We start from the raw sequence: 72,089 nt of genomic DNA, 5'->3' as shown, positions 1-72,089 counted from the left end.
TGGCGTCTGGTTATTGTGATGACCAGCCAGTAACCATGAGGAAAGAAAGGAAATATATTTCCTTCAGTAAATGGCAATCCAGCTAACAATGAGCAGATGCTTTTTTTCTTCCTAAAATGCAATTCCTACAAAAGAAACATACTAGGATAAAGCAAACACAAAGAACAGACCCTTTGTGAACATGGAAAAAGGAACATTTATCTGCAATAAAAATGTGATTTAAATACTCATAAACCCAGAAGCTGTTGAAAATTATATATTTTAAGAGATAATTTACACAGCTATCTGTAGGATTTGTGCAATCCTTTACTTTCATCCAAATAGTCTGCTGTCAGTAAGGAGGGAAGGTTTTGCATGGACCATCACCTTCCCCATCCGTCTTTGTTCTTAAACTGTTTCATTCAGCAGACCACCAGGAAAAGTTCCCTGCATCACTGGGGCTCCGCAAACCACACTTTGATAATAACCAAACACATCCACTTTTCCCTTGAGCACTGAAATATACAACTTTGAGATCAGGATTTCTCTGTTGTGTGTCTGGAAAATTTTATTGCCCTGTCTAAAACCAACAATGGGTAGACACCCTCCCACACTTGAAAACGGACTGATCTCTAAGAATAGGATCATTCAGAGGTAGTAACCTTCTATTCCAAATACCATTTTTTCCAGTGCTTAATTTGTGCCAGAGCTTGCCAGGCCTGAGCCCTGGCACCTCTAGGCTTGGCAGTTCATAGTCCCGGCACCTTTGGGCTAGCCATATCAGTTAAGAAAATAAAAAGACTGCTTGAGCCCCAGCACCTCTTTCATTACAAATTAAACACTGCATATTTTACCAAAGTCCTCTACCACTGATTTCTATCAAGGAACCTCCATCCAACACTATGTGATAGACCCAGGCCAGTTGGGAACAGCAGAGTAGTAGAAGGGAGATATACTGGCCACAGGGTAAGCAGTTTTCTGTTCCCTGAGTGACCAGAGCAGGGGCTGCTGCAGGCTAATGAGAACACCTGACTCCAATTAACCTGCTAAGAGTCAGGTGAGGCTGTTAAGCACCTGACTCTAATTAAGGCCCCTCTAATGCTATAAAAGGGCTCACTCCAGTCAGGCCAAAGGGGAACCAGGGGAGAGGAAGTGTGTGTGTGAGGAACTGGGAGCAAGTAGGCATACTGCTGGAGGACTGAGAAGTACAAGTCTTATCAGACATCAGGAGGAAGGTCCGGTGGTGAGGACAAAGAAGGTGTTGGGAGGAGGCCATGGGGAAGTAGCCCAGGGAGTTGTAGCTATCGCACAACTGTACCAGGAGACACTCTAGACAGCTGCAATCCACAGGGCCCTGGGCTAGAACCCGGAGTAGAGGGTGGGCCCAGGTTCCCCCCAAACCTCCCAGCTCCTGATCAAACACAGGAGGAATTGACCTGGACTGTGGCTTCTACCAGAGGGGAAGGTCTTTGGGCTGTTTCCTGACCCACAGGGTGAATCTGTGAGGCGAGCAAATCCACCAATAAATGCAGGACCCACCAAGGTAGAGGAGGAACTTTGTCACAACAAGTACAACTTGCAAACATTTATTTGGTCATAAACTCTCTCCCAGCTCTGCTCATAATACATCTCAACTGCATTATGCAACATCAGGTTCAAATACCTGTCCCCATCTACAGAAATACACTCCATATAGGTTATATCAATCTTGGACAATCTGCTGTTATGCTCCCATGCCTAATTACAGTAATGCTTCTGAACTTTAAGAGCTAAGTTGGGGCTACGACACAAACCCTGAGCAAGGCTCAATTTGTAGCTGCTTTGACCCATGAGCAGACCACAAAGCAACTGATTCAGTGTCACAAATTTGTTCCTGGGTAGGAGGAAAGTAATCTGTGCAAACCCTACTCCTGGTTAAGGTAATTTTCCTGAACACACCTGCTTAGCTGAGCAGGCCACCTTGGTGGGGAATTCATAGCCAAGTCTCTCTCCACTCCTCACACACACCCTTGTTCATCTGTGCAGGAAGAGGATTAGTATCCCAAGAAGGCTGCTCCTCCCTTGCACCCAAACTATCATGTATCATGGGGATTAAAGAGTCAGACCTCACGTCCTTTTGCTTCCCAGTACTAGTGCACAAGGTTCACATTCTGGCCCTAAGAAATTAATCCACCTGTTTTAGCATCTTTTCTTTTAACAATACATGTGAAGCCTGGCCCAAACCAGATTAAAGGCAATGGAAATAATCTCATGGAAAAACTGGTGAGGAATTTTCCATTTTTTGTTTAAAACATTTCAAATAATGAAAGTAGCACAATAATGCCAATTCCAGTGAAGTTGCATGGGTATAATTAAGAGCAAACATGGGTGCAAGTTCTGTGTCCGAGCTGTTAGGTTGGGTTCACTTTCATATGTTTTGTGACTACAGGAATCCATGTTGGTTCCAAAATGGAGTTTTATGCCCACATGAGCTATAGATTACTTTTCCCACTCTTTTATTTCTCCTGGAGTTGTAAACAACTTCCAGTCAGAATGGTTTTTCCTAAGGGGTTTCCCAGAAGGGGCTTCCTGCCTTTTCTAAGGGGTTTCCCAGCAAGTGTCTAAAAGACTGCTCCGTACAAAGCCTCAGGGCTGTCCATCTGAGTGGCAGCCAGGGACAGTCATGGGTTTTACCTGCAGACATCTATCCATCCTAGTGATAGAAGGGTTATGAATTTTTCTCCAACAGCTTCCTCACCCGTAAAAAGAAGAGAGAAGGAGAAGAAACAATATCTTCTGAGTGTCCCATCTGTTCTGCTTTCCCGTGACCCCGAAGGAACATCAAGAGACTCCTTGGAACTCCTCTCCAAAGGCTTGCCATTAGCCAGAGGATTGAGATCCCAAGCACCTGCCATTGCTTTGATCTGTGAAGAAGGTTTTTTTATATATTTGTTTTATAGGGTTGAGTTTGAGGGGATAATCACTGTATCACACCATTTTGCTGTTTATTCCCCTTTTATTTGCCCCACTCTTTGTTATAAACTCTTCAATACACTTTATTTGATTTTACCTTTATTAATTGGGAGGGGTCCTCTTTGCAGGAGAAGGGATCCTACCAGATGACACACGCTGGACAGGGAGGCCAAACCTAGGGAGACAGAAAGCACACACACTCCTCCTTTTGCCTTTCCATCCTTTTTCCCTTCTAACAGAGCCATCCCTGTAACTTTATTGAAGTCAATGGGGTAACTCAGTGGCAGATTTGCAAGCAGAACTTGGTCAATAGGATTCAAGAGCTTCATTTTCAGTAACTTCTTCCCACATAATCTTATGTCTAAAGGTGTTGGGTACTGAAAATCAGTGACATGCTTGACAAGTGTTTCCAGGCCATCTCTCTGACAACCAAACTATTATCATTATAATATTGTTATTATCTTTGAGCACCCAAAAGTGTGGTAGGTGCTTCAGCCTATTTTAAGAAATGACTCAAAAGAGTTAAACACAAAAAAGGGAAAGAGAGGCATGACAGGAAAGACAATATGAGGAAAATAAGATTAAGTTATTTATTACTTATTTCTTGTCCCTTTTTTTGGTCTGTCTCTCTTTTGTGCTTTTTAGGGCAGGGATTGTTTTCCATTCTATGTTTGTACAATGCTCGGCATAACAGGCCCTGTAGGCACTTGCCAAATACAAGCAAATAACATTAGTGAATTAGGTATCTTTTCATTCTGTTACATTAGTGTGTTTTTTGTTTTCTTTTTAAACATAGGCTTCCATATCTTTAAGATCATCTAGTACCATTCTCACTGCTCATTAATAGAACAGTTGCCTCTAAATCCAGCTTTCTTTTCTGATTCATCCAACAGAAGCTAATTTGGAAAAGCACACAAGCAACCATTACGTATATACAGACGGCCCCCGACTTACGCAATCATTTCCATTCTGGAAAGCCTTGCGTAACTCAAATTTTGCATAAGTCGGAAACATATACCCATACATTATGCAAAAATTTTCACAACTTGAAAATCCTATTTCTGGCTTATGGAACTTTTTCCATAAGTGCGAATTTGCCTAAATCGGGTCTTGCATAACCCAGGGAGCGTCTGTAGCATAGTATTTTGTGTATGTGAGTGTGTGAAGTTTGACTTTAACTCCTTAACTTAAACCCTGAGCTTCCTTGATACATTAGTGAGTGTGTGAAGTTTGACTTTAACTCCTTAACTTAATCCTGAGCCTCCTTGATACATTAGTGACATTGTGCCAATGCAGCTATTTATTGACCACTTCTTCCAAATAGCCAATCTATTAAGTGTTCCAGGAACACTAGCCATACTGCCATAAAAGCTGTCATTTAATTTCTTCTCATAAAAAAATGCCTCTATTTTATACCTGCGTTGCTATTGTGAGACAACACAAAAATATTCTGGATATCTTACATCAACGATCCTGTAAGCAAACAGCAAGTATCTTATTGTTTGTACAATTTGACTGACAAAGTCTCTAGTTTTCATTAATCCTATGAGTGACAAGCATTCCAGTTTAGTTCTTGTGTTAACACCATGCCACTACCACTGCCACCTCTGCCAATTGTTTATATGAGATTTTCTATTTTTCCACAACCAAAATTCTGGTTGGGCTATCTAAATTTATTCATCAAGTCCAAAGATTTATCTCACTGCCATAGAAGACAATTAAAAAAAAAGTTGATTGATATTTCTCCTTTGATTAGAACTAGTGTAATACCACGGCCAATCTGGCTAAGGAAAATTCTTGCAATGATCTCTCTAAATCAGATTACGAACACCTGGTTTCAGGTTGCTCTACAACCCCCAAGCATGTGCCAAGTCTGTAGAAACGTATGACTCTGATAGGAATTTCAAGCAAATTTGGGCTAAATTATATGCACACACACACAAAGAAAAAAACAATATATGGTGGTATGGTGTGACAGCCATAAGTGAGTTACACAGATCTCAGCAAATGATTATTCACCCTGCTGATGCTCAGCATTTTGATCATTTCCACTCCGTGTAGCACTTTATACTGCCCATGTAGGATCTCCACACTCCCAGATGCTGCTCTCATTTTGTTAGACAAGTAATTCATTAAACCCAGCAGTTTCCAGAAGATGTTGCCCAGCCAAAGCCAAAGAGGAGTTTGAAGAACGGCTAGCCAAAAACTCCAAAGGTAATAACAAAATGTTTTTTAAGTACATCAGAAGCAGGAAGCCTGCTAAACAACCAGTGGGGCCCCTTGACGATCAAAATACAAAAGGATCGCTTAAAGACAATAAAGTCATTGCAGAGAAACTAAATGGATTCTTTGCTTCAGTCTTCACGGCTGAGGATGTTAGGGAGATTCCCAAACCTGAGCTGGCTTTTGTAGGTGACAAATCTGAGGAACTGTCACAGATTGAAGTGTCACTAGAGGAGGTTTTGGAATTAATTGATAACCTCAACATTAACAAGTCACCCGGACCAGATGGAATTCACCCAAGAGTTCTGAAAGAACTCAAATGTGAAGGTGCGGAACTATTAACTAAGGTTTGTAACCTGTCCTTTAAATCGGCTTCGGTACCCATTGACTGGAAGTTAGCTAATGTAACGCCAATATTTTAAAAGGGCTCTAGAGGTGATCCCGGCAATTACAGACCGGTAAGTCTAACGTCGGTACTGGGCAAATTAGTCGAAACAATAGTTAAGAATAAAATTGTCAGACACATAGAAAAACAAACCGTTGAGCAACAGTCAACATGGTTTCTGTAAAGGGAAATCGTGTCTTACTAATCTATTAGAGTTCTTTGAAGGGGTCAACAAACATGTGTTCAAGGGGGATCCGGTGGACATAGTGTACTTAGATTTCCAGAAAGCCTTTGACAAGGTCCCTCACCAAAGGCTCTTACGTAAATTAAGCTGTCATGGGATAAAAGGGAAGGTCCTTTCATGGATTGAGAACTGGTTAAAGGACAGGGAACAAAGGGTAGGAATTAATGGTAAATTCTCAGAATGGAGAGAGGTAAACTAGTGGTGTTCCCCAAAGGTCAGTCCTAGGAGCAATCCTATTCAATTTATTCATAAATGATCTGGAGAAAGGGGTAAACAGTGAGGTGGCAAAGTTTGCAGATGATACTAAACTACTCAAGATAGTTAAGACCAAAGCAGATTGTGAAGAACTTCAAAAAGATCTCACAAAACTAAGTGATTGGGCAACAAAATGGAAATGAAATTTAATGTGGATAAATGTAAAGTAATGCACATTGGAAGAAATAACCCCAACTATACATACAACATGATGGGGGCTAATTTAGCTACAACGAGTCAGGAAAAAGATCTTGGAGTCATTGTGGATAGTTCTCTGAAGATGTCCACGCAGTGTGCAGAGGTGGTCAAAAAAGCAAACAGGATGTTAGGAATCATTAAAAAGAGGATAGAGAATAAGACTGAGAATATATTATTGCCCTTATATAAATCCATGGTACCCCCATATCTCAAATACTGTGTACAGATGTGGTCTCCTCACCTCAAAAAAGATATTCTAGCACTAGAAAAGGTTCAGAAAAGGGCAACTAAAATGATTAGGGGGTTAGAGAGGGTCCCATACGAGGAAAGATTAAAGAGGCTAGGACTCTTCAGCTTGGAAAAGAGAAGACTAAGGGGTGATATGATAGAGGTATATAAAATCATGAGTGATGTTGAGAAAGTGGATAAGGAAAAGTTATTTACTTATTCCCATAATACAAGAACTAGGGGTCACCAAATGAAATTAATAGGCAGCAGGTTTAAAACAAATAAAAGGAAGTTCTTCTTCACGCAGCGCACAGTCAACTTGTGGAACTCCTTAACTGAGGAGGTTGTGAAGGCTAGGACTATAACGATGTTTAAAAGGGGACTGGATAAATTCATGGTGGCTAAGTCCATAAATGGCTATTAGCTAGGATGGGTAAGAATGGTGTCCCTAGCCTCTGTTCGTCAGAGGATGGAGATGGATGGCAGGAGAGAGATCACTTGATCATTGCCTGTTAGGTTCACTCCCTCTGGGGCACCTGGCATTGGCCACTGTCGCTAGACAGATACTGGGCTAGATGGACCTTTGGTCTGAGCCGGTACAGCCGTTCTTATGTTCTTATGGTCCCCAAATCTCAACTGCTGAAAACCTGCATTTTAAAAGGCAGTTCAGATTTGTTCCACAGTCAGACCTACCCCACAGCCCAGCTACATCTCATCAGTCCGTCAGTATGCCAGTCAAGGTCTGCTTTTCCCTTATCATCCACAGGTAAACTGGACTCAGTCTCTACAGATTCGATATGCTCATCGTATCATTACTATGCTATCTCCACATAGGACTATGCTTTTCTCTTCCTCAGTACCATAGCATGAAATGGATCATGCACTCACAAAATGACTCCTTGTTTTTCTCTCTCTGCTAATGCAGACAGGCACTAGACCCTACGGAACTGGGGTCTGTGTGTATACTGGAATGTACACTCCATACATTACCTGGCACTGATTTGACTGTTCTTGGGTTTAGGATCTTCCATAGCTTTTCATGTAAGCACATGCACCCGCTCTAGAGTTTTCCCAAATCCCCAGAAGAGGATTTCAGGAGACAGTTTAGTTTACATTATTTTCATCAGTTTGTGTCCTCCTATAGTGACATCACCATCAATAACTGCTTTTCCCTTTCAAGAATAAAAAATGCAGTAACATTTCTGTGGCATTGTATCAGAGGGAACTTTACTGACATGAGCTAACCACAAAAGTGAAACTCGTTAAGTGCAGAATACAGCACTTACCTGGCATTTGTCCCAGAATTGTAGAACTCACTTCCGGAAGTGATTAGAATAACCACAAACCTTCAGCTCAAAATGTAAAATCCAATCCTACAGTCTCATCTGTACATGTTTATGAAAAATATTACTGACTGGGGGTGAAGAGAGGAACACAATTTCCATTGTATATTAATCCTTGTAAGGTTGGATACCATGAAGATTGAGCACAATATACTATGGTTTATTATCTGTATTGCAATATTGCCTAGGAATCCCCCCCATTGGGCTAGGCACTGTACAAACAGAACAAAATGATGTTACCTGCCCTAAAGAGCTGACAATATAGCTCCTAAGTCCATGTTCAGGTGAGCTAGAGTGGAACAGCACAAGGAGTTGCCCTCTCTCTTGCAATTCTCTTCAGACCAGATAAACAGGAAATGGGTATGTTGCTTCCCATTTGGAGAGTCCCCATGTCTAAAATGGATCGGGTGAGGGCGGCCATGAGAATACCATACTGCCATCCATACTGTCCAGCAAAAATGGCTAATCTCACTGCAAGGAGTGAGCTGCACTTTTGGCAAGGGTAATGGAGTGTTCCAGGGGGCGCACTCTGGAATAGCCCCAGGGAGAGTTCTGGCTGACTCAATCATAAGTTGTTCTGAGGGCTTCACCTATATATATCCCTTCCAGTTGTGATGCAGTGCAGAGTCATGCTTCCTTGGCTGAGGGAATACTTATTGCTTGGAGAGAACATGAGAAGAAGATCAGGTCAGTCAGTGCAAAGGTTAGAGCAAGGCCAATTCCTTGGTGTGAGGGAAGGGAGTGGAGATTAAAATCATAACCATCTCCAGCACTGAAGACCTTCATGCTGGATTCTGCAGCTGGAACTGTTACCTTGGAATGCAACAAAGCTGTTCGTGCCACATCCCAGACAACCCTGCAGCTCCCGTGTGTTCAACTATTCTACTCACTAGAAGTTCTCTTCTCCCACAAGAAAGTATTTTACATAAAGGGTGGTCATGTCCATGTGATTAAGTAAGAAGCCACTTTAAAGAGGATGTTGTCATAACCGGAAACAAACTTTCACTTTGCAAAACACTGAAATAATTCAGGATTTGCATCAGAGTTCAATATAGGTGGGTTTTACACACACACACACACACACACACACACACACACACACACACACACACACACTTATCTACCAACATCACTGCCAAAGACTTTTGTTTACATATAAACAAGGTCATCTCCAAGAGAAGATTGGGCAGCACAAATGTCTACACAATCACAAACCTATGCATGCATTAGTGGCTTCCAGGCTACAAAATAGAATAGCAAACATAAGCCAAAATTTTCCTGTTCAATTATTTGAAAATATAGCTGAATGTAAGTGTTCACCTCATCTCAAATGTGAAATTTGCAATTTTGTTATTTGTAATGAAGTCTCCTAGCACAGGATAAAAGATTATTGACACACAAAACAACTGCAACACATTAAAAGAAGATTAAGGTTGTGGGAGAAAAAAGTGGCAAGAAGGAAACTCACAGTGAAGAGGGAAAGGCACCATATGTCCTCCAACACCAAACTATAACTGGGGGCATTGAGGAAGTAGTTAAGGAGATGCCCCATTGTGCCCTGGAGTTACAAGACATATGGTATGGGTCCAATAAACTGGGGATTTTTTAAATTATATTTTAAATTATATTATAACCCTACTGCTTTTCTGGTGCAATGTTAAAGCAAGAAAAAAAAGAATAATCTTCAGCTACCTATTAAGTGATTCTCTGTGCAAAAAGAATAATGATGTCTACCTGGGATACAATGCAACCTGCAGACTAAAATGCAGTGGACTTCTATAGGCACAAAGTATACAGTGCTTACAAATCAAACTGCTCAGTGTATGTTATGAACTCTGGCTAGCACTTTAGCAAAGAGCAAAGGCAAAGTGCAGTAAATGGGAGTAATAGTAGTTAAATATTTTGCTCCCATCCATGTTACACTTAGTAATTCAGCCTATCCTCAAACCTCATAAATGCAGATTAGTGGGCCAGATCCTCAACGGGTGTAAATCGGCATTACTCAGTTGGCTTCATTACCCATTCAAACTAAGTGAGGCTCTGGTCCAACTTTAAAAGCAAATGGGCAGGGCAGGATGCAGATTGGTGGAGTGAAAGACTCCATAACTCACTAGCAATGCCCCAAGGTATTCAGCTCCCTCATAAGTGCTAATGTTACATCCTGGAGAATAAGGCATGCTTCCTGGAAATATAAGTTGATTAAATCAAGTTCTGACCTTTTTGGAGCTTAGAGAGGAAGAGTCTTCCACTCTGGACACTCAGGCAAAATCTCCCACACACCACGCTGAGTCTCAAACACACTGACAATCTGCCATGCCTTGTTCTTAACAGGACAGCTCTTATTAAAAAATAAAAAAATCCACAATAAAGCAATTATTAGCACCATATCCAAATTCACTTCCAAATTCAATGTTTTCCAATAGAAAATCATCCCAGCAATTACTCCAGAGTCCTTAAACTACATTTTATACATATATGTATTTTTTTCACCTCCTACATGAGTCAACATCAGAGTTTGAACCCACAACCTTCAAATCCAGAGTACATAATTCTTCCACCTCAGCTAAGAGATGAAACATCAACTTAGCTCTGTGCAGACCAGCCCATGCAGGGAGCCACAACACACACATTACTAGTGTATTGCACAAACATATTTCTGAGACAGCTGTACAACATTAAGCATCAGTATTCTTGGTTTCTGTGCCTGGCTCTGGGAGCAGTTTCCTATCTAATAGTTACTGATAGCATAGAAAAGCATGAGAATCTCTCTGTTTTGATTGTTTGAAGGGAGTGAACCCGAGATATCTGGATGTAAAAGCAAGATTATCACTTGTATATAAATGTAGTAACCATCATTATGCTCTTTATGTGATCTCGTTGCCAGAGAGCGACACAGGGTCACTGTGATAGTGTTAGCGTGGGTTACATAAGCACCTAATTTGACATGAGCCTTCAAAATAACTGTGAGAAAGTGGGTGAGTCATGTTGCTCTTATGACACCTGGGTTCTAGTCTCAGGTCTCCCTGAAATGATCTTGGGCAAACTCACTTGTTTGTGGCACCTTAGAGACTAACAAATTTATTTGAGCATAAGCTTTCATGGGCTACAGCCCACTTCTTCGGATGCATGGAATGGAACATATATTGAGGATATATATATACACATACAGAGAGCATGAAAAGGTGAGAGTTGTCTTACCAACTCTGAGAGGCCAATTAAGAGAAAAAAACTTTTGAAGTGATAATCAAGATAGCCCAGTACAGACAGTTTGATAAGAAGTGTGAGAATACTCTTACTTAATTGGCCTCTCAGAGTTTGTAAGACAACTCCCACCTTTTCATGCTCTCTGTATGTGTATATATATATCCTCAATATATGTTCCATTCTATGCATCCGAAGAAGTGGGCTGCAGCCCACGAAAGCTTATGCTCAAATAAATTTGTTAGTCTCCAAGGTGCCACAAGTACTCCTGTTCTTTTTGCAGATACAGACTAATACAACTGCTGCTCTGAAACCTGTCACTTGTTTGTGAAATTGTAGAAGTTACTATGCAAGGTATGAAACTTTGGTTCATAATAAAGCAGGGGTCAGCAACCTTTCAGAAGTGGTGTGCCGAGTCTTCATTTATTCACTCTAATGTAAGGTTTCGCGTGCCAGTAATACATTTTAACGTTTTTAGAAGGTCTCTTTCTAGAAGTCTATAATATATAACTAAACTAAACTATTGTTGTATGTAAAGTAAATGAGGTTTTTAAAATGTTTAAGAAATTTCATTTAAAATTAATGAAAATGCAGAGCTCTCGGATCGGTGGCCAGGACCCAGGCCGTGTGAGTGCCACTGAAAATCAGCTCGCGTGCCGCCTTTGGCGCACATGCCATAGGTTGCCTACCCCTGTAATACAGTTTGTGAAAGTCCCAGATATATAAACAGCAGTCAGCGGGAAAGACTGGACTAGAACTCAGTCTCAAAGCTTGCATCTATGAACTCCTCCTTTTATTCCACCCCACCTTGGCTTTCAAATTGCATAAAAATTGCTGCTTTACTGCCACCTTTCCCATGGAGGCAACTCAGAATCACTACTCACCTTTGAAATCTTGGCCAAAATGAAGTTAAACCCATTATTGCTTTAGTATACTTAGTATGTGCAATATTTTATTTCATCGCAAGGGTCCCCAGCAGCAAATAATTCAGCATGCATGTAGCTTTACTCGACTGATTAGTGGGACTACACCTGTACCTATTTGCATGATTGGGCCAAGAACAGTTATTAATCAAGACAATATGATGTCTACTGCTGTGTCCTTCACAATTAAGAGGGTTGTACCATACAAACATCTTTTTTATTGCTTCTATTTTATGCATCCTGGAAAAATCTAGATCAATACATTCTAAAAGTTTCACACTAATAACCTTTTAATGATACTTCGTATTCAAAAAAATACTTAATTTCACTAGTGTATTTATTCCAATTTCTGTGAAATGCATCTATTTGTACGAGTTTATAATATCTATTGGCGAGATCTTGGAAACACTATTTTACTTGGTATAATGTCTACTATCATGAGTAACCCCACGGAAGTCAATGGGACTACTGACAGTAGGAAAAACTATTCCACTTGGTAAATGTTTGCAGGATCTGGCTCTTCAGAGTGAAATTTACCATTATACAATTAATAACATGGGCTCTATATCCATGACATCGCATAGCAAGACCCAGTGCACAGTGAAGCCCTCATGACAGAGCTTAAGTGAGATGTAAGCAACACACTGGCCTTGTACTAGCAACCACCAGAGGGGTGAATTTTCCCTTTGGTGCAGGGCTTAAATTGTTCATGGAGCTTTCTGCGGGTTCATTTCATGCTAAGTGTCATATGTCATATTAGCAGGAGTGTTGTAAGTAAGACACGAGAACTAATTCTTCTGCTCTGTGCTGATTAGGCATCAACGGGAGCCCTGTGTTCAGTTCTGGGAGCCACATTTCAGGAAAGATGTGGACAAACTGGACAAAGTCCAAAGGAGGACAACAAAAATGATTCAAAGTCTAAAAAAAGATAACTTATGAGGGAAGATTGAAAAAAATGGGTTTGTTTAGTCTGGAGAAGAGATGACTGAAAGGTGGCATAACAGTTTTCAAGTACATAAAAGGTTGTTATATGGAGGAGGGAGAAATGGGCTTAAATTGCAGCAAGGATGGATTAGGTTGGACATTGGGAAAAACTTCCAATCATGGTGCTTAAGCACTGGAATAAATTGCCTAGGGAGGTTGTGGAATCTCCATCATTGGAAATTTTTAAGAGCAGATTAGTCAAACACCTGTCAGAGATAGACTAGATAATACTTAGTCCTGCCATGAGTGCAGGGGACTGGACTAGGTTACCTCTCGAAGTCCCTGTAAGTCCTACGATGCTATATCCAGCCCTGATGTATGTGAAAACGCCAACGAAGTCAGGAGACTGATTATACTACATCTCAATGCTTTCAATGAATTTCAAAAGCTAAGCCATGTGCTTGTTCAAGCAAGCTGAAAAACCCATTTCAAATAAAGAGTGGTGGATTTTGTTTTGTTTTTCCCCTTTCCTTCTTCCAGCCTCCTGGACTGGTTAAGAAAAGGGCTAAATGCACTTCCTTTTAATTTTTCATTCAACTGCTTTCAAGGTGAGCTGAATAGGTGAACAAAATGGCTTGTGTCTGTTTTTTCTTCTTTTTGATGTATAATGAAGGTCTGAAAAATCTTTTCAAATGATTTATTTTCTGCATTACCTGACAAACGTCAAGAGTGTCCTATTCTCTTTTCTGGTTTTGTTGCTTGCAGAACCTGTTGAAGGGCTCAGAAATGTGGACTCAGATTTCTTAGGCCTTAACTGAAGAGGCAGGCCTGCTGAAGTCTAAACAAGACATTCTCCCTCCGAAGTGTTTCTATATCGTTTAAATTATGAAGTTGTTAATAAAAATCAAATAAAGAGTTTTAAACAAACATTCTTAATATGAAATATTTGTCCCTCCCTGTTAACCAGGTTTCACTTCCTTACTATTTGGGTGTCATAAATCAACCTGTTCTTTAGCTACAACAGGGTTTTGAAGTGTAAGAGGACCTGAATTTCTAATGTAAAAAACAAAACAGGAAGGTAAAGAGATCTTTAAAAAGAGTAAAGGATCCCCCTGGACTTCTTTAGGCATCATGAAGCAACAAAAAAGTATTTTTTCTCCACTTTGCAAGTCACATTTAAGAATCACTGCTTCAATAATAGAGATGGACCTGAATCAAAATCCTAGTTCAGAACATTGAACATTGATTTTGGCTTCAAATTTAAACAACAGAACTAGCCAGTACCTCAAATTTTGTGGGAGTCCTGATCTGGATCCACCGATTTGATATGGTGGCCCTGGACAAAACCAAAATGTACATTAGAATCATTGATCAAAAAGAGCAACAGTGGGGGGAAAAATCCATACTTACGATAATTTATTCCTAGGTGTTTAATGCATGAGGCATGCGCTGGTCATGTAAACTCAATTCCCCCAAGCAACTTTCACTCACACCAAACCTGTATAAAAATGTTTTGAATTTTTCTCACTTACTGTTTCTGCATCTATTTTTCAGCTTCAACACCTCTTTCTCAACTACAGTCCAGCTACATGGATCAATGGATCCAAAACAACTTCTAATTTTCAAATCCAACCATGTGAGCAGTGTATAAAATTTTCCTTTTTCATGCAATAGAATTTCCTCATTATATGACATCAAAGTCTGTGTTGTGTTCATTTTTTCATGAGTGATGTATTGTAGCAAAGAACACAGGTACTACTACAATAACAATGCATAAAACTGAAAAGAGTTAAAGTAATATTGCCATTTTAATATCTAATATGTATAAGTTAATGATTTCTGAGTTTCTTAAAGTACATTATGACCCAGAAGTTCTCCTTTTTGAGTATGAAAATGATTGAAGTGTTGATTATGTCTGGGAAAAAAACATGCCATAAGTTAAGATAGTTTGATGTTCATCTTTGCTGCTTTCAGTACCAATTTTACAAGGTCATGATACAAACCAGCAACTCTAATCCAATGAGATATACAGATATGTCTCCCGAGTCCAATCAAGGATCTGAAAAGTAACTTCAAAGATATTCATGAGTTGGAGACTCTGACTTGCTGAAGTAGTTACAGGTTTGTTAAGAGGGGAAAAAAAACTTTTCAGGGATTCAGGTTGCTATTGTAACTGAGTGGGGGAGGGGGGAAGAGTAGAATTATATGTGCTAATTCCGTTTTCTTCAGGTTTTGAAGCTAGTCTAATAATGTAAAGAAAAACTAACTTGCTAATAAATCACAATGTAGTAAAAATTTGGTTTTCACAAGGAAGTACTCTGATTAACCAGAAACCACGAAAATCACTCAGTGTTTGCAATTGACAAGCAACTTTATTAACAAGGCACTACTTTTTTTGTTTTGAAATCTGCAACATTGAGCATTGGATGTTTGGTATGGCATGTTGCCTTTGCAAAATAAGGGCAAAATCCTGGTCTGTGTTATGCAGATTTAGAGAAAGAGAATGAGGGAACCTATCTATCTATCAATAGTAATATTGCGTAGCTGCAGATAGCACTAGGAAAATTATGTCCTTTCTTGAGTACCACAGTGGGGAGATAAGAATCTTGGCTAACAGTGCCATCGGAATACAATAGCCTAAGAAGGATGTGCTATAGTGGCTAGCAAACATGGCCAACCCACATGCTCTTTATGGACCTCCCAACCTAAGTATGAGCCCTAACTAGTCATGTTGGAAGCAGCAGCAAGTTGTGATGCAGAGCACATATTGCGCCCTTAATCATCCTTCCATCCATACCACTCATTAATGGCTGGCCTCACTCTGCTTTCTCCATTCCTCCCAAGAGAGAAGGCAGGATTTACCTCAAAAGTGGGTAAATAAAGTGAAGTGAGATTTGTCTCCAAAGTCTTGTATAAGATTTGGAAACCCAGAGAGGCTACACACCTAATATAGTGAGGCTGAACTATAGCTATGAAGGGGAACTGGGGCACATGAACACAATACATCCATGGGATGTCTGAACTAGGGATTGGACAGCATTTGCCTCTTTTCAGTTGGGCCTTCAGGCCTTAGTGGAGGCCTGGATGGGATCAGATATAGTGTTTGCACAAGTTCTAGACACCTACTATATAAAATTAAAAGCAGCTAGCGATTTTGAGTGCCCAGTTTGAGAACCCCAATAAAAGGGCCTGATTTTCTGGTGGAGAGTACCCAGGACATTCTGAAAATCAGACTCTTGTCAGGTGTCTCATAAGTCAGGCACTCAAAAAATGAGGCACCCAAAATCATTAGATATTGAAAAACTTTTCAATACTCTCTTTTTTTTAAACACAATTCACCATTGTTTCCTTTGGAGCATCCCAAAAGCCACGGGCCAATACATCCTATCAGCAATACATTCAGAATATCATCTTTGAGCTCAGCCAGTGGCACCCAGAATGTTAAAGCTACATGGAGAAGGAAAACATAAGTCTGACATAAGCAATAGGGTCCACATGGATCAGGAAATCATTGATATCTTTCAGAGCGGGTAAAAAAAAGTGGAGAAAGTGATTCATTTTTTCCCCTGAAATTACCAAAATCCATCAAATTTGAAAAATTTAGTCCAGCTCTATTCTCTCTTCACCTTTAAGTAGCTGATCGAGAAGCAGGAGTGTGAGTTGGCGGCAGTTACATTACTCAGGTGGGCAAAGTAGGTAGTGGATTTCTGACAAAATCTGCATTTACACCACAGATACTATACTATGGGGCCCCATTATGTAAGTAGGGAGTTGATTTCCAGTTGCTTTCTAGATGACTAATGGATTTTGTACAACCCAGAGAATTATATCAAGGTGAAGCTGCATCTTGATGGCAGACCTAAACGGTTAGGATCTGCAAATAGAAATGTGTCATGAAAGTGTACTACATACACCTTTATTATAGTAATAACTGTTTGCATGGATTATTTGCTCTAAGTGGGTAACTTTTTTTATTTTTATACCCAAGGCTATGCAAAGCCAGCTGCACTTGCTTATTAAAAAATGCTTCTGCAATTTACTTCCAATGTCTGATGGGGTTTTGTTACTTTCAGTGAGCAGTTTGTAGCTCCGTATACTTCCTTGAAGTGGACAAATTTGACATCAACTTACACTATCCCTGGAAATTCGTCATGTCTCGTGCACCATCTCTGAATGTTCCTTACCATGTGGTGCTCTCCACTCTATTTTTGTTAAAATGAACCCTCTTCTCAGACTTGCCTCCATCTCTTTTGGTATAGTTTAGATTACATAGTAGATATTTTACTTCAAAATTAGTTGGTCCTATAATCAGATCACTGCAGGACTGGAATCTGGGCTGCAAGGGATAAAACACTTGTACATTAACTACTATAAAACTGTGCCATCTCCTCTGGAATAAGACAGGAAAAACAGGAGAAACAGAATAGGAGTTTAAAATACTTACCAGGTGGAAAAGAAACAGGTACAACAAAGAGCAGACTGCTGCAAAATGGCCACTTTAGGGCTGCAGCTGCTTGGCTCTGGCTTATTTAAAGGGACACCTCAGAAAGGCATGCTGGGAAAAAAGTTCCTATAAGGAGGTCATCCTACACAGAGAAGAGTTAGTAGACTAACATGGAAGATGTTCTTTGGGGGGAAAAGCTGCTTCTGTGTGTTATGTCACCATTCTATCACAATGGACCCTTGGCCATAAAAGTATTCAGAAAAGTGTGCTATAAAGAACTAGCCAACATATATCAGCATTTTTTGTCTTTATATAATAGTATTTTTAAAAGGGAAATGTGTGGGTTTGAACAAGTCATTTTCTTTTCTTGTTTGGTGCAGTTATTTGTGATAATGTGATGGACCTGGAGTGCTCTAATACTTCATTCAAACTATATGCGAGATTTTCTGTACCACTGCAGTGGCTTAACTCAAAAGGAGTTTGTCTGGAATACAAGCAAAAAGAAGAAGTGCTCACCTATCAATTGATCTCTACATGTCAGTAAGGGACACTACCAGAACCTTTAATTCCAAAGACTGCAGCTCCAGCTGCTGCAGAGACTACAGGACTGGTTTGACTAGGAATGACCAAATCTGCCAAACACAGAAGAACAAAAAACTCTTGCAGGATTAAAAGGTCCACTCTTGAGAGAGAGTGGCAGCAGTTGTTTGGGGGACCCATCAGCCATGGAAAAGCTTGGCATTCCTAGGTTACCATCCTAGGATGGTCGGGCTTTACGTAAGTCTGTGTGTAGACTGTTGTTTTCAAATATTTTTTCTCCAACAGCTTTGTTCTGCTGCTAAAGTACAAAACACTTTGGTTTTAAGAAGGTTGTCCAATCACTGCAGTTCACTGGTCAAATACTCCCAAAGGGAAGAACTACAGGTGCCAGAACTCAGTCAGATCTGTAGGATGAGAATAGTTGATATGCAGGGTACTGCACCCTTGGACCAGCTTTAAAAGTGGGAGAATTGTAGAATTCCACTCCAGGATAGATAAATGCATGAGGCTTAACACTGAGAGGTGCAATGAGAGAGACCAGAATGGAGACAGAGTTGCAGCCAGCCCTGTAACCATGACAGATACATACAGAACTCCAGAATGTAAAGAAAAATAAATCCCGGCACAAATTTTTCAAAAGTGGGTTCTTAAAATCAAAACTAAATCCATATTTAGGCACCTAAATTAAAGTGGTCTCATTTTTCAGCAGGGATGAGCACCAGGCATTTCACAATGATTGTAAATCAACTTCTTGAACACATCTTTTATGTTCTAAAGCTGCTAAATTTTCTCATTGCTCGGTATTCCCTCAATTCTGAAAACACGTTTGCACATGACTAGTCACATGAGTAGTGTCTTACTGAGATGTGTATGTCTTTTCAGGATTATGCCATAAGTTTCCATTGAGCGATGAAATATGCATCTATTTGGCTCTTGATGGCTCAATGAAATTGCTCAGTGTGTCATGCAGATGACTGCCACATCTTTTTAACCATCACTTCAGTAACGAAAGACATAATGTGATAATGTATATGCCCTGAAATTTAAGACACAGAAGACATTTTAGTGAACAGACATCTTGATGTTCACAGGAGTCCTTCACTCAGAATCGTGGATTTATTTGAAATAATCCCAGGAGAAGTTTTGATGCTGCTTATGATTGAAGTTATCCTCTTAAAAAAAGATGAAAGTCTCTTTTTTCTTTGTAAATCAAAATTGGTTATATTATGTGATTCAAACAGAACTGTAAATCTAGAATTCTAAAGCAAAGAAAACAACACACATATCATACAAACTCAAAGTAAGAGTAGTAGATTAAAGTTGATGAAACATTTATGGCACTAGCCAGAAGTTTTTGAGTGATTCCATTGCCTCTTAGAAAACCCAAGTTTGTATGAAATAAAAGACTGTGCTAAAGAAGAGACATTTTGTATTGCAACTTTAAGGGCTTTTTATCAAAGACAGTCATGTTGAGATTTAATGTAAACAGAAAGCCAAACCTGAGAGGGTTATAATTCATGATTATGGTGTTAGCATTGCTCTGTATTAGGGTGACTACGTATTGTTCTTTTACAGCAGAAATCTTGTTGGAAAACCTGCAACTTTCCACCCACTGTAAATGTTTAAAAGGAGGAAAAAACCTGCTACAAAATTATGGAGGAGTTAACAGGTTGAAATTGCAGCTTTAGATTCAACAATATAAATGTTAACAGTAATTTACCAAAGTACATGAGATAATATAGGGAAGCATTTTTTTAAAAATACAGTAATTTCCATTATCAGTGAAAAGTAATTGGAACTATTTTCACACTATTCAGATTTTCATTTGAAGTATAGAATCCTGGCAAGCAATTATATAAATATTAAAAAAAAACACTTTGTGTTAAAAGAATGTGAAATGCTAAATTTTCCTGGCATTGTGTGAGGCATGTTTTCTCTTTTGCCTGGTTTGTTTGTTTTGGTCAATAGAAGTCATGTGAATTAGACCTCAGGCAACTCTGAAAATTTAGATGTAAACATAAAGATAAAAATAAAAAATGCTTGAACATTACGTCTCAGTCAGTCCTGAAGCAACGCCCCCGCCTGCTGCTGGAAGTGCTGCCTCTCTGATAGGAAGTAAAACTATGATTCTGAATATTCATGATCATTAAAGAGAGTGAACATTAACCCCAGTGTTCTGGCTAAGTGTGAGTAATTAAATTGCAGCAAATTCTGAAGTCCTTACTCAGGAAAAGCTCCCACTGACCTCAAGTGAAATTGCTTGAGTTAGGACAGGACTTGGTCCACTGTGTTAACTTATAGTTCATTGAGGAGTTTCAGTGCATTGTAGTTTCATTCTTCACTTCCTGCCCTACTTTTTTTCATTCCTGTGGCTGTCTTGTTTCACCCTAGAAGTGGTTGCAGTTCAGACTGAAAAAGCATCAAAGAGTCCTGTGGCACCTTATAGACTAACAGACATATTGGAGCATGAGCTTTCGTGGGTGAATACCCACTTCGTCGGATGCATGACTGAGCAATTCTTATATACAGGAAACATTGCTTAATGGGGATGCCATTTTGTCCTGATATTGTGAATTTTCCCATTTATAGAAGGCCTGATGAAACGCAGGTCCACAATATCCTTGTTAAGGAATTTTAGGTGAGACCCTGTTCTAAATTGTTTAGGTGCTGGGTCAGAATTAAATTACGTTAGCTCTGAGTCTCTGTAAGACACTTTAGCTAAAGCATTTTGACTTAGCTAAGGTGCCTTGTCACAATTTAGCAGGACAATAAAATAGATTCCAACAATGTAAAAAAAGAAAAAGTTAAGGTGACATTAGGATTGCAAGCACATTGTTAGTGGTTTGAATTAATATTATCTTTCCAGAACATTAGAGTTAAAAAGAAAAACAAAACGAAACCAAACCATGATGCACTTGCACTTATTCTAAAAGGAAAAAAAAAGGGATGTAACTTACCAGGAGTAGCTTGTGCATGTGTGGCTTATTGACTAGTTGACAGAACAGACCAAAAATCAATAGTGTTTTCTATGACAAGTTAGATAACTTCCTAATAACACAAAAGAGGCTCTGCTGATAGCTTTACTAGAAACATTTTACGTATGTATCTCCCCTTTTTAGAGGGATCACTGAGTTCAGACTTACATTCCAGTAGACAAAGAAAAATAATGTTATAGCAAAGAATGTAGAAAGAACTGTCTAGTAATGAGTAAAGCTTAAGTTTCAGAACTTGGATGCAAATAAATATGCAGAAAAATCACCCAAACTTTTGAGCCCTTGTTTGAATTTCATTAGTGCAAAACCAAACTAGTAATCTCATGAGAACAAATTTTTCATTCAGTTGTTGATATTTCCTGCTTCTGACAGGACAGAAATACTGTACCACAAGAACAATCTATCTTGTAATATTTTAGGAATTCAAGTTCTGGAAGGAATTCAGTCGGACAAAGGGAAATTAAATTTTAAAAAACCCTTTGCTTTTCCATATATATTTTTTGAAATTCACAGAAGTTTCAGTTTTGGTTTGAGATGGATTCTTAGTTTCATTTGAATTATCTCATAGATCCCACCCTAGGATGGCTGATTCTGCCACCCTTGCATTCCGTAAGCCTTAAAGAATTCCACCTTTTATGTGAGAAGGCAATTGTTTTTAATAGGACCACAATGGAATTCAATGGAATTTACCTTACATGGTAGGAAATTTGCTTAAGGTAAGGTGAAAATTTAAAGCTCTGTGAGTACAGACTGAATAACAGCTTACTCTGCAGGTAGCCCCACTGATTACACATGGAGGAAGGTGCTGCTAAATTTATGCACGCACAGCAGAATCAAGCCCTAATAGTCCACCCACACTACAGCTGGAACCCTGATTCTGTAATCAGTCAGGGGTACAGTTTGCTTAATTGGCTACAGGTTACACTATTTGGTTTGAATCCACAAAGTAGCTTTTCTGTAATAACTGTGTTGTTGGATCCGCACTTAGTACTCTGTGCTTTTAGGACTGCAGTCTATGGACAGTTGTTCAGTCCATTAGCAGCAGCTGCCTCTGCAGAGGAGCATGGGCATGTCTCACCTAAACCTCATAATTCCCTGCTAATAGGTCACAGTGGCCATTTAATATAACATAAATCTTCCTTACACTGCAGATTGCTGCATCATCTTTACATAGGTTAGAAGCAGGACAGGGAAGTAACAGCACTTGGAACACTTACAATGTTATCTGAAAAAGATATACGGGCAAATGCAAAATCTGTTTTCTATTTACTTTACCAAACTGAACCCTGAGGAGGGCAGAATCTGGACTTGGCCAATCTGCATGCCTTGATGGCACAATGCTGTGGCTGTCTGGACTAACAGTGACCACACCAGCCTCTGACCAAGCCTACTTTTTACTTATTCCTGGCACCAGCCTTTCAGCAGAAACCCAACTGTTTGCCATTGCTCAAACTGTGGACAAGAGAGTTGTAGAAGCAATCAGGAGACTGGCCATGAGTACCTATGCTCTTTGGCATGGTGTGTAGACCATCATAGGAGATATTCTTTTAAGGTGCATTTCAAAAGAGCAAGAACTGCTGAGATGTGACAAAGGTTACCAGTGTTCCTGAGAGCTCATCTATACTTGAAATGCTATAGCAGCTCAGCTGTAGCACTCCAGTTGGGCCATTACAGTGGTTCAGCGTAGACACTACCTATGACAATGGGAGGAGGTCTCCTGTCGGTGTAGATAATCAACCTCCCCAAGAGGCAGTAGCTAGGTAGATGGAAGAATTCTTCCATCAAACTAGCGTGGCCTACATGAGGACTAGCTATGTTGGTTAAGCTATGTTGCTTGGGAGTGTGGATTGTTTGCACCCCTCAGCAATGTAGATGGGTCAACCTAACTTTTTTACTGTAGACTAAGCCTGAGATAACAGGTTTCAGAGTAGCAGCCGTGTTAGTCTGTATCCGCAAAAAAAACAGGAGTACTTGTGGCACCTTAAAGACTAACAAATTTATTTAAGCATGAGCTTTCGTGAGCTACAGCTCACTTCTTCGGATGCATAGAATGGAACACACAGACAGGGGATATTTATACATACAGAGAACATGAAAAGGTGGAAGTATGCATACCAACAGGCAGAGTCTAATCAATTGAGATGAGCTATCGTTAGCAGGAGGAAAAAAACTTTTTGAAGTGATAATTAAGATGGCCCATAGAAGGTGTGAGGAGAACTTAACATAGGGAAATAGATTCAATTGGTGTAATGACCCAACCATTCCCAGTCTTTGTTTAACCCACAGTTAATAGTATCTAGTTTGCATATTAATTCAAGTTCAGCAGTTTCTCTTTGGAGTCTGTTTTTGAAGTTTTTTTGTTGCAAAATTGCCACCTTCAAGTCTGTCACTGAGTGGTTAGAGAGGCTGAAGTGTTCTCCCACTGGTTTTTGAATGTTATGATTCCTGATGTCAGATTTGTGTCCATTTATTCTTTTGCGTAGAGACTGTCCGGTTTGGCCAATGTACATGGCAGAGGTAACAGAAGACTTTGAATGATATAAGGGCTTCTCAAATGATAGTAGGGGTACTAATAGAACTCACTACCTGATTCTTTGCAATGCCCTTCTCCATCAGGCTGAAAAGTTTTACAACCATCAGTAATAGTATTATGTGGCCATGCAGGCTGTGGTGGATCACAGATGGTGTTTCATAGATGTAAGCATTCACTGGCTTTACAAGGTACATGATGCCAGAATATTAAAGAATTAGAGCTTGTACGGGGAAGAAGAGGCAGGGTCACTATTCTTACTGCAACACACAGCAATAGATCAGTGGTGTTTCGGCACAAACTATGTCCTACTTGATGCAGCACTACCCAGTTTAAAGAGTATCAAGCCATGGTACCTCAGATACTACCTCAAAATGATGGTTACATGTGCCTTGGGGACACAACAAAGGAGTAGTAGGGATGCTTGCTGAGCATAATGACACTAGCATGAAGTAACAACTCTAAAGTCACTGACGGTAAAAGTAGCAGTAAAACTTACAGCAGGTAAAGCTGTAGAAAGAGAAGGTGGATATGTGTGTGCGTGCATGTAAAAGAAACTGTGATAAAATAATCTGTCTCTACTCACTTTCTCCTCTTGCAGAGAAATCCAAGCCTTCCTGTCCACTCAGAAATCATAAGAGTAAGGCACTGCACTCCTCCAGGATTCTACAGGAGCGAAGCATATTTCAACCACTTTGTAGTGCTACAACCATTGGAATGAGGTGCTGGTTGGAACAAGACTTCTGCCTTAGCTAGACTCAGGGTGAGCTCAAAGTGCTGGGATGCTTCAGAGAATCTATCTACTATGACCTGAAGGTCGCTATGTCTATGGGCCATCAAGACGCAGTCATATGCAAAAAAGTGGCTTGATGAGAAGTCTCTCCAGTGTCTTGGTCTTAGCATTAAGCCTTTGAAGATTAAAGAAGTAGCTATCAAGTCAGTGGCAGATATATATCCCCTGATCCAAGTCTTGTGGCATGGCTGAGGACACAGGAAAAAGAACAAGTTCTAATACCCCAGCACCAGCCAACTTCATCCAAGGCACAGAGCTGAAAAATGTGGATAAGTTCAAGTATTTGGGCAGCACCATCTCAAGTGACAGGTCCCTTGATAAGGAAATTGCCTCCAGAATTAGTAAAGTCAGCCAGACCCTTGGCCGACTCTGAACAAAAAAGTCCTTAACTAACACAACATTAGTCTCTCCACCAAATTGAAAATCTACAGTGCAGTCAGTGGTACTAACATCTCTCCTGTATGGATCTGAGACATGGACACTTTACAGATGGCACATTAAACAGCTTGAGCAATTTCACATGAGCTCCCTCCGTTCAATAATGAGCATTTGGTAGCCAATATTAAGGTCCCTGAGAGAGTGAACACAACCAGCATTGAGGAAATGCTATTGAAAGCACAACTTTGGGGGACCAGACATGTCATCAGAATGGAAGACCACCATCTCCCAAATCAGATCTTGTATAGGAAGTTGAGACAGAGCATAAGAAAGGGTCAACCGTATAAGCTCTTCAAAGATAACCTGAAGAGCTGTCTCCAATGGGCAGGCATCAATCTCAAAGAACTTGAGCAAATGGCTCAGATCAGAACTCACTGGCTATCTCTGACAGGTTTGAGGAGGATCGACAGCAGACATCGTTTATGGCTTGTCTAGAAAATTAGTGCACAGCACTCTAGTGTGCTGTAGCTCTACACTCTTTATGCCCCACTGCAGTTCTTATAACTATGCCGGGAAAAAAAATCACACTCCTAACTGCTATAGTTATGTTGGTAACACTTTTAAAGTGTAGATCAGGCCTTAGCAAAGTAGGAAAGGTCTGAAAACATCCCTACTATAAACAAGGCTGAGCTATACTTTCTGCCATAAGTGACCCACAGAACGGTTCTGCTGGCGGAACACAGGGCATGAATCAGGATCATTGTTAGTAAACTTGGCAAATAACTGAATGAGAAGGGAGAGTTTGTGGAATTGTGATGTGAATAGGCAGACCACAAGCATACCAGAACAGCCTGAAATAATTTTGCTACATGGATTTGTTCCAACATGGAACGCACACAAAAAAAATGCCAGAGCTCCAATTTTTTTGTATTTTATTTTAAAACCATAGCACAGTTGTGTTTCTTTCCATTTCATTTCTCATTTTTTAAAACAGTGCTTATCTTTGCTTTGATATTTTTGGAAATTAGTTGAAAATAAACTTTCAGGGGCAGTGGCTGATTTTTCCCTTCCTAACTGAGGTGTGTTTCCGTTCCATGTCATGTAGTAGTTTAATTTTAACTGCTGCAGATTCAACAGTATTTTTCATTAATTTTGCTACATTTATTTTTCAGTAGGGAAAAAAAAGTAATTAAATTGGTTTTGTATTTGTAGAGCTCCTTTAAAGTGTTAAAGAATAAGCTGATCCCCAATGAACTCAACATTTTAATTCATTTTACCTTACGCTGGCTGTGGAAGAAGTCAAATTTTTAAATGCAATATGACATATGGTTGTTCATTATTTATACATTCAGTAGCAGACGATAAATTTTACTTTGGACATATATCGAAGCACTGAAACCATTTCAGTTGCAAACACATAAATCATAGTTACAGTTATTAGTCTAAATGTAATGCCACCCAAGTTCTAGATTAAAACCTTTAAAATCCATTATAATTGACGTTTGCTGCATAACTTATGTCTGATTTTATTAAAGGAGCTCATTATTATTTATATCTTTGAAACATTATATTCTTAGTTGTGTAACCAGTTACATGTGAATGATTTGGGAGAGCGGGGGTCCAAAGACTACAAAGCGGGAGGAATAAGGCTGTTACAGAGGACAAAACATTCTGAAAGTAAATTATCTAATTCAATGCATAAATTAGTTAGACTATACTAGGAACTGACATTCATTTGGGACAAATAAAACAAAAGCAGAATTCTGTGTCAGCAACATTATAAATTAGTGAAAGGGTTACAAAACAAATTGCATTCCCCAATGTCACACATTGACCATTTCCTTAAGAAAAAAACAAAAAGAACTTTAGATTAGTTCATATATCACCAGCTCTTGATGCACTATAGAAACAAAAAGGATGGGATTGAGGAGTCTTTACAGATTCATTAGACCACTTTTGGGTTGATGAGCTTTTTCCTTTGCACAGTTAGAATGCAAAGTGCACTCAGGAATATACATCCTGTAAACACAAATGAGTCCTTTGCTTTTATTCTCCTGTCAAAGTGGTTCAACCTCAAAGTTTGAAATGCGTCTATTGTGGACTGCTGAGACTAGATAATTCCCTTCCTATTTTTCCTTTGCTTAGCTCTAAAATATAGCCACAAGAAAATAAATAAACCAGGGATTTGAGAATGCTTACAAAGGGTATGTCAGTTAAATACCCACTTAGGACCTGATCCTGCTGCCATTGAAATCAATGACAAAACTCCCATTAACATTAAAGGAAGCAGGAGCAGACTCTTAATGGCTTTATAGGAGTTTTCAGTGAAAGTGCCCATGAACTTCTGAGGCAGTCAAAACAGCTTCTGAATAATACGGAAACCTACTAATGGTTCACTCAGTCTCTCTCATTCTATTTGTCTGTATGCACCATAACAATGTGATTTTTTTAAATCTCCAGCCAAGTATGTAAGGGCTGCTTTAAATAAGTTTATGCAAATCTTTCTATATTGGTGCTCACGAAAGTATATTGCATGTGAAACAAGCAACATTTTAATTGCACTCTCTTTTATATCCTTTCCCATTATTTGAACAAAGAAAATATAATCCAGTGGATGGGGGAAGTTATTTCTCTCAAGATCTCACTCAAGTTATGTCTCCACTCTGTTAGCTATCAGCAGTGAAGGAAAAGAAAGTACATGAAAGAAAGCAGCCCAGTTCTATGTACAGTCAAACTTACATGACCAATGGACACATCATGAACACCTTCACTGAAGGCGTTATTCATGGTTTATTTAACACCAGGCCTATGTACAGCGGATTAGGTTTCCCGAAATATTTTGCACTTCCCTAAACTTTGGCCACCATATTGATCTCATTTGTCCTTTCATACTTAATATTTTCCTTTTTTGAGATTGCAAATCCTGAAGCACAGAGGAAAGACAGATGGTTAACGGGGAAAAACTACCCCTTAGATCTCCAGAAGTGTTTTGGGTTTTGTTTTTTGGGGTTGGGGGAGGGTATGTCCTCAAGGAATCTTTGCTTACCAAGGGTCTCTGCCAAAGGAAGTCAAGCCTTTATTCATGATAAATACATGTGTAGGCCTTTTGTTGTTTTAAGAACCTTTTCTCTGGTTATGCTGTGGTTCCTACTATTGAGATTAGACAATACTGTGCTTTTATAAGGCTGTTTTGGCACCACGGTATTCACTTCTGGTTATAGCTCCCAATCAGAAAACCTGCAGATAGCCTGACCCAGTCAGGCATGCTGCGTAATCACAGTTAGTACAGAGGGCAAAGCAGCTCATGAACCTACTCTAAGGAGTGGGAGAATCACAGAATTCCACCCCAGAGCAAATTAAGGCAGGAGGCCTAACACATGAGGGGGGTGCACTCAGAAAGAGTGAGAGATGTCAAAAGTGCATATAGACCTGAACTGTGATACCTGTATTGATAACATGTAAGTAGTGCAAATATAAGACATGGCCCCAACCCATTAGGCTTGCTCAGGACTTTCCAAGGTTTTGGACTATTCAGATTCAAAAGGAATCCCTTCACCTTCATAAAAGGAGCATGTGGCACAAAACATATTGCTACCTGCATAAACCCAATCCCATATCTCCAGAAATCAAGAGAAACTATGCCACTCTAAAATTGGGATGTAGATTAAGGAGAAAATATGATCTAGGTGTTTGTACTTTTCAGTACATGGAAGACTTGTTACGCAGCATCATGTTTCTAAAGCGGATGCTTAGCCTGAACAAAGTGAAAGCATACACATATTCTGAGACATGCTTGTTTTCCTTTGGTAATCTAAGCAGTACAGATGGAGTGCACTTAAGGAAACAAAGGAGGAAATTCACTGTAATGCACTATTTTAGCAGAAGAAATCACATAGGCATGACCTTTAAGAACATATAAGAGCATAAAAACAGCCATTCTGGGTCAGACCAATCGTCCATCTAGCCCAGTAACCTGTCTTCTGACAGTGGCCAATACCAGGTGCATCAGAAAGAATGAACAGAACTGGTAATCATCAAGTGAATCACCAATTGTCACCTTTAGCTTTGTATAAATAATTATTTGTGATCTTCATAAGAAAGATCAAGTTGGGGTTTGTTTTTTGTTTTTTTAAATTTCACTAAAAAGTAGTTAAGATCTTTTGTAACGCATGGAGTTCATTAAGTGTCATCCGTATATTTAGGTGGCTTCATGTTAAATTTAATGTTATTGGAAAATGGCTTGCTGCCCTCATGACACTTAAAGGATAAGGTTACCAGCAAGGGGAGAAAAATACATTTTACTGAAATGTCAAACTGCATTTAAAAAACAAACAAACTAGAAGATTGACAAACTTCATTAGACTTGTATTCATCTGCTCTTAATACAGACAACTTTTCATAAGGAATGTATAAGGATTTTTATTAGTATAGGGCTATAAAAGTAGAATAGGATCCTTTAGTAAGTTCAGCAAACCTCTCCACATTTTCCCATACCCACCAACTCATCCCCCGCCCCGCCCCCGCCTCCCCCCCCACACCAATATGTTGTAGAGTGGGGAAGGCAGGGTGTGGAGGGACAGTGGAAAAGTTAAACCTAATATCTCTGAGTGCAACCATAATCAGACCCACATATCCAGATGTGTCTGGGATTGCAATATCTTTCTATATGTAATCAATATAACCCAAATCTGTAGAACAATACTGAAGCCAAGTAATGGTCTGTACAGTGGTCTTTTTCCTGGTGGCCTAGAAGATTTATATTTTGTTATTTGAATTACAGTAAAGCCAGACTCCTGGAAGAGAGCACGTGTGGACTAAATAGTTGGTGGGGGAGGAGGATAATGGAGGAGAAGAGGAGACAATGTTGGCTTCACCTAGGTGACCAGATAGCAAGTGTGAAAAATCGTGATGGGGTGGGGGGTGATAGGTGCCTATTTAAGACAAAGTCCCAAATATCAGGACTGTCCCTATAAAATCAGGACATCTGGTCATCCCAGGTTCACCAGCTTACAAAAGATAAGTAAAGACTATATTTCAACACAGATTTATAATATTAAACTAAGACTGGTGTTGACCATTCGTCTTTTGTATACGTGTAATACTACCAGTATCTGCACCAGGACCTTTGCTAGCTAAAAAATGAGAATCTTAAATAAAAATTAAGATCTCTTCCCCATGATAAATCTCACCCAGAGTAGCTGCTTAATCAAATTTACGGCTTACCTCTGAAGCCTAATGGATTAAAGAGCTGTGCTTCTTTAAATCATTCTTTTCACAGTAAGACAGGTTGTCCATTCTCAAGGCCCAAATCATTTTATATTTCCCTTTTTTCCCCAAACGCCAAGGGTCTCTTTTTATTCAAATAAACTAAAAAGTAGATGGTGGGTTAATGAAAGCTCCTTAGGTAAAACAAAGGAGTTCAAAGTGTTGACAGCAAAGCACATGTGAATAACAGGGCACATAGACCTTAGATCTAGATAATTTGTAAATCTGCCTGGTTAGGCCAACTGTAATAATATAAACTCATTAATCATGTAGATTGTGGTGTGTGCTATTCTACAATAGCCTTGCAGCATTTCCTTGCTGTAGGGACAATATGCTTCATAAACACAAATTAGTGTGCTGCAAAAGCTAATTGAATGCATGTGTGATACTTTGCCTAAGGATAACATACACCCAAAAGTCAAATGGCCTTACAGCTTCTATTACTTAAGAACAAATGATATGCTACTATGCAGTGCATTGGCTCAGTCCATAAATTATTTGCATTTCTGTTTCTTTTTTCTATAAGTAGCCTCGTTTTCATTTCTCAAGTATGTAAATTTTCAGGTAGAACTGAAAAGATTTCACTGGTCATTGTCCAAATTAGAGCACAGTGTTGTAATGTCATAAACCTTTAGTGAACTGGTGACAAATTCCAGCATTATAATTTTAATCAAAAGCAATGGTTGATATAATAGCACCAGTTTACTGGATACTACATATTCAACCCTCACAGCAATGTCAGCTGGTGATAAGTATGTGACTGGGAAATAGCTAAGAATGGCTTGATCACTTCATGGGAGAGACCTAACCAAAACTTCAGCAACTCAGCTCTAACACCAGACTATTCAGAAATGTTCTATCCATTTGGATAAATATGAAATATACTATTTTCTCTATCCCATTATAATCCCTAGCCTTTTGCAAAAGTTTGTCCCAGCGTGGGATGTTAATCTCTGTTATCTCTGGGTCACCCAAAAACTGGGTGACTGGGCAATGAAATGGCAAATAATATTCAATGTTGATAAATGCAGAAAACATAATCCCAACTAAACACACAAAATGATGGGGTCTAAATAAGCTGTTACCACTCAAGAAAGATCTTGGAGTCACTGTGGATAGTTCTCTGAAAACAGCCACTAAATGTACAGTGGCAGTCAAAAATATCTAACAGAATGTTAGAAACCATTAAGAAATGGACAGATAATAAGAGAGAACATATCATAATTAGGGTGACCAGATGTCCTGATTTTAAAGAGGCAGTCCCGTATATAAGCCATCCTGCAGGTGTCCCAGGTTTTTCTTAAAAACAGTATTCTCTATCTCTCCCCCACCTCCACATCAGTACTGGTGGGTCCTGCTGCTGTCTGGACCCCTGCTTGCCAGCAGCCCACACACCAGCGGTGTGGGTCCATTAGCGCAGCCCCCATCCCGTTTCCAGCTGGCACTAGCCGCGAGCTGCAGTGGCTGGGGAGTTAAATTCCCTCTGAGCTGTGTGGCCGCAGAGCAGCCTATTAAGTGTCATGCAGGCATTCATGCTGCAGCAGGGAGAGATGCCTTTCCCCCAGCCCTGGACCTGCTGCCTCTCCCTTCCGGCCCCGGCCCTGGCCCGGACTGCCATGGCAGAGGGAGAGGCATCCCTCCCTCAGCCGCAACCCATCTCTGGCCTGGACCTGTCACGGCCGAGGGAGAGGTACCTATCCCGCAGGCCCAGAGTTGCCACGGCAAGGAGAAGCACCTCTCCCCCGCAGCCTAGGTACTTCTGTGGGGAGAGAGAGCTTGGGGGAGTCCTCTCTCCCCACCTTAGCTCCAGGGCAGCCTGCCCCCTAAACTCTTCATCCCCATCCCCACCCCAGAGCCTGCACCCCCAGCTAGAGCCCTCACCCTCTCCAACACTATGTCCTACCCCAGAGTCTTCACCTCGAGCCAGAGCCCTCACCCTCCTGCACCTCAACCCTCTGCCCAAGCCCTCAGTCCCCTCCCGCACTCCGAGAACCCCTCGGCTCCACCACCGCCACATGGATTTTATGTGCACCAATATGGAGGTGATGTGTCACATATCACCTCCATATCGGTGCACATAACAAAATTCATTCTGCACATGTGTGGGAGAAATTAGAGGGAACACTACTGAGTGTGGGCAGGCACCAGGTGGTGGCAGGTTACATGTCGCCTACCCGTTGGCCCTTTATGTGCTCCCCCCTCACTGTCCTCTCTCTGTTTGCCCCTTCACCCCCCACAGCTCCTCCATATCCCCACCGGGGGGGCATGTCCCACTCCCAGCGCTGTGCGGAGAACCAGCCTTTGGTCAGAGTGTTCAGCTCACCAACAGCCTGGCTGCAGGCTCCTTCCCTTCCCCACGGCCTCTGGCTGGCCAGAGCCCTGGGAAAGCCCAAGACCTTCTGGCCCAGGACACTGGCGAGGAAGAGCCAAGCCCTGCATGTGCCAAAGCCCTGCACAGTGCTGGTACGAGGAAGCCTCACCGCCCCTCAGATAAGTTCTGGAATGGTGGGGGAGGGGAGTGATTTCCAGCCTCTTCGTGCCCCAAGCCTTCAGGCTCCACAGCTGCCCCCAGGATAGGGGCTTAGCACCCTCTTCACCACCTCCACTCCGCCCCCCGCACTAGGTCCTGCCCCAAGGGAGCGTGGGGCTGCTCCATCCCCTAGGCACCCTCCCCTGCTGAGCCACCTCTCTGGCCAGGTTCCCTGGGCCCTGGTGCACAGTGCATCCTTAAGGCATAACCCCTTCCTGCCTATTCTGTAGCTAGGGGCCAGGAGATGGCTGGGTTATGTCAGTGGCTAGCAGCAGCCTTGAGGTGTTAGTTGCCTTTCGGCACTATGCAGGCAGGAAGGGACAAGCTACTTCCAGCCATGAGGTGGGAGGGAGGAGGGGAAGGGGGGATAGAAGAGATGAGCTCTGCAAAATATGGGTCAGGTCATCCCTCCCCTTCCCCGCGTCTGGAAGCAGATGACGTCCCTTCCCTCCCACGGTGCCAAAAGGCTGCTGCTGGCCACATTCTGGTGTGAACCCTGATGGAAATCTGGGGAGCGGGGCATGTGACCCTTTGTGCCCCCCACATGTTGCCTCAGGAGACATGGTGCCAGGTACCAGGAGAGACAAATCCATCCGAGGGCCCAGCCAGGCATGGAGGGCAGAGCACGCCAGGCTGGGATGGTTGGGTTGGTCGGTCACTCCCCCGTGTGTGGGAGAGGGGTATGGGAATATCTGTGTGTAACCACTCCCTGTGGGGGTGGGTAGGGGTGTATGTGTCACCCCTCCCCATGTGGACCCTTAAAGCCTTAAAGATAAGAAGGTAAATAAAAAGAGTCCAACTATGCAGTATTTCTTTTGTACTGCACAGTTCTGATTGATTGCCATTGAACTTGCTTGAATATGAGTAATTTTACAAAGTGTCCCATATTCAGCATAGGGAAATATGGTCACCCTAATCATAATGCCTCTATATAAATCAACGGTATGTGCATATCTGAAATACTGAGTGCAGATCTGCTTGCCTCACCTCAAAAAAGATGCATTCGAATTGGTACAGAGAAGGGCAACAAAAATGATTATGGGTATAGAATAGTGTCCATATAAGGAGAGATTAAAAAGACTGGAACTTTTCAGCTTGGAAAAGAGACAACTAAGAGGGGATATTTATAGATGTCTATAAATTCTTAACTTGTATCAAGAAAGTGAATATGGAGATGTTATTTACTCATTCACAGAACACCAGAACTATGGGTCACCCAAATAAATTAATAGGCAGCAGGTTTAAAATAAACATAAGGAGGCATTTCTTCATACATCATATGGTCAACCTGTGGAACTCATAGTCCCATAGACTTTAAGGTCAGAAGGGACCATTATGATCTTCTAGTCTGACCTCCTGCACAACACAGGCCACAGAATCTCACCCACCCACTCCTGTAACAACCCCCTGACCTATGTCTGAGCTATTGAAGTCCTCAACTTGTGGTTTAAAGACTTCAAAGTGCAGAGAATCCTCCAGCAAGTGACCTGTGCTGCAGAGGAAGGGAAAACCCCCCCCCAGGGCCTCTCTCAATCTGCCCTGGAGGAAAATTCCTTCCCGACCCCAGATATGGTGATCTACTAAACCCTGAGCATGTGGGCAAGACTCACCAGCCAGACACCCAGGAAAGAATTCTCTGTAGTAACTCAGATCCCACCCTGTCTAGTGTCCCATCACAGGCCATTGGGCATATTTACTGCTAATAGTCAAAGATCAATTAATTGCCAAAATTAGGCTAGCCCTTCATACCATCCCCTCCATAAACTTATCAAGCTTAGTCTTAAAGCCAGATAAGTCTTTTGCCCCCCCTACTCCCCTTGGAAGGCTGTTCCAGAACTTCACTCCTCTAATGGTTAGAAACCTTCATCTAATTTCAAGTCTAAACTTCCTAGTGTCCAGTTTATATCCATTTGTTCTTGTGTCCACATTGGTACTCCCTGGTATTTATCCCTCTGATATATTTATAGAAAGCAATCATATCTTCCCTCAGCCTTCTTTTGGTTAGGTTAAACAAGCCAAGCTCTTTGAGTTTCCTTTCATCAGACAGGTTTTCCATTCCTCGGATCATCCTAGTAGTCCTTCTCTGTACCTGTTCCAGTTTGAATTCGTCCTTCTTAAACATGGGAGACCAGAACTGCACACAATATTCCAGATGGGGGTCTCATCAGTGTCTTGTATAATGGTACTACCACTTCCTTATCTCTATTGGAAATACCTCACCTGATGCATCCCAAGACCACATTAGCTTTTTTCACAGCTATATCACATTGGCAGCTTATAGCCAACATGTGATAAACTAATACTCCAAGGTCCTTCTCCTCCTCTGTTACTTCCAAGTGATGCATCCCCAGTTTATAACAAGAAATATTGTTATTAATTCCTAAATGCATGACCTTGCACTTTTCACTATTAAATTTCATCCTATTACTATTATTCCAGTTTACAAGGTCATCCAGATCTTCCTGTAGGATATCCTGGTCCCTCTCTGTATTGGCAATACCTGCCAGCTTCATGTAATCCAGAAACTTTATTAGCATATTCCCACTTTTTGTGCCAAGGTCAGTAATAAAAAGATTAAATAAGATTGGTCCCAAAACCGATCCCTGAGGAAATCCACTAGTAACCTCCTTCCAGCCTGACAGTTCATCTTTCAGTATGCCCCTTTGTAGTCTCCCCTTTAACCAGTTTTTTAACTATCTTTCAATTTTCATATTGATCCCCATCTTTTCCAATTTGGCTAATAATTTCCCATGTGGAACGGTATCAAAGTTTTCCAAGACCTTGCATACTACAGATGTCAAACTAACAGGCCTGTAGTTACCCGGATCACTTTTTTTTCCCCTTTCTTAAAAATAGGAACTATGTTAGCAATTCTCCAGTCATATGGTACAACCCCTGCGTTTACAGATTCATTAAAAATTCTTGCTAATGGGCTTGAAATTTCATGTGCCAGATCCTTTAATATTCTTGGATGAAGATTATCTGGGCCCCCCGATTTAGTCCCATTAAGCTGTTCTAGTTTGGGACGTTTTAATATCTACCTCCATACCCACATTCCCATTTGTCATCCTGCCATTATCTCTAAGCTCCTCATTAAAGACTGAGACAAAGTATTTGTTTAGATATTGGGTCTTGCCTAAATTATCCTTAACCTCCACTCCATTCTCAGTGTTGGGGTGGATGGGGTTGTCAGGGAGGGCTAGTACCTCTGATAGGGGAGCAGTCGTACTCCTAGGAGTAGCTCATCCACTTTGGTCCCCACTTGACACTCAGCTCTCACCTGTGGCTCCAAGTAGCTGTCAGCATGCGACAGCGGCCACACCCCGGAAACCGTCTCGACTGGTGGGCTAAACCAGGTGAGGGTAGCCGATGAGTCTGAGACCCTCGGTGAGTTAGGGCCTATCTACCCATTGCATGTGAAGGCTGGATCCGGCTGACTGAGGAAACCTGGCTCAACGGTCAGGAAGGCGGTGACAGCAAGCATTGTGGAACGCTCAAGAGCATGACAAGACACGTAGGTGTCCTGGTCATCCACTGCACCCTGCCCTATGTCCAGCCGTCTCGACTCTTGTCCTGCCACTGGATACAGATAGGAACTGGGAAGAGAGAGTGAGGTTGATGTCGCACAACTCTCCCTCACTTTAATCCAATTCACGCGCAAGTCTCGACATCATATCATATGAATGAGTTGTTGAGGTCTTCATCGACAACGATAGACGAACATCATCCTCAGTGTTTAGCGGTCCCACTTCTTCTTTCTTTGTTTTCTTCTTGTTTATATGGCTATAGAACCCTTTACTATTGGTTTTAATTCCCTTTGCAAGGTCCAACTCTACATGGCTTTTGGCCTTTCTCACTTTATCCCTGCATGTTCTGACCTCAATAAGGTAGCTTTCCTTGCTGATCTCTCCCATCTTCCACTTCTTGTAGGCTTTCTGCTTTTTCTTAATCACCTCTCTGAGATGCTCTCTCATCCAGCTACAACTCCTGCTTATGAATTTTTCCCCTTTTCTTGGGATGCAGGCTTCTGATAGTTTCTGCAACCTTGACTTGAAGTAAATCCAGGCCTCCTCCGCCTTTAGATCCACAAGTTCTTCAGTCCGATCCACTACCCTAACTAATTTCCTTAAGTTTTTAAAGTTAGCTCTTTTGAAATAAAAGATTCATTGCTAGGGGATGTCGTGAAAGCCAAAATTATAACTGGGTTCAAAAAAGAACTAGATAAATTAATGGAGGATAGGTCCATCAGTGGCTATTAGCCAGGCTGGTCAGGGATGCAACCCCATGGTCTGAGTGCCCCTAGCCTTCCTTTGCCAGAAACTGGGAGTGGATGATAGGGGATGGGTTACTTGTCTGCTCTGTTCATTACCCCAGAAGCACCTGGCATTGACCACTATCAGAAGACAGGTTATTGTGCTAATTGGACCATAGGTCTGGCCCCATATGGCCATTCTTATGTACTCTCTGCATGGCAAGGTTAATTTGTAAACTTTGAATTCAGCATGGGTTAATCTAACAAACACCAAAAAAGCTAATCAGCTACATCCTACTGCTCTTGAAACTGAGCTTGTTGCTGGATGAACTGTTTGCAAAGCTTTAATTTTTATTTTATATTAATTAAGCTCATTAGAGGCTTGTGAGCCTGGGGAACATTTTTTTTAAATTTTCACTGCAATACTTACCAAAGAGTTACTGAATATATTTGTTGTACAGAAACTTTTATCTGGTGTGATATTATTACAGTTCTATTCTTATTTATGTTCTGTCACCAGAAAATAAACAGAGTAACTGCTTATCATTACAGATGACAGGGGTCTTGCTTCCTCCCTACCAAGACTGTTCAGCCAGGAAACATGGGTTAATTCCAACTCAAAAGCCACATTCTTGTCTTCCTAACCCCCCCTGTAGTTATAGCTGTTCTTCCTCTAACAACTCCATTGTGGAGCACTGCTGGCACAGAATATCTAGTGTTTTCTACCTAAGAGGAGTCTGTTTTACGGTAGTAGGTGATTTCTCTACAGTACATGCAATTTTAGGATCCTTTTGGGTGAAAATACTTCTGTACTGAACGTTATTTTCCCAAAATCATTATCTGGTCCTGTATTTGTTACAGAGGATACAGAGATATGGTCACAGGTTACAGAAATTTTCAAAACTTTATAAAATGATAGCTCTGACATCTTCCTTTTTTTCATTTCTAATGTGTTACAGATATCATTAAACGTCAAGGAATCTCACAGAAAAAGTAAGTTTGATGTATATAAGGTAGTTCCTCAGAACACTGCAATAACGGTTAAGGAGCCAGACAGTTACCTCTAAAACCTGGCAGTACTTTATTTACTAATGAGTCATGACAAATTAGATATTGAACCAGAAAAATCAGGAAGATTTTGTTTTCATTTCTGATAGGACACCAAATAGAGCTATTAAATTTATTGAGACCAACCGCTTCCAAGTTGGTAAAATCTTTCCCCGCCCCCCAAAGCTATGAGGATCAAAAGAGAAGGTCAATAAGATCATGAATGTCAAAGCAGATAGAGCTAGAATATGGCTTTATAATGTTCCTCTAATGGAAAAATAGGATGCTGTCCAACCAATGCATAGCTTTTTCTCTCTTATTTAAGAGCTTGGCTCATTTCACTAGTTAAATCAAGTTATGGTTGTTTCAGCCCTCCAGGTGCACCACAGCGTATCAAAATCAATTTGTCTTCTTTCTGCTTTCTGCATTATCAAAAATTGAACTAATTCCACAGTATTCTTTATAATTGATGGTTAGGGGGAATGTCTGAATCTGAAAAAAAAATGCAATATGACTCTTGAAAGTGGAGCTGATCCAGCAATGTGAGGAATAAGAGACTCCTTTTGACTTCTCACTTGAAACTGTTTGCCAGGGAAGTCATACATTGTGAGTGCAGTGAAACTCACTTAGGGACACAGCTGCTGAAAGAATACATTTTTCTTTGCAGCAAACCGAAACCATATATACTAAGACTGAAATGACTGAAATGCAGAAAAAAAGTTAAAAAGAAAGTAAAAATATACTCAGGTACACCCAGCCCAGCTATCCAAGAGCATTTAGTTCTCACAATGTATAAATGGTGAATATTTATCGTTCATAGGACTGAGTTAATTGCTGCTGGAAGCCATCTTGTTCAAAAAGTGATGCCGGCAGCATGGGATTGACCAGAGGCAATTTTTTTCACCATATAATTTTGGTGTGCTCCCAGTGGGAACCAATTATTTTCCACCAACCTTAGCCCACCAGACTGTTAGCCCCCTTTCCTAAAAGAAACTATGTGGAAGTAAATCTTCCATTAGATTGATTAGATGAAGTGTAAAAGTACTGTTTGAAATTATGTTCATTTGGCAGCTATTACAGTTGCTTAATAGTCTCACATCTCTTATCATCGCATAGTCGGACCTTGCCAAAGGCCATGAACTGCTTTGAGAATCTAGTCATTCTGATGCTTTGGAGGGAAGTTATGAAGTTTTGAGCAAGGAGGATTCCAAGAAGTTTGGACTTCTATAATTGGTGATGTCGTCTCATGTGTTAGGGCTGATCTCCCAGGTGCTAACTGGGTGAATATGGTCACTCATCTCCAGGCAAACATGATATTTTCTGTCAAATTAACATTTAATCTATGCTGACAAAAGCTTTTGACATTCACCCACTGAGGTCTAATTTATTGTCTTAAAAATCTACTGCAATAAAATGTGAACATTTTGTATTTAATAAAATCCACACCCTTTTAAAGTCCATTTTGGAGGCACTGGTGGTTTCTCTAGGAGAGGTGCTGGATTTTCCTAGTATTTTATGTTAATAAATGCTGAAGGAATTCTAATTGATTGAACATTCATTCTCAAGTGTTGCCAAATGGTTTCAACATTTACAGAGGTAAAATTATGCACTGATGAAATGAAATTTGCAATGTCATGTTCATACCACTGGCAATGGAAAATAGAGGTTTTTCTGACTAAAAATTGGTTTTCTAGAGGAGCAAGTAAATTATTAGCAAGTGACAAGTTTGTCTCCTACAGTCACACATCTGTACACCTTAGAGGATCCACTGCAAGAAATGCCCTGCTATCAAGGAGCAATTCTATACAATGTTTCAGTTTCACCTGAAATGACAGACTGATGAAGTTTCCTTTTTTTTCCCTCCTTTTAAACAAGTGGAAATAAATAAATTGAACATTTGTTTACAAGAAGGGTAACATAAAAGGCAATAGTGAAAGTATGAATGTTTTGCCTCTGAAATGGATTCACCTAAGAGGCAGACAATTAACATATTTTAGAGGTCAAACCCCCTTTTCAGCAAAGTGTTCCATATAAAAATTAATCATTCAAATCTCCAGGGCCTGATCCTGTACCCCCTTACTTTGATATATAGTCTCATTATAGTCACTGTCACTATTCATGTACATAAGGACTACAGCTAGTCAGAACATTTTCAGTTACATTAATTTTTGCTGGAACATGCTGTTCTGTTGAAGGCAAAACTTTTTACAGCAATGTCTCCATTTTGATTACTTTTTCATTGGTGAGGACAAGGTGGATGGGGAAAGAGACTGAGACTCTCACACTCTATGGCTGTGGCTAAGGCACCTACTGGGGATTTGACCCAGGCTCAAGTCCCTGCTCCTCTGCCTGATTTAGAGGAATGAAAACTTTGCTCTAAGTCAGGCAGAGCAGGGATTTGAAAAGGGCCAGATTTCCAATTAGGCACAATAGGCACGTGCCTGGGGCTCTGGCGTCCTAGGGGAGCCTAAAAGTTAAAAAGGGGTTAAATGTTTCATTTTTTATGTAAAACATGAAGGTCAGTTGTAGGCAGGAGAACACTGAAAATGTTGTGCCTAGGGGGTGCACAAGGTGTAAATCCATCCCTGTATTTGAACCTGGATCTCCCATATCCCAGGCCAGGACTCCTCCTCAACACACACTCAAATTCCCATAAAAACAGTCAGAAGGTTTTGGTTTTGTTATCTTCGGGTCAGCTCTAATATGGAATAGTTGCACAAGGGTTTGACCCTAACCTTTTGAGAAATCACCTTTGTGTGTGCATTGTAATTGACACCCTTCATCCCTCAATGAGGTGGCAGTGCTACTAATATAGGGTGGGGAGGTAGCTTGTTTTGGTTGCATGTTTTTTTGTATTTGTTTGTTTGTTTGTTTTACAATTAGTCCCCAGAATCTAGTGCTGTAAGGAAAAGACCCAAACCTGTTCATATATAATGTTTTAAGCAATTGTTTATGGCAAGCAATGGGACAACCAACAAAGTTTCACTGTGCAAACTTTTTGTGGACCTCCATCTATGGCAAAATGACAATCTTTCACTGCTCCCTATGCAAATCAATGAATTGTAGAAAAGAGGCCACCTAGTCAAGCTCCCTGGCACTAAGGCAGGACCAAGTACACCTAGACCATCCATGATAGGTGTTTCTCTGACCTGTTCTTAAAAGAACCTTCAATGGCAGAGATTCCACAACCTTCCTTTGTAATCTATTGAAGTGCTTTATCTTATAGTTAGAAAGTTTGGCTTACTATCTAACCTAAATCCCCATTGCTGCAATGTCCTTCTTGTCCTTCCTTGAGTGGCCATGGAGAAGAATTGATGACATTATAACAGCCTTTAACATATTTGAAGACTATCATCATGTCACCCCTGGTCCCCAGTCTTCTTTTCTCAAGATTAAATATACCCAGGTTTTTTTAACCTCTCTCGTAGGCCAGGTTTTCTAAACATTTTATAATTTTTTTGTTGCTCTCCCCTGGACTCTCTCCAATTTGTCCAATTTGTCCACATCTTTCTTAAAGTGTGGTGCCCAAAACTGGACACAGTACTCCAGCTGAGGTCTCAAAAATACTGAGTAGAGCAGAACAATTACTTCCCATGTCTCACATACAACTCTCCTGTTAATATACCACAAAATATTAGCTCTTTTTACAACTGCATGAAGTTCTTGGCTCATTGAATTTGTGGTCTACAATAATCCCCAGATCCTTAAAAAACAAAAGAATTCTCTTGATCCAAGCCAAACCTTAAAAGTTGGGTTTAGTTCAAAGAGTAGGAGAAAGATAGTGTTTCTTGTGGCTAGATATGATATAAATTTCTAGAAACCTAACATTAAGCAACCCTGTTGTTTCAAGAGACTGCAGTGTAGTCATGGCATTAGCTACTTTGGGGAAAGTGAGGAGAAGTTCTGTAAACCAAATAATAATATTTTATTTTCTCCAAGTATGGTACAGTACTACAAGTCTTTATTCTAATTTGACATTTCCTTCCTCTTTGAAGATTTATTGCATAAAATGTTATACAGTGACACTAAGTACCTGTAGTGTTACAGGGGTCAACGGATTGAAGACACATGATAAATCTTGCAGCCACTCAGACACAGAAGATACAGCTATCTCCCCAAACAAAAACAGCCACACAAACACAAACTGAAAATATGAAGAAAATATTTTATCATATAACACTGTAAATATGGGAAAAATAAGAAACCCATTGATGTACACATCAGCAAATCATGCATGAATTTGTTTGTTTTTAGAATGCCTATACTTTTCAACATTTACAATAAACAGAGTGGATGTAATTGTCGCATTATTTGCTCACATATACTTTAATAATCAAATGTGAAAGCAGTCAAAACTTGCCAGATTTCAAGTTTCATTACAGTCCCAAAATTTGAGCCAGGTTCACCAAAGCTGAGCTGAGATTTGAGCAAATGCAAACCAAGTTTCAAGGAAAATGCAGCCATTTTTGGGGTGTCAGGGACAAATTTATGATTTTGAGAGAGGATCATGAGCAATCTTGTGGTTTTACCATGAGTTTCTTTCTTCCCACCATCAGGCAAAGCTTTAAGCTCTCAGCTGACATTGTTCATTCAAACCTAAAAGTCCAAATGAAAGAGGGATGTGAAATTGTGTGTCAGAGTTGGAGTTTAAAGGACCTCAAATTTGTATATCTAATAAACGTTCAATATGAAAAATGTGAAACACATTGGCAAAGCTCTCTTTTTGCCAGTCAGATTTGCTGAGATCTAATAATTATAAAAGGCTCTTATACTTAGTTTCTGAGATGTAATCTGACTTTAATGTTTTATGTAATACATTTAATACGCTTCAGCTATTTTAAATAATGTTTTTATGCCGAATGTCTAACTACATATCCATCTACTTTCAGCTGTAAAACTGTACTATGCTGGTAAAAATAGTCAACATTTTCTACATGAAGTGCTTAAAATTAGGCTCCTAAACTCACATTTAATCACCTATATAGAAGTAGCTTGAGTTTTAGAAATGCTGAGCTACCTCAGCTCCTACAAAGGCCACTTTTATTTGGGTGGCAAAGTGAATTTCGAAGCCTAATGTTAGTCATTAGTTTGAAGAACGTTGGCCAGGACCCTCTAACTGTAGTACTCAACACTTGGCCTACTTGATATAATTTCTCTTTGGTGACTGTCAGTATTCTGACAAGCAACATCAAGTTGGCTAGACTACGATGAAATAGTCATTCCACTCTGCACCAGTTCTTTTGTGCATCCTTGCAGCTTTCAGGGACTCTTAAGAGGTGTCCTGTTCCTTCCATGGTTAGTAGATTTTGCTCACTAAAGACATAATTGGCCAAACCATAACAAGAACCCAAAGGCTGCATATTTCAAATATTCTCTTGGTTAAATCAGACCATCTCTTTTGGTAAGTGATCTGAACTTAGGTAATGAGCACTACAGGAAAACCAAAAAGATCAGAATAATTTAGATAAACTTACAAGAGCTCAAGAAGACAAACAGCTGTTTAAAAATGGAACTATGACAAGGTATGTACTATAAAAATCTTAGTTCTATCTATTTAGGACTTATCATTGGTATATCCAAGTGCCTCCAAAGCATTGAAAAATATACAATATTCAAAATTAAAAAGAAATGTAGGGTCATTTTTCTTTTCCCAAGTAGAGAAAGCGTTTTCTTCTGGACAGCCCTGTCCATGACCTGTCTTTTGCAAGACAGTTTATTTTCTCTAACCGAAGTTAGCAAACAGTCCTTTTACTCATTCCTTGACCCCAGGCTTCAAAGCCACCCTTCCCATGGGTCTCTGGTGCTCCTCCCAGCACCTCAGTTTCAGTCAGCTCGGATCCCTTCCTGGAACAGCAGCCCTGAATGCTTCCCTGAGTCGCTGGCCCCTTGCTTCAGGGACCCACCCTACAGCAGCTGGCACCACTGTAGTGTGGTGGGCCTTTCCTCCCCAGGGCACAGCCTGTCTCTGTCAATCTCCCAGTTGCCTGCTCAGGTGTAGCCCAGCCCTCTTTAATTGGCTGGACTGGGCTCAGCTGCTTTGGTCCAGGGAAGCTGCCCTTTGTCTATCCAGAGGGACCAGCTATCCTGTGACATTATCACATATTTAGTTTTAAACCTGCCTATAGAAAAACACACAGAAAAGACTGCATAGCATGTACAGTTTGATGAAGAAAACAAATCTCTTTCCAATCTTCCTGGCAAGAGAGTTCTTATAAAAGATACATCTCTTCACGGGACTGCTTAGATCACCATCTTGTATGGTTTTCCTAGTGTTTTGTTTAAAGAGAGATTATTTGTCTACTTGACAGTCTGTCCTTTATTCTAACAAATGAAAGCACCCTCAACCCTGGAGTTCATAATATGGTTGGGTAGTTACAGGAGAGATCTACTAAATAGCTTCTCACACCTCGAAAGAACATTACAATGCTGATAGATGGATGCATGTGCTTGTGCTATGAGAGAGAAAGAGGAAGCAAACTAAAGACTGCTCCATTATTAAGTAATGTCTTTTGTTAAACTAAGGCAGAAAGGAAAAAATGGAAAAAAAAATCAGATCCATCCACAGTGGAGATGGTAACAATTCAAAGAAAAGGATATAGCAATCGTCTATTGATTCTGCCTTGCAGTTATACAACAGTGAATGCCACTGAGCAGAAAGCTGTGAAAAATCTGCATGCTTAACAGAAGGGAAGCAGTCACTGGCAGCATTTATTTTTCTCTGTTGTAAAGATACTACTGTGAGGGAGGTACTAGACAGATAGAACTGTAGTTATATTTTCAATCCCAGGCTATGCACGCATTTTGCAAACATTAATTAACTCAACTTCAGTGCACTCTTGGGATTTATAAACACACATTTTAGAGATGAGGATACAGAGGCACAGAGGTCTGATTCTGCTCTTTTTAAAATAATTGGCAATCTTTCCACTGACTGACTGGCCCTGAGTGACTTCCTCACAGTAACACAAATCGTTGTCTGAGCCAGGATTAGAACCCAGTTCTCTATTCCATGACACCAGTCCACCAGACACACTGCCTCCCATAAACACAACACTGACTAGAAATGTTACTTGTACGTAAGATGAAAATTAATGGCACCCTGGGGTAAGTACTACTAGTAGTTGCCTGACACTGAGAGCCAATAATTGCTAAATTCACATATACACTCGTAGATTAAAAATGTGACTTGAAGAGCTCTGTGTAAGCTCAAGAGTCTGTCTCTTTAACCAGCAGAAGTTGGTCCAATAAAAGATATTTCCTCACCCTTCTTGTCTCACTCATAAAAATGTAAGCATTTACACTCATCTTTTACCTTTCCCACATATTTAATCATCACATAACTTTAGGCCTTCAAGCTAACATGATTTTCCCCTCTTCCTAAGGTATTTTCATAGGAACACTTTTATGTACATAATTCATTATCTTCAAGAATAGCCACTGCTAGTACCTACACACACTGTCTTTTGTGGTAGTGAAATGAAGGTGGGAAATGAGTACTGACCTCTTCAAGCCTGCGTATATCATATGTTAACTTTGAAAGTACTTGACAAAATAACACATCCATTTGCTATTCAAAAACAACATATGCTACCGGCATTTGAAGCAGACTAAAAAATATAACTGGAATTTGTGAAATGAGTTCATTTAAATTTGAAATAACACACATTATAATCTGGAGAAATCATGAGGGATTGCTGTATAAACATCTAAAAGAGTTTGATTAGGAAGATATACATGCACTAGGTCTGCCTGGAAACTGAGCAGTTTAAGATCCTGGAGTTTGTGCCACTGTTTTATTTGGTTTGCAGTTGTGTCAGTTCTTCACATACAAAAGCTTTGCTTTTTGTTTCAGGTTTGAACAAACTCAAAATGAAATTCAGTCCACATTGCCAACTTTCACACCAAAACATGCTGAAAGGCAACTTGCCCCACATATTGAAGACAAAACCACAACATGGTCTCAAATTTGATCAAAACACAGTATAGATTTACTCCAAAGGTTCACTTCCTGTTCATAGAAAGACCCAAATCTAAGTTTCCCCATTATTTCAGGTTTGGTTGCAGACATTTTGCAAAGCTCTAATCTCTACAAAAAGTAAAATCATAAATTTGGGGGGAGGGCGGGAGAGGAGACTGAAGGAAAACCATAGAGAACTTGGAGAAGACAACTGTTGCTAATAGTAGGGTTTACTGAACCTATAAAGCTCTATTCCAATAATTCTCCAGTGGATAAACATTTATTTGAATGCAATTTGCAATGGGGTTTGGGAGTTATTACCAGCTGTGAACAGATCAATTATTGAGGGCTTAACTGACAGTGGATAATTAGCTTCTCTATGAACGGTGATTGTGTTTCACTCTGTAGATAGTGTAGTATGAAAATGAGACATATGGCAAAGTCAATTATGGTTTTTTTTCTTAAAACTGTTTTTAATGGTATTTAACTATTGATCTGTTGGATTCCAGTGTATTTTAACGGGTGTGAAGTATCATAAGAGGCTATTATATTTAGGCTGCTTTCTCTGTTAACTACTCATACCTACTTAAACAGAAAGAAATTAGCATATTGTTATTCAAAAGGGTTCTTCCTCAATACAAATGAGGAAGCAAAGAAGAACATTTCAGAGGGCTACCAAATCAACACCACACAGATTACAATTATGTCATGGCCTTATGGCAGACTGAACGAATCTATTATTCACTATTCAATGCAGGTAATGTGCTCTTGAAACCCATGTTCAAAATTCTGTATTTACCCCTTTTAAAATGTTGTTCTGTCTGCCTTTGTCTAGTACTATGGGTCTGGAATTCTAGTGATGATTTTGGTGAAAGTAGTTACCATCTGATGACTATTCTTAGCAAAACTAATTCATGCTCTCAAGCGGACTAGTTTCTAGTGTTCACATCACAAAAGGCTAATATATAATGTTGAAGATCAGCAATGATATAAACATTCATCCCAGAATGGTCTGATCTCCCACCACTACACAAAAGAATTAATATATAGTACTCCCATTATCTTTAAGAAATAGTTACCAATGTAAATAGATGTTTTATTATGGCTTTTCAGTTTCTTTGTCTTGGGGATTTGATAGTGTGTTTTATGGAAAACTAAATAATATTTTTGAACGATGCTCAGGGGAATGAATGGTTTTGCCAATGAAGACTGTGAATCAGAATATCTGGGTTTTATTTCTGGTGTTGCCACAGACTTCCTGTGGGACCATGTACAGTACACATAAGCCAAGATTTGAACAGCAACTAGTGGTTTTCCATGCCTCAATTTCTAGGTGCCTGACTTAAGTCACCTTTTAAGAGGCCTGATTTGCGAAGGGCTAGTGCTCAATAAGTTGTCTCAAGTTAGGCACACAAAAATCACTAGTTGCTTTAAAAAAATCTTGGCTTTAACTTTTCTGTGCCAGTTTCCTTATTGGGAAAATAAAAATAAAAATACTTACCCATCTCATAGAAGTGTGCTGAGGATAAAGTGCTAGAGGTTTGTCAAGATCCCCTGAAAGGAGCTACAGGAATGCAGAGCATCTATTTTTATTAATGAAAACCATTGCCACTATGGAAACCTTGAATTATAGTCTGACTGGAGAAAGGGCAAGGATTGAGTGAATATGGAAACTCATTTAACTTGTCCCTCCTAGATTCGGTAACTCTCAAATTGGGGTATGCATGCATGTACTGTAACTCTAGTGCACACACACTCATTCTTGATTTGTCTGGACAGCAGTAGGAAAGCCTTTTAGGAGATTCTTCCATCCTTGCCATTACAGCTAGGTACTAAATGGAAGTCAGAGCTTTCTAGTATAGTGTTAGATGTTGGATCAAATGTAATAGTTTTAGCAGTATCTGCTTGGTTATTTCAATATTTGATCTCTCCTCCTCTGCCTCTCCCCCAGCCCTTGCCATTTCTTTAAGCAAACTTAATAATTGCAAAGGGAGCCAGATTGAAAGCACAGAAAATAGACTTTTAATTCCTCCAAGTCCCTCCCTCCTTCAACCCCCGGAAAAAGACAGCATGAGCAGGGCACTGTAAACTTCTTCATGCTACCCAAAGAATTTGCATCTCATTGCTTCTTTTGGTGAAAGGGTAAAGTTGTCCAGTCTCCATGTCCATTCAGTCCTTAACCTCTCTGCTGAGACCACTAATAAAGATATCAGTTAGTGCCAATTACCATGGTATTTTTATTCTTTTCTGGTGTACACATCTAGTCCTTAGGCATTAGTTTAAGACCTCAAAGGCAATTACACATAGACTATCAATGGTAACTACTTTCTACCTCTAACAATTTAGTCTCTGGATTAAATCCAGACTGAGATGCAAGAATGGATAAATCAGGCACAGATAGCACTATGCAATTGGACACAGAAAGAAGAATTGCATTACCAAAACCAGTATTTTATAAACAGGAGACGTGTCAACGGTAATCATACTTAATTCTTTTGTAACACTTTTCATCCGTAGATTTCAAAGTAAGAATTAAAAGATATCCCATTCCATGGACTTTCAAAGGAACTGAACTGAGGCCAAAATATCTGAACATAATCACTCCAATTTCTGTCTTATGCTAAAAGTTGTGGGCCACTACCAGTGGGATCATTACATTTCTAATGAAAATGTATTTCCCTTTTGTATCATTTCTATTGTAAAACAGCATACTCATGTAAATACCCACTATTGACCAGTCCACTTGGCAGTAGCATATCCAACAAAAGAAAAAATATGTCTTTTGTGCTTTTTTTTTTTTTTTAAAATACTAAACAGTGATTGGGTCAAATGGCAAGTATCCAGCAATCAGCAAGCAAATGTGTCTATGGTTAAAAAAAAAAGATACACCTCTCAGTAAGTAAAGGCCATAAAACAAATCTTTGGGCTGGTCTATACTGGGGGGAGGAGGGGTAATCGATCTAAGATACGCAACTTCAGCTACACTATTCGCGTAGCAGAAGTCGAAGTATCTTAGTTCGACTTACCTGGCCATCCTCACAGTGGCGAGTTGACTGCTGCGGCTTCCACGTCGACACTGCTTACTCCTCCTGCAGAGATGGAGTACGGGCATCGATTCACGGATTGATTTATCGCATCTAGATGAGACGCGATGAATCGATCCCTGATAGATCAATTACTACCCACCGATCCGGCGGATAGTATAGACGTACCCTTAGTGTAGCTCTTCTGCTACTTGTCATAAAAGTACTGAAACATGTCGTTTTTTATCTTGATGAAAGCAAGTCTCATCTCCTCCAGACATTAAAGCTGTTCTGTTATCAGTTACTCTGTCATATATAATGCTGCATGTATGCTGTGAAAAATACATACTTGTAGATTGACAGCTAAGATATTAAAATGCAATTCCAGCTAGAGTACACCAAATCCTTGATTAATTCTTCAGAAAACAATGGACATCATTACCAACACCAAGTGATTTCAGAGAAGATAGGTATATATCATGGTGCCAGCTTAATGTCTGTGTCTTATGCTGGGGTACGTTAGGTGGAGGCAGCATGAGTATTTCTGAGAAATTTGTTTCCAGGATTAAATGGACAGAAAGGTAACATTTGTTCTTCACGAGAGGGGAAAAAATACCTGTCTCTGGAGAGGACAACAAAGTCAAATGTGAAAAGATTCATTTCATTGAAGACGACCTTTATTTATTTGTTTTTATAGACATTTCTCAGGCACTTCATCTCCTCCATAGTCAATGCATTGACATTCTTTTACATTTTACATACAGTGCATTGACCTCACCATAGACTGTTTGACTAAACCTGGATAGACCAGAATACCTTTCATTGAAGGGCATTATTACATTATTACATTCCTGATCCTCTGCAAAGTTTGCATAAAAATGAAGGCACATAGGGAAACTGACAGTTATTTCTGCTAAAAAAAAATGCTTAATGCCAGTGGAGTTAACCAAAATCTAGAGAGAACTGGCCTGGCTGATGAAAGATATTTATGACTGATACTTCAAGAAGAAAACTAGCAATAAGACATACTTCTTCATTATCAGTGGCGTTGAAATGCTTCTTTTTGCCTTAAGATAACTATTGCTAGCAATCAGGTCACCCCGCTCCTGCCTGGAAGGGCTTAAAGCAGCCCGGGAGAGGGCTGTGGCAGAGAAAAACTGGGCTGATGAGGAAAGCAGCCACAGCTGTAGCCAGTGCAATCAGGGCTCAGCTGGCCCTTATAAGAGGGCAGTTGGCCAGACTCTCTCTAGCTTTGAGAGGGAGATGGACTTGGCTGCAGGGACCTGAGCAGAGTACTTGAGTGGAGCAGGACTGGGGAAAAGGCAGAGGAGCTGGGGAGGCTCCGGCCTGGAAAGCCCCAGGCTGCAGCCTAGCAGAAGGCCAACAGGTACTGGGGTTTGCAGAGGGCAGCCCAAGGGTAGGCAAAGGCAGCCGGTGATGAGTAGGCTGATACTGCAGTCTGCCCCAGTGAGTGGGGGCTAGATGGTGACTGCCAGTAGCCCATGACTGAGGCAAGGTAGGGATAGAGGCTTGGGGGTTCCCCTGGGTGGGGAGACCCTGAAACTGGGGGGGGGGTACTGCCAGAGGGCAGCACCTCAACCTAAAAGGGGCACCGGGGTCCAGGAGGGACACGGGAGCCAGCGAGTAGCAATACCACCAGCCTGCCAAGGGCGCTCCGGAGCTGGAAAGCGAGCCAATTCCCAGACAGCCAGCAGGAGGTGCTGCAGGGTGAGGCCCAGACCTTTACAGGTATCATGAAATGTTTTCTTCTTTTGTTATAGGACGTGCAGCATCTTCAACACTAAATTCAAATACCTGTGGATAGATTGCATTTGCTTTTTCCTTTACTTGTCACTGATCTGTTTTCCAGGAAGAATATGGACATGAAGGACATGGGGCTGAGCCGTATTAATTTATTAATACTGTATTAATGTGCTATTAATAGTGTATTAATACTTGGGTTATGGGAACATTTACTGTATGACTATATGGGGTTAGTTCACTATATGCGTGGATTGGCTGAGTTAGGAAAGAAGTAGGGAGGTAAAATAATTCAAGCAGATAAAACACATCCTGGTAAATAGTACAGGAGATTAAGAAACAGTATCAAAGCTATTAGGTACAAAGATGTTTCCCCTTAGCTCTAGCCAAAAGTTGCACACAGTTTTGCAAAGGCTGGGAACAAAGAGATCAAAAGGACAATAACAGTTAAAACTTTTCTCTCTGTCTAAAGATGGGGGCAGTTGACAGGGAGCTGTTTCCCAGGAGCAGACGTATACAAACACCCACCCATCCATTTGGGAGTTTGAAGCATTTAAGCCCTCTTAACAATCCAGAATGATGGAGGACCTTACATAGGATAGGCAGTCTGTATGCATATCATTTTTTTTACAGTTCCAACTGTGAAGATTAAACAAATGTGTTCTAAGAAAGCTGTTTGATCACTGCTCACAAAGGGAAGGCTTGCAAGGGTCAAACCAATTTGCGCCTGCTGGATAAATATGATTGGTACATAGGGTGCTATAGCCCAAGACCCAATTTTAGAGTGGGAGAATCACAGGAATCCACCCCAGAAAAAGGTAAGAACACAAAGACTAGTACTGGGGCGGGTACACTCAGAGACCAGAGGGGTCAAAGGTGTAGCTAGCCCTGTAACCCTGATAATGGAAAGCCACATGGAGTCTAAGAAAAGAAATAAATCATCGACATTTTCCCTGAACTGATGTTTTAAAATATATATGATAATATATATTATGATTGTTCTTTAGGATCCATAAAGCAAATTAATCAAGTGCCAGAACAGTAAGATACCACAGTGGAAATACTGTGCTATGGCATATGTTCATACGTATTAACTACATTAACATAAAAGGGAATTAAACACACATCTCATTGCATCGTGACAGAACTTTTCCTGTTTGTGGAGAAAGTTTGCATCATTGCTGACCTTCAAATATATACGTCAATATTATCAGAAATATCAGTCCATATGAATGACACAGCCAGTATATTCAAAATATTCAAAATCTCCCTTTGTGTCAGATAAACATTTTCAGCATTCGCACACCTAGAACACCTTAGTGGCCATCCTAAAGGCAAGATGAAGGAAGCACTTACCATGCAGTTGCTGCCAGGAATAGTGCCTGTTTTCATTTTCTGGAATCAAGCTTAGAACTTCTGGCCAAGATTTTCAAATTGACTCAAGAGTTTGGCACCTCAACTTTTGGGGGGTGGGGGAGCTTACTAGAGACACCTGAAAGGAATCTGATTTTCAGAAAGTACTGGGGACCCACCATTGAGATATCAGGCCCCATTAAGAGGTCTGAAGTTGGGTACCCAAAAATCACTAGTTTTCATTTTTTGAAAGTCTTGGCTTATAGCAGCTATCTACCTGAAGATTCACTGACTCTGTTCTACAATGTTCCCTCCTGCATACTGAAAAAACCTCAACTCTGTTTGGGTATTTAAAGTTATGCCATGTTTCAACTGAAACAAAAAGTTAGATATGCAGATATTTACCACATCTCTTCTTTCCTCAGATTTCTCTTATAATTCCAGTTATTCACCTTCAAAAAGTTTATACACGTATTCACTTTACTGCAGCAAAATATTTTATTTGCCTTACACAGCATCTAGCACAAAAGTGCCACACAGAAAAATGTTCTGTCAGAAACTTGACTAAACAAAAAATAAACTCCCTATAGTGCGATCTGAAACTTGTCAGAACTCAGCCACTGACAGATAATCCAGGGGAACATGTTCCGGAGGGGAACTTCAGACAAATGTGCCAAAGGCAAGATTAAAAAGTTAAAGTTCACAATATTACAAATACAAATATTTGACCAATTTAAAACTTACGTTCAGTATAATAAAGATTAGGACATCAGAGTCTCTTTTCCAGGCTAGCGTTTTAATGCAATACCAAAGACCTGCATTTGTTAGTCAACTTAGTTTCATTCTAGGTCACTGGTGTCCAAGTATATTACATAGGTGCCATGTTTTACACATCCAGAGGGAAAGACTACTGCTCACATTGACCTGCCAGCCCGATTGATGTCAAAGATGTCAAGAAAAATAGGAAAGGTTGAGTGTGAAAGCAAAGGACAAATATGAAGCAGCAGAAATGAAGAGCAAGAGATAACTACAGTGTCTCACCATAAAGGTCACTCTCAGCTCAGGTCATGAACTCAAGTCCAACTCCCCTGCTTTCTGACATAGGAAGTATGCGATAAGCCTGTACAGATAGGAATCATAGAACAGTAGCTGTTGATATTATTACCACCAAAGAGGATATACAGGCTCTAATTAAAGCCACATGACATGGTTAAAAAGAAAGAGAAAGCATTGTTTGTGAACTGAGCAGCACTGATAGTGAACTGAACATGAAAGTTGGAGCCCTGAGTTCCTGAATTCTAATCCCAGCTCTGAAACTCACTGACTGTGTGATCTTGGGCAAGTTACTTAACCTCATTGTTTTGTATTCCCATGCACAGTATGAGAATATTATTTACTGTTCTAGAGACATGGCTGACTACCCATTTATTTGTTTTGATTAATAAAAGTCAGGCTCATGTGTCATTACTTGGAGAATTTGAAAGAAAATACTACGTGAGCAAAAGGAAAACAAGAATATAGCAATAGCTGTTGGTCAGTTTTTACTTAATACAGTATAGTTAAGTTAGAAATTTGTGTTTCAGGTTAACCAATAGAGTAGGTTTGCTGTTCATCTAATGATACTCAGGGTGTCAGTGCAATTTATCCATTTACTATACACACATAGAAGAAGTCTGCTTGTGAAAAATCAGTCACTAAGGTTCTGATCTGATAGAGAGTTATAGATATGCTAATTTTAAATATATGAGTAATTCTATGCAAGATCATGTAAGAATTTGAGACTGTGCTACCTCAGGAAAGTTTAGAGATATAATGGCTGCAAATATTATTTTTGTAGCACACTGGGAAAAAAGTGATGGATCTTACATAATCAGGATATCAATTCATAAGAGTTTATGATCCAAGAAGCCAGTTCAAACGTAGAAAACTTGATTTTCAAGATTCCAAATGAGGCTTTCACAAATACTTAGCCCAAATAATAATGATTTTTTTAAAAAAACAGTCAATGATTGATCAGCAAAAGGTGTTACTGGCCTAAACTCTGAAGTGTCTCAGGGATGATTTTTTGTCCTAATTTGGTTTTGTACAAAATAATCTCGACTGAGAACACATCTCAGTCTGCTCCAATATATGATGCAGATCAGAATTATCTAGAAACAAGTAAGGTTCATGTCTAACATAGATATTTTAAAGTGCACTGCAGTGGGTTGAACTTTGATTTTATTTGTTTGTATAAAGTATTCTAATGTGACAAATAAGCTCAACCGCTGAAGTCTATATATATTCCCCTCATTTGCTATTGACAGCAGCTATTTGCATGCAGAGAATACTGAAACACTTTCTTCTTGAGAGCTAATGCAAAGGCATACTACACCCTTGGCTGGGCTGACAACTTCAAACTGTTGTATCTCTGATACTCAGCTGTCAACAACACACTAGTTTAATAGTGCAATTTAGAATCTAAAAAGATGATGAAATATTGGGCTAGACAAATTTTAAAATGTTTTATAGATCACCGCAGCTAAGAAACTCAACAGATTAATTATTCCTGTTATCTTTTTTTGATTTCCCAAGAAAACTAAAAGAATACTTGCTTAGGGAATATCATTGTGACAGTCAAAACTAAAATCAAAAGCATTGATGCATCACCAATTTCAGCCGTCACATTTGGGAGCTTTGGATGCAAAATGCTCTACTATTTCCTTTGGGTAATTCCCCATATTCATGCCTATATGGCATGTAACAAATTTTTAAAACACTCAGATACTGTGTGAGGAGTCTCATAGAAATGGCTATAAATAAATACATAAATAAACTAAGTAAATAACTAACCTACCACAATTTCTGTAATCACCCCCTGCCCCAACAGGAGGCGATGCTATCCATGTAATAAATCCACTAACATATCACATGGTTCTTCAATTTATAACCTCCAAATAAGCCATTAAGTCATCCCAAATAAGCCAATGAGTTCTCTTAAAATAAACATTCTTTTAAACAAAAACAAAACAAAAGGATCTGTTTAATACAAAGATATTATTGTTTTAGATGAAACCAATCCATTGTATTCCTAGGCTCACTGTCCAGCCAAGGTTCAGCTGCAGCTGCTTCCAGTTAGAAGATGTTTTGAAGGCTGCGTCAAAGAACGTGTCAAGCTTTAAAGATGGAGTAACAACACAGTCACCACCATTCTTTCAGTACCATATGCATATTGTCAAACCCATGATAATTTTGAATCAATTCAAACAAACCTTTGAATGGCTGAAGTCATACACAAAAATATCACTAATGAGAAATAAGCTTTGGGTTGTTTTTTAAAATACTCTTAAAAAGTGTAAATGCTGGAAGTTCAAGATCACGTCTTATAAGGAATGGTGCTCCTGATTCTGGAACTCTTATTCACATGAGCAATATTTAATCTTTCAAATAGTCACAATGAGTTAAACAGGACTATTCATGGATAGAATGATTACTTAGATGATGCAAGGTTTCAAGATTGGCCATTGGCAAAAACCTCCTATCTCAGACAAAAGACAGAGTATACTTGATAAAGATACTTCAGAGGGAGCCTACCTAAGTGAATACGGCACTGAATTCAGACTCAGGGAAGCCCTGGGTTCTATTCCTGATTTTGCTGTGTGACCTGGACAATTCACCTCTCCTTTCTGTGCTTCGATTTCTCCTCCCATCCTTTGTCTGTTTTGCCTATTCAGATTGTAAACTCTGTGGAAATGACTCCCTTTCACTATTTGTTTGTACAATAAGACCCCAGTCTCCACTGGGGCCTCTGAAGGCTACTGTAATGCTAATAATAATAAGATAGGCTCTTAATTCTAACAAAAAAATAACCCTGTGGAGACAAGACTAGCTCTCATTGAAGCTTTTAACCAACATAAAAAAAATACACCTCTGAATGGTCTGTGAACATAGTGCTTAGCTTTAAATAAACGTTGATGCTGCTAATAACTAAATATCATTGCCCTGAGCCAGCAGGTTCTGATATAGTTTTGTATATTCCTTACAGTTATTTGCCCCCTAGTTGTGCTTGTTTTCTTTTGAAGAATAATTAAGATTTAATGGCATATTTTCACAGGTTTTTTCTGCTTGGTTTCTTGCTGCCTACTGTGCTGATTGCTTGTGTCTGATCCTGGTCATTACAAGAGCTGTACAGTAATTGCCTATCTGGTGACTCGTTAATGAAGGTCCCCAGTGAGATAAGAAGCTGTTCTTTTGAAGTTCATCATGTTTACTGTTGGGCTTCTAGTCTAATCTATACGTTCAGAACACCTTATTCAATTATTGGAAATTCCTTTCTTCTAGGGATACTGATACCTTGTAAACAGAACCCTTTATCTCTGTGAACAACATGCCTTGCCTCTGATAAATCAAGGCATTTTTACACATAGCACATTTCCTTTTCATCTCTGAAACACTAAGATGGTTCTGAAACAGAATGCCACAATCTTCTGATACAAACAGGTGTTTGGGAATCATGCAGCAACTCTCATAAAAGAGCATTTCTAATACAGTATATTACTAAATTTCAGGTAACAAAAGACATGATGGTAGAGGGCTTGTGGCACTACAAATGTTCTCCAGTTCTGTTCTGACAATTAGCTTAAAAAAAAAAACACTCTCTGTGCCTTAAGTAAAATTAGTACTGAAGATGATTTACTGGTTTTGTTTTATCCGTGATTTATGAGGCTGTTTTTTGGCAATTGTCCTATTCTTTCAAGACAGCTGTAAACCAGTACAGGAGGTACACTAATTAGCTGCAGAATTCTCCTTAGTTCTCTCAGTTTGCCTAAATAAAATTTTAAAGGGAAGAGAGTAGCTCTCAGCAGAATGTTTCCAGAGTGACTGTTGTAAGAGTGAGAGATGGCAGGAGCTGTTGCCACAGAGACCAGAGACAAGTGCTCCAGAAGGCTTAGTTAAAAATGTTCACTGGGATCCCTCCCAATACATGAGGACTGCAAGGACTCTCAAAAAAAATAAAACAAAGAGTTTCTATGGCTGCGTAAGGAGAATTTCAGGAGAAGATAGCCCTGCTGGATCCTGTTTTGACTTGGTGTTTTCCAACAAGGGTGAATATCATTATAGGATCGCTTGGAAAGTTGAACTGTACTGTACATAGGGTGGTGTGATGCATGTTGAAGGCAAGTTCATGTTCAGAGCTAATACAAAGAGCTGCAGAAAACCATAATTTACAGCTAACAATGGGCAGTTTTATAAGTCCTACAAACCACAGGAGCAATGCCATGTATTCCTGAGTGCCATCTACCAGCACCTGATTATTAACTATTTAAATATAGGTTTCAGAGTAGCAGCCGTGTTAGTCTGTATCCGTAATTTGTTAGTCTTTAAGGTGCCACAAGTACTCCTGTTCTATTTAAATATATACAGACATCTCTGTTGTATAGAGCATTCCTGTAACAGCTTTCTTCAGAACTCAGTGAGCAAGGAGTTAATAGCTTGAAGCAAAAGGATTTTTCCCAAATTCAGTGTGTACAAACCCAAAAGTTATGAACATTTGGTTAGGGCTGTTCTGTAGGATGGTCAGTGGGCCAGTATACGTGAGAGAGAGAAAACTGACCAGAAAGGAAAGGCGCTGACATGGAATGAACATAGGAGAATAGGGCTCCCGTACCAAAGCAATGTTCAAATTTCCTTTCGTGAAATGAAAGCAACAAGAAGCAGTCAATGGATATGGCAGAAACTGAATCTCCTATCAAACAACGAATATTATATGTAATTAATTTAGCACTGACAGTTTCTCAAACCACAGGGGTAGGTGGAGTACATCACTTACCTCTTCTAATCCAGCCATTGCAGTGAATATGTCCACAACAGAGTTGCAATAATAGTGCTCCTGTGGTTTATGAATGAATTTGGTATCATTAGTATAATTGCAAAAGGCTGTGTTGTATTAGAAACTTTCCTTTTAAACTGAGTGTTTAAAAAAAATTACAACATAAGCTTCAGCTGCGGAAATCTAGCATTTCCAAAATATGATTCACTTCTGAAACTTAACAGGTCAACACCAGAGTCTAATACAACTCTTAATCACGTGACAGCAAATATTTGTTCAGACCAAACCTTTAATAATCTTTTCCTAATTAATAAATCAGTTTTTATAATAAAGAAGAAAAAAGCTAAGCTCTGTAGGAGAAAAAGAGAGAAAATCCAGTGATGGAAGAGTCCTCAAACACCTGCATATTATAATTTACATAGCTCTTTTCAGTTGCATGTTTATTATTATTATTTATTGCTTTGCTTATGTACAGACACCGGTAGTTTTGTCTTTCAAATACTGCCTTTTTAACTAACTGTACTAAGTTAAAAGACCAAAACATTTTCTAACCTTGTTACTTAAAAATTTAAGTGAAGAGACTGAGAAAGGGTTTGTTTTTTTTACTTAAGACATAGCTGGTTAAAATATGCAATATTTGAAAGACAATTACTGGTGCAGAAACACGGTAGTGTGTAATGTAGGCACGTAATCCAGGAAGCCTTCATTACTGGGATTTCCATCTTTTACAAATACTTTCCTTTCTTTTTTAATTATAAACCCATTTTATTAGGAAAGGCACATCAATTTAAGACAGTAGGCCTGGATATGAAGATGTTTCATGTTCATGGAAAGCAGAAAAAAGGCAAATGGGAAATCTTCATCTTACTTGATATGACCTACTTCAATTTAAAAAGAGAGAGAAAAATTGCAAGACACCAAATGATTTGTGCCAATTTTCTTGACATTTCATTCAGTCATTCTCAGAGCGGTGTCCTCTAGAGCGGTCACTGATAATCTTTATAAAAATCCAATTTTAATTTTTATAAACAGGCATATATTTGGTTTTATTGATTTACCAAGCCATTTATTCTAAGAATTGCCTTGGCCTTTTCCACGAAGTTGCAAACAGTTTTCATGCAAATGAAATCATTCAAATTTGACAGAATTAAACTACATAAACTCAAATGTTTGCCTTGATATTTGAATATGAGCATTAATTATAGAATGAGAGGTATCTTTTCATGGAATGTATAAGCAATTCTCAGTTTGAAAGTGTTTTACAAGAGAGGAAACTTGCTTCTAGGGTTTTACTTTGAGATTGTGTGTCAGCACCAACCTGATCTTAGATGAACAGAGATATCTAAAGAGTTTATTTTAAAACTATTACCTTCTTTGAAAGAGCAATAATCTTTAAAAACAGATTATCTCAGATATAATGATATTGGGCCAACTTCTGCTTTCAATCACATTGTTTAAATATGGAGTAACATCACCAACAAACTGTAGAAGCCACTAAGAATTCAGTATTTGACAACTATTACTCCAAGGTATCACAGATCTCTTAATGTCTGTGTATTTCAGATATCAAAGTGTTGCAACCCTACATAAATGCTGACTTCTTAATTTTAACCACTGTATGAAAGTCTACCAGTAGAACCAACTCTTATTTGGTCATATATTTGTAATATATGAAAAAAAAAAGTAGTATTGTAATTGAGACCAGAATTTGGCCCTATATTTCTCGAAATTAAACCTGCCTGACAATTCTCTGCACTAGGGGAGAGTGAAGGCTTTAACATTCCATCTCAATTCTAGTCCAACATGGGACAGTAAATTCTATGTTTCCTTAGTTACTGGGATTCCTTTAAAATCCTTCCAAAGGATAGATCACGTATGTATCTGGATCAGTCATTAATTTTATTCCATTACTCCAGGTAACACTATGTGGAGCTCCTATGATCATAAGCATAGAAAGGTTAATGCTTGTTATGTGATTTGGGGGAATCTATCTATGTACATCTTGTGCATTCTGGTTGTTACTGGGGAGTGTGTGTCAGACTACAAACTCCATTCTGAACGTGGAGATTGTTTTACTTCTATGCTGTCTTTTGCCTCCATATTAAGGAGGTAGCAGAAGAAATTCTTGCACTTAGTCCAGAGTTAACAATGGAGAGTCATTAAACTTTGACCATCATCCTTTCTAATGAAGCATCCTTGGACAAAAAGATGGCTACTGCCCAGAGCACACCAGTTTTTTCAGGTCTGAAGTCCAAAAGAAAAGTAACTAAGCAACAGATCACCTTATGAGGCCAATCAGAGGTTTACCTGAGAAAAGGGGATGGAGGCGATAGAAGAAAAGGTCTCTCACTAGCCATTTTAGAGTTTGCCTGAGTCTGTATATCCTATGTGCAATCTAAAGTATAGAATCATTGTGTCTAGAAACCTTTGCAAAGCCTGTGTGTATTATGTGTGACACCTATCACATGTCCTTGAAGATGTAAATGGTAAACCCAGAGAGCTCCCAAGGTTGGAGTTATGGAAAAGGGTGTGCTTCATCTAGTGGGCAATCTTGGTGCCAACGATAGTCTTTAGAAGAGAGGGCACCTGGGCTGTGGAGCTCCATTTCCATGAAGGGAAAACAGTCTGACAGTCTGTGCCTAGCAAATGTGCCAGAGAGGCTAAGGGGACAAACAGTGCCGCAGCCTTCTTTGACCAAGGGCCGCTTTAAAGTACCTGGCCCAGTGTGATGAGAACCAAACACAATACACTGATGAGCGTCCAGCAGAGGTAAATACACACACTAACACAGAGCATGGCTTGATCCCTGACCTTCACTTTATAACAGTATTAAGAAAAAGGGGGGAAATAGAACAAAATGGTTCTATTTTTAAATGATCATTATTTAAAGAGATTTAAGTGCCCCTGGGAGCACCCACCTCCTGTCAAAGGAATGGAAGAGGGCTTATGGCAGTGTGGGAGCCTGGCGGAGCTCCCACTTAGCAGCAGCATGGGGAGACAGCAGGAGGCAGCCCAGCTACTGAAGAGAGAAATGTTTCAGCAACCTTAGAGCAGCAGGAGGCTAATGAAGAGAGCAACAAAGACAAAAGGCTTTTTCCAGCACTAGGTGGTGTCTTAATTCAGTCTCTTCAGAGCTTAAAATAAACAGAATTCCAAAGTTCTGGTCTTTAATGATTGAATTAAACAGTGTTTCTGGTTCCTTCTCTTCAGAGATAGAGAACCAGAGTTCCCAAGTAACCTTGCCTCAATGCCAAACAGAAGGATTGTTCCATTTATATTCAGGATTAAAGAAAACAGAGTTCAAATTCCATTACCTCAGGTTTACAGTGACTCTCCATTTCATGGGATCCCCCTCTCCAGGCAGCCAGACTTCCTCAGAGCACATTCTCAATAACCAGGGTTTTCCTTCATAAAACTCCCAACTGGTTGACTATGAGGCTAATGGACTAACTGCCGCTTCTAGCCACTAACCTACAGAGTGTGACATGATTCCCAAAATGGTTTTTCTTATGACACATCCAGACAACAGTCCAGTATAACCCACCACAGGGGGGTAAAGGTGTAGGGGGTCTCCTGTCATAGTGGAAAGACCAGAACAGGTACTTAACCAAGGAGGAAGAGCACTTTGTGATGTGCAGGGAGTTAAAATACATGCACAAATGCTCTTTGGGTAACTGGGTATTCCAATGTTTGGAAGTCCCAAATCTTTCCCAACCATGGATCTGTTCAACAAGCCCTTACTGAGAACTTCCATTATAGTCAGTGCGCTGAGTAAGAGTTTACAGGATTGGGCCCTAATTAGTTAATGTTTGTACAATTCTTTGAAAAATGGAAAGCTCTGTATAAGGGTGAAATATTATTATTAGACATGACAGATTCATGAAGCACACTGAAATTTGAAGCTTGCATCTTGTTCTCAATACATAAAATACTATTGGATCAGATATCCAGACAATAGTGAAACTCATATTTAAAAGGCAAGTAATTCCACAAAAAGGCTTCAACATGAAAAGGAATATATGTCTTGACTCTCAACTTCTTATTCTTTTTTAGTTTAGAACACAACACACACTTGCAGCAGAATCTAAATTCTCTCTCTTGTACTATTTAATATAATAAATTCTATTATGATTCAGGTCTTATTATCATAGTAAAAAGGAAAAGTAATACAAAGAATTTCCAAAGGCATCACTGTAACACTGTAACTTATTGTTAAGCAGCTCAAAGGGATTAGCATGTAGGACTTTACCAATCTCAATTTTACAATCTGATTTCCCCTCCAGACATCAAATGAAAATCTGAAAAAGAAACCATTTGCCTTACAATGGTAGGTCAAGAGGGTCAAACACAAATGGAACGTGTTCTGTGATTCTAACTGTTCTTTATAACTCATTTTTAATATACAAATCAGATTTCAGTTTCCTCACCATCCTCATCCCATATTCCCACAAATTATTCTACCATATTTGGCATGTGTGATACATACCGGGGAGTTCAAGGTTGTTTCACTCCTGTGCAAGTGTGAACAAAGGATATGCATGAAGAGAGATCCTACTGAACCCGGTGCATTGAGTGGAAGTAAGTCTTATGCCCTATCGCATTGTTTTATTCTTAAAAGTACAAATAAAAAATCAGCTGGGCTCGGGTGGAAATTTTTGGGCACTCAGCATCTCACAGGAATGCATGAAGGTATTGTATTGTCTTCACCAAAACCTACCGCTCAGACCATTGGCTCTTGCCTTATTTAGTAATGTCAAAAAGACAAACATACTATTTACAAACCAAGAAATAAAGCTTAGAGTTAAATATGTTGTTGTTGTTGTTTTCAGATTGTATACCAGCTTAGTCTTGAATTTAGAAAATTCATACACACCAGTACATCCTGAAGCATGAAATATACACAAACTTGTCACCTGATCAAGAACTGTAGGACACAGCAGGATGGAAAAACTCCAGCTGAAAATGGTTATATTTGTACATAGATATTTTGTAAAGATTTGGAAAGTGGTCATTCCTGTCTCGGTAACAAAACATGATAATCTAAATAAAAAGAAAATTATCTAAAGCTTATACTAAAGATAGCTGAAATGATACACAAAATCATAACCATCTGACTACATGTAATTCTGGAATGAAACAGTCAGGCACTCTCCACTGGCATTCCTCATCTGACTGGCCACAGCTTGAAAACTATTATGCTTAGGAACCTGCCATAGCATCTGTTAACACATCTTGAAGTAGAGGCGCAGTGTGCCAAATATCAAAATAATAGCTTTAGTGGTTAAGGAGCAATTATAGAGTGAAAATGCAAAAAGGTTCATCACTGACAATTTTTCTCAAACTGAGTTTCTAAAGTATCACACCTGTTTTTAGCCCTGCGAATCCTATTAAGGTTAATGGGAGAAACAGTCAGTCAGTCAGTAATGTAAGCCTTTTCTCTCTCTCTTTGCAAAACGGAGGGGCTATTGTCTAAAATACAAAACAGTGCCTAAATCAATGTTAGGTTTTTACATTGTTAGAGGTGTTTTACTACAAAAATATGGTATTACAAGTAGAGATGATAAGATAGCAGATATAATACATGTTAAGTTATTGCCCTGTTGAATGTTGCTTTTCTTTTAAAGGAAGTAAGATGTTGTATACATTTAGATTTCATAATCAAATTCTTGCCTTGAATATACACATCTTTCAAGGGTAAAATCCTGGTCCCATTGAAGTCCCTGGGAGTTTTGCTATTGTCTTCAATGTGCAGAGGAGCACATTTTGGCAATACAAGATCTACTCGTGGACAGAAGAATCAAAGAATTTAAAAAGCCTTGAATGAAAAGCTCATTTCTGAGTGAACTTTCAACCTATTAAGTGTGAAGGTGAATCAAAATTTTTATTCTAACAAGATCTCAAGTCACTAATATATGGAACTTATGGTAGTAGGGTGCCAGTTATCCTACAGCACAGTAGCACTCCTCCTTAATCCTATAACACTCCCACAAGGGCGAGTGAGATTATTTTCTTTTCTCTATTGTGGGAAGAATAGATTCATATTCTCTCAGTACTTAGGAATGAAACTGTTATATCTACAAGCAGAAAATCTGCACACTCTACATAGTCAATTTTTAAATAAAATATGAGCCATGCAGGTACTCTCAAAAGCATTATATTGTTGAAGACATGATTTCCTCTAAGGACCAAAGACTATAAACACGTATGTACATGATTAACTTTACTCATGTGAGTAACTCCAATTAAGTCAAAAGAATTACTCAGATAAGTACGATATTCATGGGTATAAATGTTGGGGCGATCATTTGCTCTTTGATTTCAAAAGAAACAAACCATTTTTGACAACATTGGCTTGTCCCAATATCACAGGGGAAATTTCAGACATCATATAGCTTACAAGAAACTTCAGCAAGAAAATGTACAACATTCTTCAAAAATAGAGTTGCTTTCAAACATTTAAATGAAAGCAAGAAACTTTTTCAACCCCTGAATATTCATTCTGCTCTTTTTCATGTAAATATTAAACACTGTGAACTGTTCCAAATCATCTCTCTTGTGCCAGTGCTGAGTGATTCCTGGAAAGCGCTCAGGACCCTCAACTCATACTGGGGAGTCCATCATGCCTCCACGAGTAGATCAGCCCCTTGCCTTATTATACCCCCTTCACAAAAATAATGTTGCATAAGCCTTTTGGGGGAGGGACTGTCTTTTTGTTATGTTTCCTGATCCATAACTGGGGCTGCTAGGCACTGCAGCAATACAAATAATAATAATAAATAAATAAATGTATTTATGTAGTTTTTTGTTTGACTTTATTGGGTCACCTCCACTGCGTTCCTTAGGAAGTAACCATGAAAAGATATCTTGAATATTTTAGAACATTAAGTAAGTTTTAGTGCCAGTGATATTTGCTGTATTCATACACTACAACATACTTCTCGGAGGATAAAATTCACTCCATGTTTGCCACCCAACTCTGAACAAAGTCCAAATAAACCATCTTTGCAGGAAGACCTACACATTGATTGGGGAAGAGGGAATCTACCACTTCCACCATCAGTCAAGGCCTGACCCATGGTCTGGACTATCCCTTCATCATTCTTTGTGCTGTCTTACACAGAACATGTGTAGAGGCCAACTCTACTGCAATAAGATATGGAATCTACCTATGTGCCTGTATCATGGCTGCTTTCCCCACTGATATGGCTCTATAAGTTTGTGCCTTTCAACAACCCCTTTGCCCTGGAGGAATTTCAACAACATGGAAAAAGCTATAACATTGCACACTAATAGTGCAAACTTACCACAGTGCTTCACTGGTATGTCTCCACCACAACATGGACAAATCAACTCTAATCAATTCTCCATCTTCATGGAGTCTTTGGGCTTCCTCCTGAAACTGCCAAAAAGGATGAAAATTAGTGTCAGATTTAGGGTTTAATCATAGAAAAGTAGGGCTGGAAGGGACCTTGAGAATCATCAAGTCCAGTCCCATGGACTGTGGCAGGACCAAGTAAATCTCGACTATTCATGACAGGCATTTGTCCAAACTTTTCTTAAAAACCTCAGATTATGGGTATTCCACAACCTCCCTTAGAAGCATATATCAGAATTTAATTATAAGGTTAACAAGTTTTTCCTAATATCTAACCTAAATTTCCCTTGCTGAAAATTAAGCCCATTACTACTTGTCCTATCTTCTGTAGGCACAGAAAACAATCATTCAGTGTCCTCTTTATAACAGCCCTTAACATATTTAAAGATTTATCAAGTCCCCCTTTAGTCTTCTTTTCTCAAAACTAAACATGTCCTCTTTTTTTTTAACCTTCATAGGTCAAGTTTTCTAAAACTTTTATCATTTTTGTTGTTCTCCTCTGGACTCTCTCCAGTTTATTCACATCTTTCCTAAAGTGTGGGGACCGGAATCAGACACAGTACTCTAGCTGAGGCCTCACCAATGCAGAGCTGAATGGGACCATTACCTCTCATATCTTACATACAATACTCCTGTTAATACACTGCAGAATACTAGTCTTTTTCATAGCTGCAGCGTACTGTCAACTCATTCAATTTGTGATCCACTATAACCTGCAGATCCTTTTTAGCAGTACTACCACCTAGCAAGTTATTCCCCATTTTGTAGTTGTGCATTTGATTTTTCCACCCTATGTGTAGTGCTTTGTACTTGTCTTCATTTAATTTTGTCTTGCTGAATTCAGAGCAGTCTTCCAATTTGTCAAAGCCATTTTTAGTTTCTAATCAAATCCTCCAAAGTGCTTGCAACCCTACCCATCTTATTATCCTCTTCACATTTTACAAGCATATTCGCCATACATTATCCAAGTAAATAATGAAAATATTGAATAGCACCAGATCCAGGATCACCACTGCGGGACCCTACTATATATGCCCTTCCAGTTTGACAGCAAACCGCTGATAACTACTCTGAGTACAGTCTTTCAACCAGTAGTTTGGAACCACTTTATAGTAATTTAATCTAGACTACATTTCCTTACTTTGCATATGAGATTGTCATGTAGAACTGTGTCAAAAGCATTACTAAAATCAAGATATATCATGAGTATTGCTTCCCCTCTCCCCACTAGGCAAGTAACTCTTGTCAAAGAAAGACATTAGGTTGGTTTAATATGATTTGTTCTTGATAAATCCAAGCTATTATCCTCCAGGTGCTTACAAATTGATTGTTAATAATTTGCTCCCGTATCTTTCCAGGTATTGAAATTAGGCTGACTACAAATCTCCTAAATCCCCAGGTCCTCTTTGCTCTACTTTTTTAAAGAAAGGTTCTATATGTGCTTTTGCAGTCCTATGTGACCTCACCTGTCCTACAGGATTTCTCAAAGACAATTGCTAACAATTCCAAGATTGCTTCAGTTAGTTCCTAAGTACCATAGGATGAATTTCATCATGCCCTGCCAACATAAATACATCTAATTTACCTAATTTTCTTTAATATGATCTTTCCCTATTTTGGCTTGCATTTCTTCCTCCTTATTGATATCTTTACTTGTGTTTAGCATCTGGTCACCATTAACCATTTTAGGAAAGACTGAAGCAAAGTACACATTAATTACCTATTTCATGGTGCTTTCATTATGGCATTAGTTATTAGCTCTCCTTTCCCATTAAGTAGAGGACCTACACTTTTCTTCATCTTTCTGTTGCTCCTTAAGTAGATAAAGAACATCTTCTTATTGCCTTTATGTCCCTTGCTAGGTGTAACTCATTTTGTGCTTTAGCCTTTCTGATTTTGTTTCTATATGCTTGTGCTATTCTTTTGTATTCCTTAGCAATCTGTCTATACTTCAACTTTTGGTAGGATTCCTTTTCTATTTTCAGGTCATTAAAGATCTCCTGATGGAGCCATATTGGCCTCTTACTATTCTTCCTATCTTTCCTTCACATCGGGATAATTTGCTGTTGTGTCTTTAATATTGTCTCCTTGTGAAACTGCCAACTCTTCTGAACTTCGTCCCTTAGATTTTCTTCCCTAAATTTGTTGAAGTCTACTTTTTTGAAGTCCATTGTCCTTATTCTGGAAATTGTGTTTTGATGTAAGACTTTTTCAACAGATGTCTGGGTAGTTAACATCCCCCTGTAATTTGCGATATACAGAAATAGCCGCAATGAACAGAAGGGAGTCCACCATGTCATTTCACATTAGTCACCAAACAATCCTGGGATGATGGACAGTTTTGGCCAGCAAAGGAATTTGGATAGCCAGCGAAAGTAAAACTAGAATCTCCATTTTAATAGTTAATCACATTCCAGAAAGCTGAATGATATATAATAGATTTAAATACACTAATTCATAACCAACTATATTAATTAACTTACTGTACCAAAAATCACTTCAGAGACATTTTAGTAGATACATTTTAGTCTTATATAAATGAAAGGAACTTTATCCCATTCATCTCTATAGTATTCTACATCTAACACAACTGACATTAAGTAGATTAAAAAATAAAAGCCAAATGCACAGTATTTTTATGGCTAATGAACAATAGCCATTTACTGTCTCTTGTAGCATTACAACATAAATGCCATCTAAATTAATACATATTCCAATTAAGATTAAATAATTAGTGGCTGCAAATTGGTGCTGGTGGCTTCTCATTTAAATGCAAAATGAAATCACAACAAATCATTTGGCAACATTTGAAAACAATATAGGAAGGCTATGGTATATAATTCTGGAGGTGAGCTGTAAGTTTTAATGCTGAAGTCAGAGAATTAGTAAATCCAGCCTCTCTGTTAATTAAAGACAAGACTGCTCAGGTAAATGGACACAATGACTATGTCTTTACTTGTGACAAAGTTCCTCCTCTACCTTGGTGGGTCCTGCGCTTATTGGCAGATTTTCTCACCTCAGTGATCTTCCCCACAGTCTGGATCAACTCCTCCTGTGTCTGATCAGGAGTTGGGAGGTTTGGGGGGAACCCAGGCCCGCCCTCTACTCCAGGTTCCAGCCCAGGGTCCTGTGGATTGCAGCTGTCTATAGTGCCTCCTGTAACAGCTGCATGACAGCTACAACTCCCTGGGCTACTTCCCCATGGCCTCCTCCAAACACCTTCTTTATCCTCACCACAGGACCTTCCTCCTGGTGTCTGATAACACTTGTACTCCTCAGTCCTCCAGCAGCACTCCCTCTCACTCTCAGCTCCTTGTACCTCTTGCTCCCAGCTCCTCACACGCACTTCCTCTCCTCTGGCTCCCCCTCACCTGACTGGAGTGAGCTCCTTTTTAAATCCAGGTGCCCTGATTAGGCTGCCTTGATTGGCTGCAGGTGATCTAATCAGCCTGTCTGCCTTAATTGGTTCTAGCAGGTTCCTGATTACTCTAGTGCAGCCACTGCTCTGGTCACTCAGGGAACAGAAACCTCTGTCTCCAGTGGCCAGAAGACCTCCCTTTGACTTCTCTGCTGTAGAGGGTAGGAGGGAGAGGGCTGCTGCTGCTGTTGGGCCCTCGCTGCTACTGCTCCAGCTGCTCCCCTGGCTGGGCTAGACACCACCACCCACCCCCTTTCTCTGCTACCTGCTTGCTGGCTGGCTAGTAGATTTCCCCCACCACCACCTCAGTTGCTGCTGTTACTCCACCTACAGCCCCTTGGGGGGGGGGCTGCTGGCCTGCTCCCCAGAGGAGGGGAGTGAGGGACCCCAGCTCCAGCCCTTGTTGCTGAGACACCACCATCTTCTGAGCGGGGTCCCTCCTGCCTGGCTACCTGACCACCGCCTGGAGCTGCTGGAGCTGCTGTGTTTGCTCCTGGGGAGCTGCTGGAGCCCCAAGGAGAAGGAGAGGACCGCCTGCTGCTGGAGGACCTCATAGAGGCTCTGAAGACCACCGTGGAGGGGGCACTAAAGGACTGAGTATTTTTCAGACTGTGCTCTTGTGGTGGGGGTTTGGACTGTGTCTGTTGGGACACCGGGGGTGTGGCGTGGAGCCCGCCCCTGGTCCATCCGTGTCCCCCTTCGCCCCCACCACCATCGATGCCCCCTCCACCATCCCCGCTGGCTGTTTTCCTTCTGCTTCAGCCTCCTGCCTCTGGGACTGAGCTGCTCACCTGGCTTGCCACGCCCACTTCCACCATTTGGGCCTGCAACAGCAGCAGCCACCACTGACTTTTTGCACAAGTGCCCGTGGGCGCACCCCCCACCCCCACCCCTTTGGCCTGGCCCCCTCTCCTTTGCCACATTTGTTTGCCCTACCCATTTCCCTCTGCGGCCCTGCTTGTCCTGCCCCAGCCCTGCAGCTATCCCCGTGGTCCCTCTGCCCCATTCCTAGCTCGACCTTCCCCCCCCCAGCCCTGTGATCCCCCAGCCCTGATTGGTCCCTCCCCTCGTGTGCCCATGCCCCCTCCCATGTGCTTGTGCCCTTCCCCCTTTTGAGTTTGCCCTTGTTCACTGCACCCCCTATGCTGTTAGCCCCCCTGATCCCCTAGTGCAACTAGAGGAGCCGGAATTCCCCTCTGGGTCGATGACCTGCCACCCTCCCGCCCCTGGGTCCTTGATTGCTCCCCACGCCCCTTTAGCCTTCCCTTTCTGGCATCCTCCTCCCCTGCCTGCAGCCTAGCGGGGAGGGGTGGTTGCCTCCTTTCCCTCCCCTCCCCTCGCTGTTTGTCCCCCTCCCCGCTTTCGTTATGGCGGGGGATGCGGCGTGGGAGACCCCTCGTGATGCTCCCATCGCCCCTCCTCCAGATACCCCCGTGTCCATTCCCCAAGCCTCTACCTTGACCGCCGCTGCCAGTCTATCTGCCACCGCCCCCGTTGGGGCACCGGCAGCGGCGAGTACCGGGGAGACCTCCGCTGCTGCCACGTCCCTCGCTCCTTCCGATTCGGGGGGAGCCCTCCCAGCTGGTGGGAAAGGTCGGGGTGGGAAGAAGGGTAAGGGCCCCGCTAAAAAGACCAAACCCTCCATGGCGGGGACTACCCCCGCTGCTGCGGCCCTGCTACCGGCTGCGGCATCCCTCCCCGCTGTTCCCTCTACCAGCTCCGCGGGTGTTCCTCCCCCGGCCCCCAGGGCGTATGCCCAGGTGGCGGCAGCCCTCCTGCCTGCAGCTGCTCCTCCGACTGCCACTTCCGCTACCGTCTATAGTGGCCGGGGCCCCTTCCCCACCTTGACCAGGAAGCACGGCGTCCGTTGCCTCCTGGTACCCACCTCGCCCCACGTGGAGACCTACGTGCGGGTGTTGGCGAGGGTGGTGGGGCCCACGGCCATCGTGGCGGCCTCCACAATGTACGGGAGGGTGGTCTTCTTCCTGGCATCGGAGGCCGCCACCCAGGAGGCGGTAGAGACGGGTCTGGCGGTGGGGGGCATGTTTGTGCCCCTTGAGCCCTTGGAAGACCTGGGGGTCCGCTTGATCCTGACCTCTGTCCCTCCCTTCCTGCCCAATGCCGCCCTGCTGCCCGCCCTTTCTGCCCTGGGGCGCCCTATCTCCGTCATCAGCCCTCTCCCGTTAGGCTGCAAGGACCCCGCCCTCCGTCACGTCCTCTCGTTCCGCCGGCAAGTGCAGCTTCAACTGCCGCCGGCGGCGCGTGACGGAGAGGCGCTCGAGGGGTCCTTTGTGGTCCCCTACCAGGGAGCCCGCTACTGGGTGCATTACTCAACGGGGGAGGCCCGGTGCTACCTCTGCCGGGCGATGGGGCACGTCCGGAGGGACTGCCCCTTGGCCCGGCACGGAGGAGCGTCCGGAACCCCCGAGCCCCGGGAAGGCACCGGCCCTGTCACCGCCAGTGCCTCTGGCTGCCCGGCTTCTGAAGCTGCCCCTCCTCCTTCTCAGTCCACCGCTGTGGAAGAGGGTGCGGCGGAGATAATGCCGGGCATGGGAGAGGGCCCGCCCCAGGGAGACTCCTCCCTCGTTCCTGTTGCCCCTCCATTGCTTCCCTGACTCTCTGAGCCATCGCCCTTGCCCCCAGACCTAACCCCTGTTAGCCAGCCCCCGGATGATGCCATGGAGGGCTGGTCCTTAGTACAGGGGAAGTGGGGCAAGCGGAAGGCTCAGGCCCCATTACATCTTTCGGATTTGGAGACCTCCCAGAAGAGCAGGAAGGGGGTCTCTGCTGACGAGCCTTCCGCCTTGCCCCCTGACGACGCCCGTTTCGTGGTGCCGGCTGGGCACGACGTGGCAGCACCGGACGGTGACGCTGCCCCTCCTCCGGGGTCCCTTCCCGAGGAAGCCACCGAGGGAGCCCCTCTTGCCCGCTTGCCATCCGCAGCCCCCGCGAGCGCTGAGGTGGGCGTTGCTTCGGGTGTTGGCAGGGAGGGCCCCGGGGTGGCGGACGGCGATCTCCCCTCCATCTATGAGGAGATCGAGGCCCTGGGTCTGACCCCAGTTACACAGGGGGAGGACGACCCTTTGCAAACGGGCCTCGATCTGAGCAACCTCACTACGGTCCCCCTGTCCCCGGGTTCCCTAACCCTGACTGATGCTTCTGCTCCCGCCTCCGAGGGTCCCCTGGGGTCTTCCATCAGCCCGGCTGCAGGTGGCACCTCACTGACGGCCACCGAGCCCATTGAGGCGACGGTCAGTGCCCCGCTACCCGGACCCGATTCCCAGGGGGTGTCCCTCTTGGGTGTGGGCCAACCGACCCCTGGCCCCACCCTTGTCCCCTCCACCTCCCGTGATGCCATTGCCGCCCCTGGGGATACTCCCCAGGGCGCGGACTTAGTTGTTTTTCCCTGCCCTGACCCATCAGGGGCTGCTGTTCTCCTTCCGCCGCCCCCTGTTGCCCTGGGGAGCGGGACGGGCCGCGTAGCGTTGGCCCATCAGGCGCCACGTCGAGGGTCTGCCCCCTGCCTGCCCGCCTCGGTGGGCCACGGGGCTGTGACGGGGGCCCCGCTGGGGGACGGTCATCGATCCGTTACCTCGCCCCCCCATGTGCTGAGGGAGGAGCTGCGGGAGTTCCTTGAGGACGTCCATGGCTCCCATAACAAAGTCCATCTTGCGCTCCAGCGGTGGGGGGATTTGCACCTGATCCTCCCGGCCGCGAAGGCCCTCATGGGGGAGGGTAAGGGGACCGGGAAGCAGGCCGCCGCGGC

General features: G+C 41.0%; 1 long non-coding RNA gene across 1 annotated transcript; it reads right to left on the bottom strand.

Annotated features, from left to right (window-relative positions):
* Window positions 1–41,533: 41,533 nt before the first annotated feature.
* Window positions 41,534–68,270, bottom strand: LOC120373674. The gene is made up of 3 exons (XR_005585642.1): window positions 68,225–68,270; window positions 64,835–64,929; window positions 41,534–42,223 (listed from the first exon to the last, which is right to left on the bottom strand). It is a non-coding gene; the product is annotated as an uncharacterized LOC120373674 (long non-coding RNA).
* Window positions 68,271–72,089: the final 3,819 nt, after the last annotated feature.

This window comes from Mauremys reevesii, linkage group 10, assembly GCF_016161935.1.
Source record: "Mauremys reevesii isolate NIE-2019 linkage group 10, ASM1616193v1, whole genome shotgun sequence".
Classification (NCBI taxonomy): domain Eukaryota; kingdom Metazoa; phylum Chordata; order Testudines; family Geoemydidae; genus Mauremys; species Mauremys reevesii.
Note: the sequence above shows the minus strand (reverse complement) of the source record. Positions and strands in the feature narration are given on the sequence as shown.